Genomic DNA, 72,089 nt, shown 5'->3' with positions numbered 1-72,089 from the left:
TGTTATTCGATACCTTTCCTGTATGACACTTTCAAATGTAGGATTGTCAATTCATGAGGGAAAAATGGAAAAGCTGATCTCTGGCAATCAAAGAAAACAGGTCTTTCTAAAAAAATTTATCTGGCTTTTAAAGTCAGAAACTATTTTCGCAAGCCATTTCACTTCTGTAATCTGGCAGGTTTGTGAGAGAAAGAAGATATCTAATACAGGACCATACTGTAGGTTGTGGGACCCCCACACTGCATGAATTTATTAAATAATAGGGAAAGAAAATTAAATGATTATTTTTACTTAAATTGCATTACAATTATACATTAGATTATAAGCTTTCTCTTTTTAAAAAAATGTTATTCTGAGATAGTGACACATCCATTAATTCATATTATTATGTCAAAGAGTTAAGAAATCAACAAATGTTAAAGCTTATTTTGAGCTTTGTGCACAAAGGAAGCTTCATAAATCTTCCTAATCTTAAAGGCCCACCGAACTGCCTTGAAATGTGCAGCATATTTAATGTCTTGATGTTATTTGCACTGAAACAGGAAGACAGGGTGGGACATCGAACAGCTCCTTACTCTTTTTAAAATAGCCAATAGAGTTTCATTATCACAGCTCGACCAGAGCCGTTGACCTCGGTAAAGCCGCAGTTTTCTGCTAATCTCTAACTGTTTCTCCTCATCCTTCATTTCGCTTTAAAATATAGCATGTTGTGTAGAATTCAAATGGGTCCGATACGTTGTGTGGTCTGCGCCGACTCATATGATCTGGTCTGTGATATCATATCTCTGTAACAGAGCAGACTTTGTGCACGCTGTGGTGGTTTACGTGACACACGTGAAACGTACTCGGTTACTAACGTAACCTCGGTTCTCTCTAGAGAGGGAACGAGTACTGCGTAATATCTTACGCTATGGGGAAAACCTCTTTTCCACGAGATATTGAAGCCAAAAATTATCCTTAATTTTGAATTAATGTAAAACGCTGTGCAGCAGCATGCAGACATAGGCAAGACGGCTTGCGCGCCTATTGGCTGCCCTGCTGCAACAGCAGCAGCCTATCGAGAAAGGCTCTGCGTGACGGATATCCAATGGGGGCATTTCGCGCCCATTTCGTCACGTCCCGCCAGAAAGGGCGTGGTCTCGCCCTATAAACATAACTCGATTAGGCTTGTACAACTTGTTTTCATCGCCGAAGCGAACCAGAGCTGTGTATACACGGCAAGATACGCAGTACTCGTTCCCTCCCTTTAGAGAGAACCGAGGTTACGTTAGTAAGTACGTTCTCTTACGAGAGTCTCTCTCGTACTGCGTAATATCTTATGCTATGGGGAACACAATGCAAAACGCCGTGCGTACTGGGATCCGACAACAAAGTCCCAAGGGCAGTAGCCCGGGGCTCATATAGTGCATAATCACCATAGACTCACAGAGAGTCGGAGAAGAGAGGCTGCAAGCATCATTCCCCAAGAAATAGCATCCTACAGGAGCTAGTTATGTTAACAGTGTTTCACGCAGACAGGGTGAACGTGTTCAGCCTGAACTGGGTAATAGTACGGGTTATTCAACACCCATGGAGCTGTTTTATCGCTCAGTGAGCGATGCACAAGCAAAACTCAGCATCTGGGCCGGCACAGCGGGGCAGATAGCACTGAATTCTATACCGACAGAAGCTTGGCTTGTAAGGCGGGAACCTCTAGGTTGTAAAACCTTATAAATGTAGACGCGAGGCCCACCCCGCGGCCGTACAGATATCGGTAGCCCCACTATACCACGCCCAAGATGAGGCCACGCCTCTTGTGGAGTGCGCTCTGACCCATGCCTTGGTTTGAGTATGACTTTTGAGCCATTAGGCCCAAACTCCATGCATGACGCGCTTACCGAAAGCGCTTGCAAGTCCCCTACGCGATTCACTGAAGCGAGAGTCATAAAGAATACCGTTTTGAGAGACAGATGTTTCATGTCTGACAAATGGATTGGCTCGAATGGGGCACCTTTCATGGCTTCCACAACCGTAGAAAGGTCCCACACAGGGACTGAGGGGGGTCTGGGAGGATTCAGCCTCCGAGCTCCCCTGAGGAATCGCACGACCAGGTCGTTTTGCCCAGTGACTGGCCAGACGTCGGTTTTGCAAACGCCGCTATGTCCGCCACGTATACTTTGAGCGTGTATGGGGTTCTGCCCTTATCCAGCAGCTCCTGAAGGAAGGAGAGAACTTCCGTAACCCTGCAGTCTGCGGGTGAAAAGCCCTGAGCTTGACACCAGGCAGAGAACACTGACCACTTTGAGGAATAGAGCCGTCTAGTAGACGGGGCTCTAGCCTGCGTGATTGTGTTTAACACTCCCTCTGGGAGGTTAGCGGGTACCCGTTGATGGCCCAATCATGTAGGGACCATAATTCCGGGGCGAGGATGCCAAATCGAGCCCTTTGCCTGAGAGAGGAGGTCTCTCCTTACCGGTATCGGCCAGGGGGCAGTGCTGGTCCGCTGCATTAGGACTGGGAACGAATTCTGGTTTGTCCAGAGCGGAGCCACGAGTAGCACTGGGCATCCGTTTTTCCTGATTCATTCCAGCACTTGAGGCTGGAGCGAGACGGGGGGAAAAGCATAGAGGGGGCAAGGGGCCACACATGGGCCAGCGCATCCCTGCTCTTGGAGAAAAAGTTTGGACAGTGAGCGCTTTCTTGGGACGCGAACAGCTCCACCTGCACTCTGCCGAATGTCTCCCAAAGCAGTTGGATCGTCTGCAGGTGCAGCGATCATTCCCCTGCTGGGACATTGTTTCTGGACAGACGGTCTGGTCCCAGATTCAGGCGACCAGGCACATGCGCTGCTTTCAGTGAAAGCAGGTTGTGCTGAGCCCAGAACAGGGGGCGTTCCGTCAGCCTGTAAAGGTTTCGGGACCTGACGCCACCCTGGTGATTTATGTATGCCACAACTGACATATTGTCCGACCGGAATAAGACGTGGCGGCCTTTTATCTGGGGACAAAAGCGCCATAGCGTGTTGTCGACTGCCAGCATTTCTAGACAGTTTATGCATAGGAGCTTTTCCCGTTCTGACCACTGGCCGAAGAACGGTCTGCCCTCGAGCAGCGCTCCCCATCCCGAGGTGGAGGCGTCCGTGGACACCACCGTCACACTCGAGGGAGTCCCCAGACTCACGCCTGACTGATACCAGTCCGCTATTTTCCAAGGTTCCAGAGCCGAAACGCATTTCATGTCGACCCTGAGGCGAAACAGACTAGAGGTCCATGCCCGGGGTGGAACTCGCACTTTCAGCCATAACTGCAGTGGGCGTATGCAAAGCAGGCCCAGCTGGAGTACTGAAGATGCCGAGGCCATGAGGCCCAGCATTTTCTGAAACCTTTTGAGCGGGACTATAGATGCGCGGCGAAAGGATTTCGCGGCGCGCTGTATGTCTATTTCTCACTCTGGCGACAGACGTGCTGTCATAGACAGCGAGTCCCGCACTGTTCCCAGAAAAGAGATTTTCTGGCTGGGAAACAGCGAACTCTTCGCCCAATTGACTGTGAGACCCAGATTCTCGAGATGCTCGAGTAATGCGGTTCTGTGTTTTATGAGCTCTGAATGTGATCGAGCTAGAATCAGCCAATCGTCCAAGTAGTTCAAAACTCGCAGGGGTGCGAGGGCCGCGTCCATGCACTTCGTAAATGTACGGGGTGCTAGGGATAGGCCCAACGGTAGGACTGTGTATTGATATGCCTGGCCCTCGAAGGCGAATCTCAAGAATCGCCTGTGACGTGACGCTATTTGTATTTGGAAATAGGCGTTTTTCAGATCTATTGACATAAACCAGTCTCCCTGGCGCACTTGCGTGAGGATTTTCCTGGTTGTTAGCATTCTGAACTGGCGCTTCATAAGCACTCTGTTCAGCTGTCGCAGATCTAGAATGGGTCTGAGACCCCCGTCTTTTTTCAGTACAAGAAAAACGGCTGGCAGCCTGGTCGCGCTCAAATTCTCTAAGACAGGTTGTGGAGAGAGAGCGAGCGGGACAAACCCCGTGGGGTTGAGCGTGTCTGTGAAGGAATGTGAGTGCGGGACGGCGGGCACATTCACTGCACTGAGAAACCGTAAGCTTGTGCTGACCGAATGTGTGTCGGTTTCGTTTTTACAGAAAACGAGGGACATGCATCGTGTAGTGTTTGCGGGCACTGCATTGTGGGCACATTCACTACATTTTTGCACAATCGACATGAGTCAATTTTATTTGTGCTAGCCCTGAACTGTGGCGGGCTGCCTCTGTGTGTGGGAATGGGCACTGAGACGTGGGCATTCTTACAACACTCATAACACCATCGGCCGTGGCCGGAATACCAGAAAATAAACTCTTTTGGGATTTATCTGTGTCGCCGTAAAAATGGCATTTGTGTGCAGGTAAGCGGGCTGTGGTGCCGGCTTGTTTACTGCGAAATGGAACAGTCACATTGTTTGGAACTGAACAAGCGAGAAGTTTCGGTGGAGTCTGGCCACGGCGAGACTTAAACACAGTGGGTCTTAGCTAACTGTATGTATGTTGGTTTCGTTTTACAGAAAACGTGGCACATGCAGTGTGTAGTGTTTGTGGGCACTGGGTTGTGGGCAAATTAACTACATTGAATGCACAATGACATGAGTCGATCTCATTTGTGCGAGCCCTGCACTGTGGCGGGCTGTGTTTGTGTGTAGAAATGAACACTGGGCTGTGGGCTTTTTTTTTACACTCATAACACCATAGGCTGTGGCCGGAATACTAGAAAATACAATGCTTATATGATTTTTCTGGGTCGCCGTGGAAACGGCATCTTTGTGCAGGCAAGCGGGCCATGGTACCGGCTTGTTTACTGCAAAATACACGGGAACAGTCACATTTTCTTGGAACTGAACGAGCGAAAAGTTTCGGTGCAAGTCTGGCCGCGGCGAGACAAAATTTTATCTGTTGCGAGACCTGGAATCGAACACGGGTCTCCCGTGTGTTTCTCCACTGAGCCACAGGGGGAAACGACAAAAGCTTAAAATAGCTCGAGCAGATAAGAGAGCGTCATCATAGTTTGTGTGTGTTGGTGTTTGTTTGCAGGCATGCGTGTTATACAACAGGCTCATTACTGCAATATTGACAATTTCAGCTGCTCAAACTAAGAGGAGCTGAGAAATGTTTGAGAAATGGAGATTGGTCCGGCCTCGGCGGGAACAAAACACACTCTTTCCTCATTTCGCCGGTGACGCATGTCCACGGGGGGCGGGGTAGCTTTCTTGTAACGAAAAGAAAGCTAGCCGCGCAGTGGTTTTGATGATGGCCCGTTTCCCTGACGACTCGCGGGTAGAGGGGGGAGGTCCACAGAGCTCGCCCAGTCCTCACTGTCCGACGCCAGAATAGAGCAGCTGGCCTTCTCTACAGATGCAGCGATCTCGTCATCATTAATGGCGGAAACGGCGGCGCGTTGCGGCCGTTGTCCGTCAGCGAGCGACTCGAGTGAAGCTGGTGAAGCTGGCGGGCGAACCGGCGAGCTATCACGGGCTGGAGAAGGCTCGGGGCTGTTTCGTCGACCTCAATGGTGGAAGCGGCGGCAGAGGGACTCGAGCGATGCCGGCGGGCGAACCGGCAAGCTTTGGCGGGCAGGAGAAGGCTCGTGGCCGCGCTGGGCACGCCGCTTTTACGGCGCGGCGCTACAGCCGGCTGAAGTGCAGGCTCTGAGAATGATGCCAGGCGAGTCCTCTGAGTCACCATCGGCAGTAGCTCACAGTGAGGGCATCCGCCGTCGACGAGAGCGAGAGCCGCATGATCCTCACCCAGGCAGGAAACGCAGATGACATGGCGATCCTCTACACTGAGTGTGGCTCGACACGAGCCGCAGGATCTATGCATATTGAAAAAGACGCAGCTCTTTTAGGAGAGGGAGAGAGACAGTGAAAAAATGTGTGTCGCAGCGAACACACACACACTTGCAGAAAAGGATATAACGCCGGAAAGTGTAGCAGGTACGGCGGCTAAAGGCGGCGATGCCAGAGACTTCAGACTTAAAGGCTCGTCCCACTGTGTGCTTTTTCTCAGACGGCGTGGCTTCTCACTCCAGATCCAGCGATGCGGTGATGCTTCGCTGAAGAGATGAAAATCAGTTGTACCAGCCTAATCGAGCTATGTTCATAGGGCGAGACCATGCCCTTTCTGGCGGGACGTGACGAAATGGGCGCGAAATGCCCCCATTGGATATCCGTCACGCAGAGCCTTTCTCGATAGGCTGCTGCTGTTGCCGCAGGGCAGCCAATAGGCGCGCAAGCCGTCTTGCCTATGTCTGCATGCTGCTGCACAGCGTTTTACATTAATTCAAAATTAAGGATAATTTCTGGCTTCAATATCTCGTGGAAAAGAGGTTTTCCCCATAGCGTAAGATATTACGCAGTACGAGAGATACTCTCGAAAGAGAACCAGACTTCGCCCCAATGGAAAGCATACACTGTCTGAATCGTTCCCCATTCCCTATATAGTGCACTATGTGCCATTCACTGTAGAAATAGTAAATGTGTAAATAAGTGACCGATTTTAGCGTCTATTTATAATGAAGGGGGCGGGACGCTTCAGATTCCAGAGAGCAGTTGATTGGACAGAAAATATGATGAGAATCTGAAGTGCAGAGTGATATCATCATCCATATAGGTGGAAATGAGAGACTATACATTTTGAATGCTTATATCTTCTAAATGTGAATTTTGTCATTGTTAACTAAAAATAACTTTCATGGGGATTTTAAAGAACCAAGAAGGATCACAGGGACATAAATATAGGCTAGTTAAATATGACCTCGATAATCACCAAAATCACAAAACTGAAACTAAAAAATACACTACAGCATAAATAAAACCAATACACAGTGATCTGCAAGTAACTGTGCTTTGCTGGGAAGATCTATAACTGAATTGCCCAGATTCCACGCACTCTCAAAAGTGTGCACGTTTGTCAGAAATGCAGAAAACAAGTGTTCAACGAACTTTAAATGGCAGAAACAGCGCTTTAACCTATAATCTATCTAACCTAAAATCTACCGTGAAGGAAATAAATCCATTACTTGGTTTGTCGCTGAATAAGCAAGTGTACATAATATTTTGCAATGTCAGACAGATAACTTTTAATCAATATTTGTCACAAGTCTGTCAGAGTTACTGATGCTGTATAAACATGAATTTGACATTAGCAAATTAACTGTTACAGGAAAATGTATAAATGTGTTAACAGTTTCTGGCAGCCACAAATTGGGTTATGAAGGCCTACAGTTATTTTATTGCTCACAACACATAATTCACACGGATGCCTTTTGTATTCAGCTCGATTGGAACAAAATTCCTCCTGACTTTTTATAGCAAAACGATTGCAATATATCAAAATTGAGGATGCTGTTATGCTGTTATACAATGTTCAATAAGACAACCAACCATAAAATGCTTTCCTCCTTTTCTTTCCATAAACTCCAAAACAACACACAGTTCCTTGTTTTAGGAATTATGTATGTGGGTTTTGTGATTTCAGTTGTTAGCACATGTGGTGCATCTTTAGTATTTCACTCATTAGAGTGTGGAGGTGGACAGCAAGTGTACAAGGCGTTTTAGGGGTGTGAATGTGAGATAATTAATCTCTCTCACCACATGAATGTTTATAATGCAGACCCAGTCGCTGGCGCTCATTTACATCTGAGAATATCATCTGCACGGCCTCTCGCCAGAGAAGTGGACACAGGATTTAGCTAATGCACTGGCATTATGACCATTGTTGCGTAATGGGTTGATGCATCATTCCAAGCAGAGCTGTCTGTGATCTCACCCGCAGTAATAGCTCTGTGAGAATGTATTTAACGCTGAACCGCGAGTGTCGGTAAATGGTGTGGAATTGCTCCAATTTCTGTAAAGCACAATGGTTGAAAATATGAAAGTGACACAATCAGACTATCCTTATCAAGTACTTAAGTGAAGTAAACACAAAAAGAAATCAAATCAGGCAGTGTTGAGCACTCTTTGACAATGTGGGGATGCTACTTTTGTAAGTTAAAATGGTAACATTTTACATTCTGTTTGATAACATTATTAGTTAACATTAAAAGAGGTGTCAAAGACAACATGTTTTTGAAGTGTTGATCGTTGTTGCCAATCACAGACATATATGTTGAGCGTGTCAATTTAATGGCCAATCAGAGACATGTATGTTGAGAGCGTCAACACAATGGCCAATCAGAGACATATATGTTGAGCGTGTCAATTTAATGGCCAATCAGAGACATGTATGTTGAGAGCGTCAACACAATGGCCAATCAGAGACATATATGTTGAACTCGTCAACACAATGGCCAATCAGAAGTGTTTAAGAATGCGTTCTACAGTGCTCAAAATGCTAGAGGGAAATGCTGGTATCGTCACATTTTTAAAATTTTAGTACTTCAGTTCTTTGTACCGCAGTCAGTACTTTTGACAACTCTAAACATTAACAATGAAAAAATACTTAAATAATTTATTAATCTTAGATAATGTTAATTCAACATTTACTAATACATTATTAATGTCTTATTAATGTCATCTGTTAATATTATTTAATGGACCCGATCTAACATTAACTAACGATGAACATTAGAATTTTTAACAACTGTTAACAAAGATAAATAAATAATGTACCGATTGCATTAACCAACGTTAACTAATTGGACCTTACTGTATATTGCTGCCAATTACCTAATTATGTTGGATTGCTACATTTTTAATGGAAAGTAAATGAGACATGAAAACAACGAAAACACTGTATTATTCATGCTAAGCCAGTAGTTGGTGATGCCACTGTATAGAAACACAATGCTGCTATAGACCTTATGCACCAGAGAAACAAGTGCTAAGCCATCTTTAGAATATAATCTTTGAACTTCCGTTATGCGGTAGCTCTGTATACCGTAATTCCTCAAATAAAAACCGGTAGTCAATTAAACGCCGGGCCTCTGATAGTGGCCGGGGGCGGGGTCAACACAGACAAATAAAGGCCGGTCTCAAATTAAGGCCGGGGAAAATTTAGTGTTGATAGGTAATCTCCTGTGCCTTTCATATAATGACATAACGTAACATACTCATTTTCCACTAGATATTTTCTTCTACATGTCATCATAGATGTCGGCCGCTCTGACGCGACATAACTGCCAGATTCAAACTGTGCTTTCACGCTGAGCTAAAGACGGACTTTCAGCGCTTGTAATACCGTATATCACAACTATTCAGTGTTTTTAACCACATCATGTTTATTTTAGGTTTCAGACATTTAAATACATATAACTTATAGAAGAACAATACATTTATAGTTCGTAAAATACACAATAGTGTCTATGGGAGCGGCAATAACAATTCATTCAAATATATTTGATTTTATTCATATCACAGTGCAAGTAACCTTAAGTTTACTCTGTTCTTCTCCCAGTTCACCGGCCACTTACTTTAATGTATTTCACGAGAAACTGATGAATTCACATGCTGTAATAAATCCAACAGACTGGAATCTCCACGGTGGCCGAGGTGCAAAACAAATCACAATTATAAAAACAAAATAACAAGTCAGAAAACACAACGACAATTCAGAAAACAAAATAACAATTCAGAAAACACATTGACAATTCAGAAAACATAATAACAATTCAGAAAACAAAATAACAATTCAGAAAACACAATAACAATTCAGAAAACACAACGACATTTCAAAGAAAACGGAAAAGGTAGGTAGGCCTACATTTTGAGAATGGTAAACTTGTGGATTTTTTGTGATCAACTTTTTGCTAAATGTGAAAATGGAACACATTAAACATACTTTGAAGAAGGACATTCATATGCCGTGATTGTGGACATGCTGGCAAAATACCACGATATTAAAACTATTTACAAGATTAGGCTACTAAAAAATATTTACATGCGCTTCGTGAGGCACACACGCACATTTGCACACACACGCAAGGTCTCTTGCTCTCTGTCTCAGCCTCTCTGCCGTGCGCTACACGGTTTGGAGCTCACGAGCTCTAGATTTCCTAGAGCTCCGAGTTTTTAACTAATTTGCGGGCATCAGGGAGCCGCTATCAATATGCCGGGAAATTCCGGGAGACTTGGGATGTCTGCATATCACTCCATGGGACCGAACTAGCCTATCTTTGGCATGTTGATGGGTGCGATAAACTTAAGCCATTTGAGCACAAGCTCATTTTAATGTCGTGGTATGTCGCCAGCATGTCCACAATCTCGGCATATGAATGTCCTTCTTCAAAGTAATGTTTAATGTGTGTGTTCCATTTTGATCACAAATTTCTTACTTCCTGTAAAGCTTGATTGACAGGGGTCTCGTCCAATCAGCGACAAGTTTGCCATTCTAAAAATGTACCTACCTTTTCTGTTTTCTATGAAATGTCGTTGTGTTTTCTGAATTGTTATTGTGTTTCCTGAATTTTTATTTTGTTTTCTGAATTGTCAATGTGTTTTCTGAATTGTTATTGTGTTTTCTGAATTGTTATTGTGTTTTCTGAATTGTTATTGTGTTTTCTGAATTGTCGTTGTGTTTTCTGACTTGTTATTTTGTTTTTATAATTGTGATTTGTTTTGCACCTCTCGGCCACCGCATATCTCTGAACTGCGGCCCAAACAAACATCTCACGTTACAGATCGAGATCATTTATAACGGTAAAGGTTTTTAAACGACACAACAAGCTATCTTACATGTATTTGAGAATCGGAGTTTGGAAGTTTAAGCAAGTTTGTTAATATTTAGAAAAAAAATTGCTACATCTGTCATACAGCGCTATTTTGGCTGTGGTGAATCACATGCGTGGCAAGCATGACGCGTCACCATGGAAACAGGGCGGGTTGCGGGGGATCGCGATACCGTCTCAACATAGTGATGTCTGTCAGCCAACGCGATAGATGATTGCATCGTCTATCGGCCCAATCCTATTATTTATGGAAAAGATGGAATTAGAAATAAATGCCTGCCTCTAATAAAGCCGGTTACCTTCTGCAGTTCAGGTAAACAAAGGCCCCGGTTTTTATTTGAGAAATTACGGTATTTCTATGGCATCGCTGTCGAAGAGTAATTAGCTGGTGAAGTGGATTTACTAAGAGATAACGGAAGTTATCACAAGTATTATAATATTTAAAGCATATGTCTTAACAAATGTCAGTAGACCGGGAACATTTTAAAACAGGCAGTTCATTCATAAATATGTAAGATCTCTGTGGAAATACAAACCGGAAGAAAAAATACAAGCGCAGTGCTGAAAAGGGGCGGAGGTACATAAGGTTTATAGACTGAAAACATAATAAACATGACGTCACCCATTTTCACAAATTCACATTTGTGAATCGTAAAGTTTGTGTTTTTAGGCCCACAAAACACGGTTGTTATGTGAATGAATGGCCAAAATGCATAAAGTTTTCCATTTTTATTTGAAAACAGCGACGTGTAAACAGCCCCTTAGTGTGATTTGAATGGCAAATGTCATGATCAATAAAAAACCCATAATATTTACACATACAAGTGTCTGTGCACACTAAACACCTCCTATTTCTCCCAACATAAAGAAATTATAGTTCTTCAGTTGTATTTCTCAGTAAATAATAGGGGTGTGACGATACACTTAGCTCACAACACGAGACGATACACTATATTGGCTTCACAAGACGAGACGATACTATATTGGCTTCACAAGACTAGACAATATTTTAATACTATTTTTCAGAAATCTTCAATGATGAAATATATGACTTGAACAACTGTCTCTTATTTGACAGAGAGTCGCAAAATGCAAAACAATGCAGGTGCATTTAAAAAATGTCACTTCAGATCTATTTTCTGAGTAAGAATTATCAGATGCAGTAAAAGACACAACAATATAATACAAGTACTGTAAACAAACAGCTACAAACACATCTCAACCTCGATGAGAAATGTTGTCACGTTTTAATATCACGAGATCTCGTGGCATAAAATCTCGTCACACCCCTAGTAAATCAATTAAATAAATAGAAAAGGAGCCCATGCTATTTATTTAAACAAAGTTGCAAATCTACAATTAACAATTAAAAAAAAAAAGTACTTTGATCCCCTAACACATCTTACTTGTAACGTTTCACCCCCAGCTCTGCTCTTTGAGATGAATACAGCCAGACCTTCAGTTTAGTGTCTAGTTTCGTGATTGTTGCCTAGGCAGAGACAGTGACAGAAAACATTCCCAACCTCATTCATCAAGCAGTTTTTTTGCTCAGAGCATCTCAAAATATTCTCTCCATTCCTGTCATAGAAATGTTCTAACTTGCCACGGATGTTCCTGAGGGATTTTATCTTGCATTGACTACAAGAGAATGCAAATGGCATACACAGGCATGAATCTGGGACAAGATGGCCATGACCTGCAGAGGTCTCCTCTCTCTCTCTGAGCCGGGCGCCTGGGGATTCAGAATTCTCCACTGCTGGAGCTTAATTAGACCAACTATGTTGCCTGGAGAAGTGTTCAGCGCTTGACCTTTCTTAAAGGTAAGCGACCGGTGCGTGTTCAACAGGCCACAGGAAAATGAGCAGCACCAAGGAGGTTTCTGACAAATCCAACTAGGAGTGGAGGTGGAGATGGCGGATGCATTCGAGTCTGCGCCCAGACAGTGTCTCGTCTAAAGATACCTTAAGAAAGACGCGTCGCCAAATGGAAGTTTTATCAGTATTCCTGCTGTTAATCATTAAAGAGAGACTGTGCCAGGTTTTGCGTTCATAATAAGTGGGTTTAAAACAGGCAAAATGAAAAAAAACAGTAAGTATTATTTTAGAAAATAGCTAAAAATGCATCCTTAAGAATTTTACTGAAAGAAAAAGTCTTTGTGTAGTCAACTCAGGGTACATTTACACGACAACGATATGCTTAAAACAGAGAAGATTTTCCCTTTGAGTTTTCCGCGTACAGACGACACCATTGTCAAAACGATCCCCATTTACATGGATCAACAAAAACAATTAAAAACTGTGTTTTCTGCTGATGAAACAATGAAACAATATAGACTGAACATGTAACGTAATACGCAGTAATACGCATTTTTGTTGTTTACATAGAGACAATTTTCAAAAACTTGCACGTTGAAACCCGTTTTCAAAAGTTTGCGTTTTCAGGCACCCAAAACACTGTTGTTGTGTAAACGAATGGCTAAAACACATAAAGATCCACTAAGTAGTTGGTAACACTTTATTTTGATGCTCCTTTTGAACATTCTGACTAAAAGTAACTTTGCAACTACTTGTCAATTAACTCTCATTAGAGTATTAGTAGACTGTCTGCTTAATATCTGCTAACTCTTTATTGTGATGGTCCTCCAACAGACATTCTACTGACTATAAGTAACTTTGCAACTACATGTCAACTTATTCTAACCCAAACCCTGCCAGTCTACTAATACTCTACTGACACTCCAATGCTAGTTAGTAGACATGTAGGTGCAAGTTACTTATAGTCAACAGAATATGTTAAAGGGACCATATATTTTTAGTGGGAAATGGTGTCTTGTAAACATCCCCTCAATCAAACCTAAAAATGTATAAATATATAATATGATAGAAAGTGTTTGTTTTTTGTCTAATTTACTCTCCTTGCAAACCTGCTTGTTTTATTTTTATTTTGGCGGGTTATTTATTTTTATACAGAACTGAAAATATTTTTTAAGAATGTTGCGGATGTTTAATGTTAACTGTAAGTTTTATAGTCCATTTTTTGGTGCAGGATAACAAAGCATGGCCTTCATTCATGAAACTTGAGAACCATTTTTTATTTATTTGAATAGCCTGTACAATTTTGCATATGAATGGCCTAAAGTACAGTTTCTTTTTTCTCCAATTTATTTTGCTCATGTTTCTTGAATGAAGCCAGATGTTCACATTGATAGAAACGATTTTATGTCGAAAATCGTGTATGCGTGGGCTTGTGCGTGTGGTTTTTGATTGTCTTTTCTCTGCATGGATGTGTCAAGACCTTGACTTCATCAAAGTTGCTAACTGTGTGTGCTGTGGCTCTAATAGCTCGCTCTTCATTAGTGTGGTACAGGAGATGTCAGATTGAGTATGTCAAGCATAAAGAATCAGAGAAGCCGCTTCCAGGTCTCTCAATTACACACCCTCATCAGCCACTGTTACCACTGCTTTTTAAACCAAACCACTTCTTAATGTAATACAATGTCTATTTTAGGAAAAGGATGCAGTGGTGCTGATGACCGTTGCAAATTCAAAGATGTAGCAGGAAATGGTTTGCTCACGTGATCATCCTGTACATAATAAGTAATCCTTTGAAGGTGGGACATGCTGTCCCTGTCATCCTATAAATCATCCATAGGCAAGTATTCCTCTCTGGCAGCGTGGCCGTTCTCATTATCTGGTGTGGGCTTGCCGCTTGGAGAAGAGCAGTGAGGTGAGATGCTTTGATAAATATACTTCACAAATTCGCCGTCACCATTAACAGCTCTCGCTCTCATGAGAATGTGATGAGGAGAGGGATGAGGAAAAACACACTGTGGTTTTAGCACCGATAAAATTGATTTAAAGCCGTATCAAAACACGACGAGCTTTTTACAAGTGTCATGTACTTTTACGGAGAGGGAACCATTTTCCAGCTCTGTGCTTTGCTCATCAGTTTCACAGCACACACAGCAGAGCAGAGGTGATTACTTTAGAGAATTAGATTTAATCACTTAAAATGCTGAGGGAACCGTTCTTGGGCCATTATGCTGCTCTTAAAGTTTGCTTTGTTTATTCCCTATTTAACTTTATTTAATGAGTTTTAATGTTAGCTTGGAAGGCTTTTTGTTTCAAATTATATATATATATATATATATATATATATATATATATATATATATATATATATATATATATATATATATATATGGGCCAATGGACCTCAGGATTTAGGCAATGGGCCTCAGGATCTCGTCACGGTATCTTTGTGCATTCAAAATGCCATCAATAAAATGCACCTGTGTTCGTGGTCCATAACATACGCCGGCCCATACCATAACCCCACCACCACCATGGGCCACTCGATCCACGCAACGCCATTCACGATTGCCTGATGATACACGATGATTCATCCGTGAAGAGAACACCTCTCCAAAGTGCCAGACGCCATCGAATGTGAGCATTTGCTCACTCAAGTCGGTTATGACAACGAACTGCAGTCAGGTCGAGACCCTGATGAGGACGACGAGCATGCAGATGAGCTTCCCTGAGACGGATTCTGACAGTTTGTGCAGAAATTCTTTGGTAATGCAAACCGATTGTTGCAGCAGCTGTCCGGGTCGCTGGTCTCAGACGATCTTGGAGGTGAAGTTGCTGGATGTGGAGGTCCTGGGCTGGTGTGGTTACACATAGTCTGCGTTTGGGAGGCCGGTTGGATGTACTGCCAAATTCTCTGAAACACCTTTGGAGACGGCTTATAGTAGAGAAATTAATATTCAATTCACGGGCAACACCTCTGGTGGACATACCTGCAGTCAGCATGCCAATTGCACACTCCCTCAAAACCTTGCAACATCTGTGGCATTGTGCTGTGTGATAAAACTGCAAATTTTAGAGTGGCCTTTTATTGTGAGCAGCCTAAGGCACACCTGTGCAATAATCATGCTGTCTAATCAGCATTTTGATATGCCACACCTGTGAGGTGGATGGATTATCTCGGCAAAGGAGAAGTGCTCACTAACACAGATTTAGACAGATTTGTGAACAATATTTGAGAGAAATAGGCCTTTTGTGTACATAGAAAAAGTCATTCATCTTTGAGTTCAGCTCATGAAGAATGGGGGTAAAAACAAAAGTGTTGCATTTATAATTTTGTTCAGTGTGTGTGTGTGTGTGTGTGTGTGTGTGTGTATATACACACACGCACTGATCAAAATTATAAATGCAACAGTTTTGTTTTTGCCCCCATTATATATATATATATATATATATATATATATATATATTATAAAAACATTTTCTTAAATATAAATTTTTACTTATAAATAAAAGCTTTTTTATTATTTAAAAGTACTTTCAAGAAAATGGAGGAAAAAGTTCACTTATTCAGCTCTGCTCATTATAACATAATTATGTATCCTTAATGAAAATGAAAAAAGGCATGCTAAATTTGGCACATTCAATGAATACAGTACACATTATCGCCTAATGCACATACGGGCCTAGGCTACACGACTCTTGTAGAAAGAGGAGGCCAGTACCAGGAAAAAAAAAAAGACCTTACAGATATAAGCTGTAGATGATCTAACTCTAAAGAGCCTACGCTCAGATACTGAGGGAATCAGGATGAAAAAGCTTCTAACAGATTGTCTCCAACAAACTCCTATACATGCCTAAGCCAGATATTATGCAGCACCTCGTGGGGATGGCACTTGGATATCCTATATCTGAAGTTGAAAGCTATAGTCCCAAAACAACTCTGAGAAGTGAGAAGAGACCTGCTATACAAATACAAGGTGGCTATCCAGATGGCCTGATGAGGGCCAACACTTGGTTGTTCTATCTGGAGCTTTATACAAAACGGTGACCTCAGGAGAAACCCCCAAATGGGAGGAAGCTTTCTCACGCTAAACAGAATCTGTTTGAAGCTCTCGTGTACGGTGGCCTCACTAGAGATTTCTCTATGAGATGAAGCCAATCTGTACATCACTGGGTGACCAAGATTGGCACCACCTACTGCAATAAACCTAACGACTCTAACACAAGAGGAGGCCTATGATAAGATATGCAAGGGATAAACTATAAAAAAAGGGAACTTCAGGGACTATATTAATTTTAATAATCTTTCCCTATCAAACATACCCCTTAATACTTTCTAAACAGGGAACCGTGGTCTAAAGTTTAACAACCTTAAATAAAGACCTACCAAGATCATCCTGCTGCTCATAGAGCGGCTGTCTAAATTTTGTTCTTCGAATGAAGGCCTACCACCCAAAAGCTAGAAAAGGCGCACTCACTACCAAGCCTGACTCCAGACCTTCAGAAGCATTCCATTTATTGGGAAAATATCATCATCGGTCCAGGCCTGATGTAAGAAGCGCCTGGGGTAAAGAAAATAGGGGGAGAGGATGAAGAGAGGTGAGGGTGGATATTATTCACCCTCAGATGAAGGGGATCCTTCACTGACGATTAGAGTGACTTTGCTTTGTTTGATCACCTACCTCAGATCCCTATTCTTCCTTGAGTTTCGACTCCTCTGCGACCTACTTCTTGTAGGAGGAGTGTGAGAGGCGATGCTGAACCTCTGACCCTGTCTCCGATCCCCGAACTGGGATGGGCCAGGCCCCCCTGGCTGTCTAGACGTGGATTTGGACCGCAGTGGAATGCATGATTTAAATGCAGCCGAGCGCGCCTTCTCCTCTCTGAACTTTTCCACCGTTGTCTCAACGGAGGCGCCAAAAAGTTCAGATGGGGAAACCAGTGCATCGAGGAGAAAACCCCTTTCTTTCTCCCTGATGTCAGCCAGGTTCAACCACAGATGTCTCTCCGTGGCCACCATCGATGCCATCGACTTTCCAATCAAGGCAGTGGTTTGTCTGGTGGCCCGAAGAGCCAGATATGTGGCGCGCCACAGCTCGTCCACTGTGTCAGGGGAGAGACCCTGCCCCTGATCCAAATCCTTCAGCAGGTTGGCTTGGTATGCCTGTAACACAGACATCGTGTGTAAGGCAGCCCCAGCCAGACCTGCTGCCGCGTATGCCCTGCCATTCAAGCGAGATGTCATCTTGAGTAGCTTGGTAGGCAGGGCCGGAGCTTTTAGTGCTGATGCCTTTCCAGCAGCGAGATAGTTTGCTAACGTCTCGTCAATTGGGGGCATCGACACATACCCATGTTCACGCATCCCCTCGACATAAGCGTAGTTCGATCGCTGCTGACGATGGATGCGTGTAGAATATGGGTTCTTCCATGCCTTCTTGATCTCAGTATGCAGATCAGGAAGGAATGGAAGGCTCACGGGAGCTCGGGAGTTATGGCCAGAAAGTAACTGCTCATCCAGCCTGGCGCTAACGGCTCGTTCCTTCAAGCTCTCCCATGGCAGCTGAAGCGCGCTCCATAACACCCAACAGTTCATCATACGCGGGGCAGGAAGGCTGTGGGTTCAGGTTGTACCTCTTCTTCACCCTCATCAGCCATCTCCTGCTCTCTTGGGCTAGGTGCCAGCAGAGCACTTGCTGTTGGATCAGAGGATGTAAGAGATAACATCCTCATCCAGCAGCTCACCCTCGCAAGCTTCTGACGGGCGAGAGAGGAACCCTTATCTCAAACTCATCAGCGAGCTCCATCTGGGAACCCCATGATCCGAGTCTCCGCAGTGCCTCAGCACGAACGGGACCCGGAACACTGGGCCCAGATGCCTGTCCCTCTTCCCTCGAGAAGAGGGCCAGACGAGAGTTTTCTTAGATGAAAACTCTCACATTCTGCACAATCAGGTCTCTCAAGAGCTGATCGTGCGTGCTCTTCGCCCAAACAGTAAACACACAAGTTGTGTGTGTCATCTGGAGTCAGAAACCTGAGACATGGATCCACACACTTCTTGAAATGCTTATCACTTGCCATAATTGTTCTTACCTTTTCAGGTGATTGCAAATCAGACAGAACAGTCCCTGAAGACGAAAAGAAGATGACAGGTTCTCTAGATGCCCCTTTTATACTTCCGGGTCGCACTAGTAGTGACGTAATAAGCTGTCGCCAGTCAAATTCAATTGCCGTGATTGGATAGCATTTCAGACACAGGTTCACGTGGAGGGTGTTCCCCATTCCCCATCGACACAGTGTGAGTCACCTTTAGAAAAGGAACACAGCATATTGCGGCTATGGAAGCAAGTACATGAACTAGGTCAGAGATCACAGATTCTACCCAACCTAAAAAGCCTTGCATCCTCGCATCCTCGCATGCTCGCATGCTGAAAATACAGAATTATTTTATACGAATATGCTTGCACTCTGTCCCTGACAAGATATATTTAAAATAATGTAGGCCACTTTTTACCAGTAACACAAGACATTTGGCATTATCAGAACCCACAAATATTCAACCAATGCATTATTATACATTATAATCAACATTATATATAGTTGTTTAATGTAGTTCTTACACTAAAACTGACTCTTTTGTTTTTCTCACACAGTAAGTTTTATTTTAGGTGAACTATACACAATATATATTGTCACTATTCACAATACATATTGTTTCGTGCAGTATGCATATTGTTTGATTGCATTTTTGTATTGCGATATATTGTGACACGATATATTGTTACACCCCTAAGTTTTATATAAAACATATTATATAAAACATATATATATATATATATATATATATATATATATATATATATATATATATATATATATATATATATATATATATATATGTGTGTTTTAGGGGGATGAGTGTAATGGATGCCAGCTAGTAGTTGCTGTGCGAGTAACCTCACTCCTCTGATCTCAACAGATGCTAGAGGATGCAGTCTTTAGCCTCCTTTTTAGACTGCCTGACTCCGACCCCGGATATATATATACTGCAGTTGTGCAGTCTATTGACTAATTGATTGATTTAGTCCATTTAGTTTTTACATTCATGTAATATTAAAAATAATAAAATTAAACATATCAGATGGTTACACTTTATTTCGATAGTCACTTCAGACATTCTACTAACTATAAGTAACTTTTCAACTACATGTCAACTAACTGTCATTAGAGTATAAGTAGACTGTAGTAAACTGTCAGTAGACTGGTATGTTATGGTTAGGTGTTAGGGTTCTTTAGGTTAGGGATCCTTCAGAAATCATTCTTATATGCTGATTTGATACTCAAGAAGCATTTCTTATAATTGAATTATAAGAAGTTGTGTCCCTGATAAATAAAAGTAATAATATAAATATTTCAGTTTTAAATTGCACTGACCCAAAACTTTTGAACGGTGGTGTATTTTCAGGTTGTTATGCACCTCGTTTCACTGACTATTATTGAAAAAGGAAAAAAAAAACCCTCAAAACTCATATTTTATTCATGAAAATTACAATTTGCATGGCTTATTAAAGGACCCAGATAAATTGCTTCATTTTGCCACTTGAATCAGGTGGCATAAATCCAGTGTTGTGGCCTAAATAAATGTGACCAAGTTCAGTGCAAAAGCTGCTCTTTTTCTTTCTTTCTCTCTAACAAGGATGAACTAATACTGCATGAAGATAGACATTTCTGGCATGCTGTTCATTAGGTGAGACAGTGTTGTGACACTCATGGCCCTCTGATGGCCTTGCTCATTCTACATGCCAGTCTGAGCTCTAAATGCTGAAACTGCTGCAGGACACAAAACCGTCTCTGACTTGACAGCCGTGACAAGGGGTTGGCCTTATCAAATTGAGATGGAATGCTAATTGTGAGGCATTTTGCAGAAAACTTGTGGTGCTTTTGTGCTGACATTTGAAACAAACTACTTTGCTGTACAGAAGATTGCATCTTTTATGTGTGATGCACAAAATCAGCTTCAGCAAACCCTGCTTTCCCTCAGTACTATCACTTTTGAACAGTTCTCAGCAGGTATTTACGCCCATCACCAATCCTATCTGTGGGATTTGGGGTACTTTTGACTTGGGAGATGTGTTTTTTTTTCCCTTTTTCCTCAGAGCAAGACAAAATGCTTTCCCACTATAAATTATATGGCCAACCCGGGCAAGTTCTGCATAGTTGTATTGTAATATCGATGTATGTTGTGTGAGCATATGAAGGACATTTTTTCCCCATGAGCACTGTTTTGTTGAATTGTCATGAATTTCAGCAGATGGATGTTGACTCTTCAGCACCTCAAATGATGTCTCAAGTGTGGAGCAGTATGCTTCCTTTTGCTCATTAGCACGTCTATTTTTAATGTTTGTAATGGTGTAACATACTGTTGCTATGCACATCCTTACCTTTAAGATTATATGAGTATATACCAGCTTAAGATTTTAAGTCCAAGTTTTTTAGAGGTTTAACTGATCAATTACAACTACTTAATGTTTAAGTTTGGTATTTTTTGGAATAGCACACAATGCCTGATATGTCCTGAGAAATCACACCGGTTTCTTTGACAACCATATGCTCATTATTATAGCCTTTTAGCCTTTGGAAAATTAGCCAATCAGAAATGTTTTAGCATGTTCAGATTTGTGGAGTTTTGTGCGTTCAAAACCGCATTTATAGTGGGTACTACATTTGGTTTGAAACTTGATTTACAATCATTAAAAAAGAAGGTTTTAGATATGAATGTATTAATGTGTGTAGTATGAATGCAATTCGGATGTATAATCCATCATGTTGTCACTGTTATGTGACCTACAGTGTCAATTATGTCGCTGGACTGGCATTCACAAATTCTCTGCCGTGGCCTCATGGGATGGTAAAGTGTCCATGGAACGCACACTTCAGTCATCCGGGTACTTTTCACGTACTGTTTTTTGAATACTATGAATTTAGACATCCTATTTTTTCACATACTGTTTTTTGTGTGTACTATATAGTATGGATTTAGGCATATTTGGATGCAGGGCTTTGGTTGGCTGCAGTGTTCCCTCTAAGCTGCGCACCTGCATGGCTCCACACTTCTGATCTTGCGCACGCACAGAGAGAAAAAAAAATGCTGTTCAGAAGGCAGGGGAAAGCTATTTGATTGCCTTGTAGTGAGTGAGAAATAACAGCAGTGTTTGGATCCAGTATAGAGTTAGAACCAGTGAATGTGTTGTACAGGTTTCAAAGAAAAATAATGATCAGTTGCTGTTGGAGTATTTCAGTGGTTGCGGTCAGCATCGGGGAAAGTAACTTTTAAATGTAATGCATTATTACAATATTGCATTACTCCCTAAAAAGTAACTAATTCCATTACTTAGTTACTTTTAATGAAAGTTTTGCATTACATTACTTTTGGTTTACTTTTCTCTCCTCGGCTAGGTCCCTTTTACACCAAAGGGAAATGAATAATCAAATGAAATGCAAATTCACACCTGCAGAGTAAAGGGTGTAGCTCAGTAGGAATGGGTATCGAGAACCATTCCAAATTTCCCAGAACCGGTGATTCGATAAGAAACACTTATTTCGATTCTGCTTATCAGTACATATGTGTGCATTTAATGCAATTTTAAACCAGAAGTAAGATATTTTCCAGTTTCGGTTCTGCCAAACGATGCTGGTTCTGATTCCGTTTCCATTAAAATTATTAAACAATTAATAAAAAAAAAATAGTGGTAAGGAAAACTGCACAATACTAGAGTTGAGTATCATTTGAATTTGAATGATTCCGATTCTGCTTATCGATTCCTATTTTCGATTCCAATAAGGTAAAACAACAACAACAACTAAATATCATTGACATTTATTCTAAGTCTTATTGCAAAACATTTCGTTGTAGCTGAAAACCATGAACAAAAATCAACAGGCTTGGAACTTTTGCCTATGGTTTAAAAATACCATAACAAAAACAACTAGCCTAACTAATGCGCACACAGGAACCGATTAGTGGAATTGATGTTTCTTATTGAATCACCGGTTCTGGGAAATTTGGAACCTGTTCTAAAATGGAATCGGTTCTCGAAACCCATCCCTAGTTAAATGCCTCAAATAGGTTTTGTGTGTGTGTTTCAGGGGTTTAGATGACTATTAAATGTTTCCTGAAATTATTTAATAGATCGGTCAAATAAAATAGAAATAGGACTTTAATGTTGAAACTGCATGATGTAAGCAGTTTTTGTGTGTACGCTGTACAGGCCTTTTATAAGGGATGTTTTTGCTCAGGTGGTTGAACTGTCCACCCAATAGAGACAATTAAAGGATTAGTTCACCTCAAAATGAAAATTTCCTAATAATTTACTCACCCCAATGCTATCCAAGATATTCATGTCTTTCTTTCCTCAGTGGAAGAGAAATTAAGTTTTTTGAGGAAAACATTTCTGGATTTATCTTCGAATAATGGACTTCAATGACAACCAGCGTTTTGAAGTCCAAATCAATGCAGTTTCAAAGGTCTTTGAAGTGCTTTAACGGACTGTGCACGATCGCAGCTGAGGACGGGGGTCTTATCTAGCAAAACAATAGGTAATTTTCAAAAAAATAAATAAATATATATATATACTTTTTAACTACAATTGTCAATTGTTCGGATTGAGCTGATCTGCAAAGCGCCGGGAACTACGTCATCACGTTGAAAGGTCAGGCTCGATATCGCCGGCGCCGGCGGAAGTACCGCCCCACTCGACCGTGCGAAGGAGGATAGTTCAAATTGTATTGGTCGCTTTGTAAACAGTAGGGCGGTACTTCCGCCGACGCCGGCGATATCGAGCCTGACCTTTCAACGTGATTATGTAGTTCCCAGCACGTTGCAGATCACCTCAATCCGAACAATTGCAGTTAAAAAGTATATATATATTTTTTTTTGTTTTGAAAATGACCTATCGTTTCGTGAGATAGGACCCCCGTCTTCAGCTGCGATCGTGCACAGTCCGTTGAAGCACTTCAAAAAACTTTGAAACTGCATTGATTTGGACTTCAAGAATGCTGGTTGTCATTGAAGTCCATTATTCGAAGAAAAATCCAGAAATGTTTTCCTCAAAAAACTTAATTTCTCTTCCACTGAGGAAAGAAAGGCATGGATATCTTGGATTGCATTGGGGTGAGTAAATTATTAGGAAATTTTCATTTTGAGGTGAACTAATCCTTTAAGGGAACATTGGTTTGCTGATGTGTCATTATGGGCTGTGTTAGACAAATGGCTGAAATTGCGCATCGTACCTTTAACATCCAGCACATCTAAATTAAAATCAAAATTAAATTAATCTTAATTATCCTTGTCACTGGTAAAATATGGATTCTTGAGTGCTAGTTTGAGAAGCATCAGCCACTGCATCTCTAGATATTACTATCTGCATCAGCCATTAAAAACTTGGTTTTGGATCATATTGGTTGATCATTATGGGGCATGCTTTCAAATGCCATTTAAAAGCACTAGACTAGAATAACATCCTAATGGACTTTCACACTCTCCAACCAACTCTGACAGGCATACGAGGCATACCTGACTTTGTTGACATTACTTATTAAGGCCAGGGTACAAGATGCTTCTGAAAAGCTCAAAGTTCATGACATTTTCAGCACTGTCTGTTTATTTCTCGGTATTTACTTTGAAGGTTAAACTGGCCTCTACCAGTAATTGCGTAGTCTTCTCCCTCATGATCATAGCAAATCAATGGTAGACCTTTTCAGAGCTCACAGATGTGTTTTAAAAGACGAGCTAATGCTTGATTCATCGCTCTGACAGATGGACTGAGGCCCTGCTTCATTATTATTTATTACTTAATTTTTGTGCAAAAAAAACTTTTATTAACATTATAAGCGAACCTCAAATAACATTAAAATGATAAAAAAGATAATGTCATGACCACTTCAATCTGTTGAACCAGTTTCTCTTTTGGCCTTAAGAAATATCCATAATAAAAAAAAAAAAATTCAAATAAATTGAACACAGCGGTAGTTGTTCTCATTGCATGTACATAACTTGAAGCAACTCACGTATTGCAGTGAGGATGAAAGTGAATGTTTTTCTTTAGGATTTGTTTAATTTTTTTTTTGTGTGTGTTACATTTCATGAGATAAACGTAATGACACACCTCAGCAGTCACTGTATGCTTTATGGGTTTCTATTTCATATCAAGATGATTGAATTGGTTGAGTGTTTTAAACAGTAACAGGGTGGCGATGAATGAAACAAATGCTGTGAATACCAAACGCTGTGACACTGAACAACAGCTTCTCACTTCATCTGTTCGTTTAATAGAGCTTGCGTGAGTTCTAAATGTATTAAAGCATTTCATGTCAAAGGCAAAGTCTCTTGAGCTACAGTACATACAACGTTGTTTTTTGCCCATATTTTGTCTTTTTAATATTTTAAGAGCACTGGGTCTTAATTAGTTTGAGGTGTTCTGTTTCCTTTTGTCCCACAAACTGATTTAAATGTGTAGTTCAACCAAAAATTAAATGTCATCATTTATTCACCCTCCAAACCCGTTTGAAACTGTACCACCATTCAAAAGTTTGTGGTCAGTAAGATTTTTTTATGTTTTTGAAAGATGACTTTTATGAAATCAGAAATAGACTAAAATAGTAATTTTGTGAAATATTATTACAATTTAAAATAACTGTTTTCATTATAATATATTTTAAAATTTAATTTATTCCTGTGATGTCAAAGCTGAATTTTCAGCATCATTACTCATTCAGAAATAATTCTAATATGATGATTTACTGCTCAAGAAACATTTATTATTATCAATGTTGAAAACAGTTGAGCTGTTTAATATTTTTGAGGAAACGGTTACACAATTTTTTCAGGATTTTTAGATGAATAGAAAGTTTATAAGAACAGCATTTATTTGAAATAGAAATCTTGTGTAACATTATAAATGTCTTTACTGTCACTTTTGATAAATTGAATGCATCCTTGCTAAATAAAAGTATTCATTTCTTTAAAAAAAAAAAAAAAACACTGACCCCAAGCTTTTGAATTGGTAGAGTATAAATACGAGTTATATAGTTTATATATAACTAGAGCTTTCAAACTTTTTATAGTATTTTTAATGCAATTCATGACTTTATATGAAATGACAAAACAGTACCCAGCACATTCTTCTAAATATCTTCTTTTTTGCTCCACTTAAGAAAGAAAGTAATACAGGTTTGGAATGACATTAGGGTGAGTAAATGCTGACCGAATTTTTAAGCGAACGATCCCTTGAAGGTGTACTCATCATCAGAAGAGAGAGGCTGGTTTCACCATGGTCCTCCTCCTCAGTCCCATCTGAAGTCATGACCCACCATTTCATAAAATTTCACATTGAATGGCCTATAAAATTCTCTAAGCTGCTCAATAACTTCCCGGTCAATCTGAACGTGAGTTCTGCCCTTGGACTTGCCCAGGCAGCGGGGCTGGCTGCTGCTTTCCGGCTTCTTCAGGCACGGGAAGCCTTTTGTTCGGTTGAAGTAAAAGTGCTTGTCTGTGATGATGCGTTTGAGCCCCAGGAAGTCCTGCACCCGGCCCAGCTCTCCGGCCGGATCCGTGATGAGCCGCTCCCCGCTGACGAAATGAATCTGTGACAGACGGAAGTATTGCAGCCAGTTCTCCAGGTGTAGGATGTACATGCCTATGCGGATGGCATTCCAGGAGGTGTCCACGATGCCTTGACTCCTGTTCTTGAATGCTAGTTCCTCAAAAGAGGGGATGTCGGGCTTCTTCGACAGGGTCTGTGTGTAGTCGGAGATCACCCTTGTCACCGGGTTTCGCACTACAACAATCAGCTTCGTTTCACGAGACATGTTTGAGATGCGTCGCGGTGCCTCCCGTGTTACAAAGTAACTCGGTGTTTTCTCCATGGTGATTTGGCTGTCCAGAGTCCGTGGCATAAGGCCCCTGTGAAAACAGACATATTAATCAAAATGAATAAAAATCATAGGCAAGGTTCACAATTGTGGCTTTTCACTGAAGCCACCTAAACTAATATTGGCACCCTTGGTAAATATGTGCAAAACAACAATAAAAAAGTGTTAAAATTCAGCATGCAACTCCCTACTAATGTCCCTACAGACATGAATGATACATTAAATTGTTGGGGTGTGCTATTGCTTTTCCAAGCAGTCTGACATTTGACAAACAATAAAATAAGGAAAATAATTCTGTAGACATACATTGAAGGATGAACCACTCTTTTGACTTAAGCAACCATCTTGCAATCACCGTGCAATCACACACACATTTCCTCAGAACATGTTCAAATGTATTATATTTATTTGATGAAACTATAATACAGCTATTTTCTTTTCACAGCCCTGTGAGGAAAAAGTTAGATAACTTGTGGAATATGGTCACCCCTCAAATTAGTGTAGACTTCAGCATGACAAATAGGAATTCAGTTACAGAAAGTGACAAAATAATCAGAGCACACACATGAGGTTTTAATACTCGCAGCCAATATTTCCAGTCTCTTATCTCCCCGGTGAGTGTGATGCTGAAGGGTATGGGGAAATTATCAAATCTCAGGCACATCCTTTACTTCTGCTCATAAATCACCATCACCTGCATTACAGATGCACAATAGAGAAAACAGCTTCGGCAAATCTGGGACATGAGAAATAGGTCATTATTTTCACAAGTTTTCTTCAAGAAACCATCGAGTCCAGCTTTAGAGTTGTTCTTATTTGATCCGATGAACTACATAAGGTGATATCCACTTAGTCACAACTCTTTTGTTGTATGAGTGATCGAATTAATAGTGCCGTGAGCAGTTTTTATGGAACTACACGCAGAAAACTTCCCTCTCACCTAACACATATCACTGAATCAGGTGTCTTGAGAAATCACACTAGTTTTGCGAGTGCCCTAGGCAGAAAAAACTGCTATCTGCATGCAGGCTTTTACCGTTTAGCTGAGTGCTAACAGGTCAATCCAGGGTGGGATTTTTGAGGGAGGGGACAGTATAATTCAGTAGTGTAAATTAGCAAAACGGCTAATATTTTAGAATATATATATATTTATATATATAGAATATATATATTGTCCGACTTGAGACAGTGCCGACGCCACGTGACTGTGACATATGGCATCAAAGTACCGCGAGAGCGAGAACAGCCAACTGATTTATTCTGCGCAGCTTCTCCAGAGCGGCTGAACGAGCGCTGATGACGACATAACTGTTCCATGATTGGCCGAATCCACTGCATGACAACGATCACGTGTGTTTATGTTTATTCAAACACCTTCAGTTCCACTACTGCTCTCAAATCAGCATTTTTATAATAGTAAAATCTCTTTCCATGTAGTCGCAATATTATATTGTGCCATGTTAATCAAAATAAAACTGATAAAAAACATAGACCCCACTACATTGGTATATGATTGGTACAGGCCTATGTTGAACTTTATTCTTGTACAAACATACGCTGTATTAAGCAGTACATAAAGCATTACATGAAAATCTCTCTGAAATGTCTGTGTATTTGACAAATATTGCACTTTACTTCAGCTGTGATAAAGTATGCAAACACATTGCGACTGTCTCTACGCGAAGCAGAAAGCGTCCAACTTCACATCTGTTTTCAGCTCCTCCTCGATTGCAAATGGCAACTATTTCCGATCGGTTACATCCAGCCGCAGCCAAAGTTGATCAGACCTTTTGTCTGCTTAAACCCACCCCTTTCTCCAATAGTTTTGTCCACTTAAACCCCGCCCCTTTATCCAATCATTTTGTCCAATTTTGTCATCTTAACCCCACTCCTTTCTCCAGTCATTTTGTCAGCTTAAACCCCGCCCCTTTCTTACAATAAACTGCAAGCTTGCATTCAGATCTGTCTCCATCCAATACACAATAAATAATTTAATAATCCCTTTCACTGATGTACATCACAACATGGAAGAACAGATCTGTGGCCACATCCATCACATCGCAACGTAAATTTGTCAATTTCGACTAATTTTAAAACACTATGACTAAAGCTTGAGGGTGTCTACACTGGATGAGACAAAGCTACCATTGCAAATCCATTTGTTCTTTTCAGAAGTAGCACGAACGCTTGAAGTACGTCAGAAATAGAATGGGGCATCAGTTTACTGTTGGGAATTTGTTGTCGCATCGCGCCACATCCAGTACAGCATCTCTGATTCTAATTGGTTCTATTTGCTATTCGTGTCACACTGCTCTCGTCTGGAGATGTGGTGTAAAGGTCCAACCTGATCTTAACAGAAAACACTGACACTTTTTTTTTTACAATGTATGAGTCTCATATAAATTTGTACGAAAATGTATGATTTTTAGAAAAAAAGAAAGCATGAAGGCCCAGCCCTTAGTATAAACATCATTGGAACGTAAACAGATTGTATGAAAACCTTTGAATGAGATTGTAAGAACTGATAGGAATTAGCCAGCAATTTGCCAAAACGTAAAATAGTTACGGATTCCCATGAGATTGTGTTGAAATGCCCTACAAATTAAAAAAAAAAAATCACACAAACATATATAAATGAAACATATGCTGTATGTTAAACATTTAACACACAAGCTCACTACTAATGTACTTTTCTATATGATTGATCAAGTAAACTTGTAAAGATATCAGATATCAAAATTAGTTAATATAGAGGTTTTTGCTACATTTACAAATCCCTTATATTTTTTTCCCTCGGATGGTATTTAAGCAGAGCTATAAATTAACTTTTAATGATTACATCAGCGTTCATCCATTAAATTGAGAATTACAGCTATAAGACAGGATTAGTGAGGGCTTAAGAATTTAAATCTTAGTTATAGACTGTAATAAAGATGGAAATTTTATTGACCGTCTTATTGTATGGAACACAGGGGTCAGAGTATAACCTCAAATTTCCACCAGCTTCCTCGAGTTTCAGACTCATCCCGATTCATAATGGGCTTTCCTAAAGCAGGAGTTGCCATACTTTACCTCCATAGTCCTGAAAATATCGATCCATTTAGCTTGATTTATAAATAGTGCGCTGCTGGCCAGGGTGTCTCTGTTAGCCTTAGCGGTTCAGGGCCAGAGGCAGCCATTAATCTTGCATATGGTGCACTGGAGCTTCACCCACTAAACAACTTTAATGTGTGTCTGAATGCATAGCACCAATCACACCTTGATGCAATGCATACTTCAGTTACATAATCAAACGTATATTTTTTTCCAGACATCCATCAAAAATACAAAAAAAAAAAAAAAAAAATTCTATTGAAGTTGCAACACCAGACTTAATTTTCGTTGCAAACTGTAATATTTCATGCCTCACTAAGGGATAATTTAAGCTTCAACTGAAATGAAGTGCACTCTAATTTTCCTCACTGAATGAAATTTTTTTTATGTGAGAAAATTTTTGTGAAATTATTATTAAATTGCATGGAAAAGCAATTCTTTACAATTGCGTGTCCACTTATACAGAATATTTATTAAAAGAAAGACCTGGTCCAAACTCCAATTTATTTAGTCTTTGTGCCATTGCCTACATCAGTACTCACAGTTCTTTAATTAATTGCGTTTGCAAGAATCAAAAGATGCCATGAATTTGCCAGTCTGCCTGTTATCACATCACTGATGTGTCTCTCATCTGCTGTCTTGAGATGGGGGTGGGGGGGCTGGCAGGTGCTCTGTTGCTTGCATAAGTGTCTGGTCTTTTTAGAAGAAAATTCATTTAGAGAGAAGAGTGAAGGCTAAGTTAGCTGAAAGCTGGAATAGAGAGGTGCTAATTGCAAACTGGTGCACAGAAGCGTACTGTTGGGTCCACACTGAAGAATAGCCAGGGAAGTAGCCATAAGTGGAAGAAGTTCTTGGTACTTTGTATAACATTTTTTCGAAAGCTTTAATTTTTGTGGACAGTGCATAAATAAAACTAGATAATGACAAGAAATAAGCGTAAAACTGAATAATGGTAAAGGTTTGTTAGAGCTTCACGTAATTTTCACTTTCAATTAAAATAGTAATGTTTTATTTAGGGAGATCAAAATAAAACCTATAGAAAGCTGTTTGTTTGTATTTTTATTAATCTCAATGGCAGTTACTCAGCTGGAATCCTGAACTGTTTTTTGAGTCTCTCATCTGAACCTAAAATGCTATGTGACTGAGGGTACATATACACGACAACGATATGCTTAAAAATGAGAAGTTTTTCCGTGTACAGACAACACCGTTGTCATAACAATCCCCATTCACACGGATCCACGAAACGACTAAAAATGCTGTATTCTGCTGCCAGGCCGTTAGATGGCCATGAAACACTATAGATTGAACACGTAATACGCATGTGCATGACGTCATTATCTTCAGAGATTTGCGTTTTTGTTGTTTACACGGAGACCGTTTTCAAAAACTTGCACTTTAAAACCCGTTTTCAAAAGTTTGCGTTATAAAAAAAACGCATAAAAAGTTGTGGAAACAGCCCCTAAATGTTCACAGGACCTACTATCCTGAGCTGTACACTATCCTGCACTGTAACAAATGGTGGTGGGGATGGAAAAAGAGCCCTCAACAATTACTATAATACATCTACTATACTATAATGAAATATTGCCTATATTTGCCTACACTGATGAGCCAAAACATTATGACCAGTCACAGGTGAAGTGAATCATGTAAATAAAAGCCTAAATTAATTAATAATAATAATAATAATAATACGTTTTATTTAAATAGCGCCTTTCCAGGGCTATATGACGCTTTACAATTAACAAGCAACAGTAAAGGCAATGGACAAAGACAGCAGACAAAACAAACTTACTGTGTAAGTACAGTAAATGAGAATTAGGTAGAAGGGGTGGCACCCAGCAGAATACATTTAGATAAAATAAATAAATAAATAAATCTTATCTTTATATGATGAACAAATTAAATCTGTTCATCATATAAAGCATTTAAGTCTCTTCAGAAATTTTTGACTAAAACGCTCAATCTTTTGATTCGACAAAGTGTTAGTTGCATAGCTGTCAACAGAGGGACATAAAGCTTTCAGATTTAATTCAAAACATATTTATTTGTGTTCCGAAGATAAACTAAAGTCTTACGGGTTTGGAACGACATGAGGATGATTTATTAATGACAGAATTTAAATTTCATTATCCTGTTAAGCTGCGAGTTACGTTGTTTTATAGGAAACACATGCTAATCAGTCATTAACCAACCCTTTCCCAATGTTTTTTTTTTTTTAATTCTATTTAGCATAAGAATAAAAAGAGAATCTGAATGCAAATTGTGTACATAGAGTACTGAAATTGGCAAGACCCTGTAATAGGAAAGATTTTAATAGCAACCGCAAGCATGCAAAAAAATGTAAACATTTTAATCACTGGCATAATTCCTCTGCAATTACATAATTAATACGCTTATCATGGTGCAGCAAAGGAAACAATTTTATCTTTTCCCATTGAATTAACTTTGAAGGCAGTCTCTTGCAGAATAAGAGAGAATTAATTCCTAATTGAATTTCTATCACAAACAAGTAAGACATAAAACAATTGCCACCAGTTTAAAACTCAGCGTTTCCATCGCAACATTTACTCCAGCTATCTTTCTGAGCCCTGGATTTATTAGATCACCGTATCTGTAGACACAGGCCTACATAATTGAGGATATCCTGATGTCTGGTATCACTGCCTTTCACTTTTAATGCAGACTGACATTCTAATTCATCAGGGGGTTAAGTCACTACTTGCTGCCAACAGATCCACCACCTCAGAGAAATGAGAAATGGCATCAGGCAAAGGTCTGATATTACATCTGAAAGTTACAGTGTAGTTAATTGTCTGCCAGAGCACGATGTATTCCTGTTGTCTTTTCTGCTGAAGATAAGTTTTCAGAGAGCCATGCAGCTTTTCTGATATGTCTTGGATCTGCTGACAAGGTCGTGAGAGCTCTGGAGAACAAGCTCTGTGAATTACATCAGCTTGTGTCATACTAATACCATCAACCTAAAGTTATCCTCTTAATTTAAAAGTTTCCTGCAGGCCTTTAGTCAGCCCAGGTATCTCTATACTTGGGCCACATTTTGAGCCGTACGATGAATGCAAAAGAAAACAACACCTGACAAAAAAATAAATAAATCTGAGTGCATGCCGTGCTAAGCGCAAACCAATGTGCCGTTCCTACTGAGGTCATTGATTCTGATTAAAAAAAGGCTTCTGGCCAACCTACATGCTGAGATGACTTTCTTCTGTGCCGCACCTTTGTGTTTCACACATTGCGGTATGTTTCTCTAGTAGATGACAGTGCAGATTTGCAGTAAAATGGACACAGAATGCAGTGACACTAAAGTCCTTCTTAAAATGATCAAATCTCATTCTACTCTGGGCCAATTTAAGGATTTCTTGACAATGAGATGTGGCTTTGACAACTTTTGTAAATAAATAACATTGTATCTATGATTTTACACAGATGAAATATTCGGAGAGCGTTCACGGTATGAGAGATACAGTGCAAATGAAGCGTGTCTGTGACAGCGAAGTGCCAACATGATCTCATTAGTATTAAAATGTGGATCCAGTTCAATTCCATATGTTTGCATAAACACACAAAAAATATGTTTAACATATTGACAGCATCTAAAGAGTAAGAATTTTACATAATCAACACCTTTATACATGTATGATTGCTTGTGAATACTTTAAGATTCATTGAATAATGAAGTCAAGGAATTAATATGCTGATTTTATTGTATCAATGCTATCACATTTATTGAACATGTTTACCTGACATTATTACCTGACATGTTTACTTTGACATTATAACAGATTAATTGTTTTTAATTTAACAGTATTATTGTAATGGAATGTTGTCACCTGTATAGTTTTATACTATTACATTTTGTACATTTATTAGAAGTGGTTAGTTTGAGGATACATGTGGTGGAGTGTCTATTTACACCAAGTGCAAATAGCCCGTCTTGTTGGCAGAGGATAGTAACACTAACTCTACCCACCACTATATGATTTCGCCAGACAAAAATAAAAAATAAATCCTGTTGACGAAATCAGTGGTGTGGCGAGCAAGGCAGGTGGCGTCAGCTTTTGATGCAACCGACCCGAGTTCAAATTCGAGTTCTCTTTTCCCAACACATGTTTTAAATAAACATGAAGACAATATTCAAAAAGTGGAAATATTTGAACCAGCCTATATTGGCTGGTGAGGCAGTGCTCCATGCTGAAGACTGTCACCTAATAACGGGTCCACAGCTGAATAGATGTAGGGCATCTCTTTCTTACACACACTCTTATAATACTTAATGGAACAAACGTTAAAGTATTTTAATGACTGGAAAGGGAAAAAAACTTCAGACAGCTACTGCAGCAAATGTTTTCAGAGATCATATAAATAGGGTCTAGCAGCTCCTGTGATTTTACTACAGACAATGCTCTCATTAATCTGCCTTTCTTTTTCTCTTTCTGTAATAGTTTAACTTGGAATTGCCTGTTTAGGTTATCTGTGAAACATTAGGAATTTGACTTTGACTGACTTTGTAGATCCCTATCATATATATATACACATATATATATATATATATATATATAAAAAGTTATCCTTATACACTGTTCTGATGCAACCTCATGAGGGTTTTCTAAAAGTTCATATGGTCTAGGGAATACAGCGCAGCTATAGGAAAGTCATCTCCGCGCTTTCATTGCCGCAAGGAATAATGTTTTATAGCGCATTCTTTTAATTTTGTATTCCTGAACCTTTACTTCAATTGGACACTTCAAAAGTCCAGCATTTCGATCCTTAGAAATGTACCAATGTCTGATGAAAAGGTCAGTTTTGAATGTTCAGTCGATATGACGTACTAAACGTACTCCTGATGCTGTTTGAGTATGGCTGGGAATAACTCTGTTTTCCCCTACCGTGTGCTTGAAGCTTTCATGCACTTAAGTACTTTTGAACTGTCCAACAATCCTGTACATATAAAATCTCAGGATTATTTTGTGATTAAGGGCTGATTTTAGTCCATTTATGTGTGACGGTGTGCTGAGGTTTCAGCTTATTCTTTCAAAAATGCTGTCCATTCCCTACACTGAACAGACCATAGAAATTGAACGACTTAATCCAAAGGTATTAAGTATAACCTGGGCATATTTAGATAATGAATGCTCAGACGCACTCCAATATTGCATTAGATGAAGACTTGCTTAAACCTACATATGTGATTATTAACTGGGCAGTTATGCCTCCATTTCTGTCTAATTAATCTGAGCATCATTGTGCTAATTAAAGTGCTTTATGGTGGGACAAAGTATTGGATCATCATATTCATGCTAGTGCTGGTCTGATTGGTATTTCAAATGAAAAGCATCAATCACTATGACAAAGCTGCAGGGATATACGCTCACAGCGTTTTAGACAGCGAGCCTCATTTCCTGTCTGAGTTCAAATGCTTGTCATCGCTGGCCCTCTTAATGAGCCCAGCCCCATTAACAATATCCTGTTCCTGAGTCTTCATAGTCTTTAGGCCAACATCTATGGCTTCATAGTTTACTCTGGAGTTTAGTTAGGTTTATTTGCATCTTCATACCCTATGCTACATACAGTAAGAGTTTATTGGGCTCATACAGTATAAATATCAAACTGTTTTATGAATCTTTTGGCATTCAATTATATGAATCCATGTGGCTTTTAATCAGTGGTTTATAGTGAAATAAAGTATCAGTTTGTTTCTTATGTACATTTTTCAGCAATCTATTACATAAATAATGCGAACAGAACATTTGCATGGTATCCAACGTTAAGCACAAAAGTTGGTGGAAACTGTAGAGCATCAGTCTCGCATAGCGAGACGTTTGAGTACAACATAAGCTCTAGTTCAGTTTGCAGCTTTATAAGTCCAAAAACCACCCACTTACACAGCAAGAGAAAAACATAAAACAGCCAATCACAGTTAGATTTGTTTCATGTTCTGTTTAGGTGTGGGTTTACAATCTTGTAATCTTAAAATTTGTCCACCAAAAAGTACAGATAATGGACACACCATTGTGTCAGTCCTTTTGCATAAAGGTGAATCGCATCAGTATTTGTTTAAAAAAACAAAACAAGTAAAAAACAAATTAGCACTTCTAAACTGGAAAATTCAGTGATTAGTTCTCCCTCAAAGAGATTAACAGTATAGACCCTGTACCTTATAAACAACTTAATTTCAAGGTGAACTTAGCCCCTGACTCCAGCAAGTACAAGCCATATGGTATTGGATCAGATGGTTAGGGTGGGCCTGAAAGGCATGTGCTTCCTTATGTATAAAGTATTGCATGGCTCATGGGGATGCAAGTTCGAATCCAGTGTGTATTGTACCTCTTGCTTAGTTTCCTGTCTCTCCAACTGTGCTGTCATTTATATAACTTTTTTGCTCAAAATGTAAATGTCAATACATCATCAATCCTTCTTCCAAAAACTTTTTTTTGACTTACCCTGATTCACTATGTTATATGTGTTTATATTTTAGACCTATCAGAATGTTTTTTTTTTTTTTTTTTGCAAGAAACTGCGTTCAAACGTCACTCGCCTGTGTGTCTTGTCATGTCCATAAATAGAGAAATTTTGCTCCAGCTACTTTGTGGTGTGTATGGTGTGGGAGTGGCAAATGTTAGTTGTCATAACGAGTGAAAAAGGTTGACATGGAGCAACTAAATCTTGAACTTCTGGGGAATCACTGGTTTAAAAAAAACCCCATCAAAACAGAGGAGAATCTGCTGGAAAAAAATTAGATAATGTGAGAGATCTCATAATAAAACAAGCATCAACATTTACTTAGCTTTTTGTTGATGGTGAGAACTGAGGGATTTGAAATGTTGTAAAAGGGACACGGAAATGGTGTATTTTATTGAACAGATAATTTGCTATATGTAGCTCTCTAACAGAGTTCATTGTACAGCATTATCTATTGTGAAGGATCATTTCATTATTTTTGTTGTAGTGCTGTGCTGGAATTTCTTTTCCAGGAAGTACTGTCTATTAATGGTTAAAGCTACAGTAACGTCTTCAGCTAGATCCTTTCAATCTAAACTGATTATATCTCTTTAGCCTAGTAGGGAATGTTTTATTAGCAGTAGGATAATCATATTCATCCGCACAGTCACGCAGAGCCGAAGCACAACCAAAACAATGTTCTTCCATCATGCAAAGATAAAGTACCTTTCATTGTATTTTGCATCTGGTTATGGCACGATGTCATGCTCTGTGTCACTGCCAGGAGAAAGTTAATTGAAAGTGTTTATTTAGTTTACCATAATTGCAGAAGCTGTGAAATGTTTTTCAGTCACATCATCCCTGAACAATGAACATATTTTAGTCAGTATTACTAATATTCCTCATTTTCTGGTCTGGAAAGAGCAAATGGCTTGATTTCCATCACCGTAATACAGATCATGAATATTTCAACTGCTCAGATTTTCTTCTGGGAGGATGTCAGACCATTAATGACCAGTCAGCAACAGGAACTCGCTTCAGAGAAAGTCTATTAAGAGATAACCATGAACCATCCACACATACATCATACCGTGGGTGTAGGTTGACCGTGCTGGCAGTAGTAATGCAACTAAAACCAGCACTTGAATGAATTATAACTCCTTCAATATGACACCTAAAAAATGTGTTATCATTTAAGCCAGACATTCATCTTCAAGCCCTTCACTTCTAATGAATGATTTACAAAAGCTAAAGCGCTGCTATACATTTGTCAACAAGACATGTTCAGTGTGCATTTTCAAATTACGCACTTGCCCTCATAGATTCATTATGCAACGTCTTTTCCGTAATTGCAACATATGAAATTAAACAATAACGATCTGTTGGTATTATTGATCTAGCCAGAAAAAAACGGAACAATTAGACCATCGACTACCCCAAAATAGACTGCAAGGCTGCTGCACGATGATAAATTAACTTTACCGTACACCTTGCCGGGAAAGAGTGTATTTTGATTCAGAACAGCGCGTTGGCAGACTTCATGTGTTGTTGCTCAAAGAGCTCCTCAACAGAGACTATAAAAAGATGAAAGAACCTAGACTTGTCAATCTCCAAACTCATTTGTGTTGGAACTGAAACATCTTTTGCATCTCAGCAGTGCCACAGTATTTTTGGTCTCATTTACTTCACATACATCCCTGAGAGGAGGAGGAGGAGGAGGAGGAGAGCTCAAAGAGGTGATGTCTCCTGGATACTGGCTTCACTTCAGAGCACGGTGGTCCAACGCTCACATTTCAACGTGATATGCCCAACATCACACACATTTGAAGTCAAATACGACCATCATATTCTATATGTATCCCAATTTGCATACTTATGCACTATTCCTCACACTTTATTTTTATTAGAATTATGTTCACACTGAAAATTACAAAAAAGAACACATGCATTGCAAATGCCCGAATGATGCACTTAATTAACTGAAAAAACTAAGTTTGGAATGTTGGACACTTCATGCACTCAAAACTCACAGCTTGGAGGCTATCAGGCTATTCTGATGCTTAATGGCAAAATAATCGTATAAAGTTCATACACTAGATTATAGAGTACATAGTGCCTAGTGTAAGTGCATGGTGTATATTACATAATTTGGGACACAACATATGTCTAAAAATATTGTTGTATTCTCAATCATACTCACAAGCAGTTTAAATCACTTTATACTACGGGGCAGTTGGAATGCTTGAATCTGATTGGTTGATGAACGTTCTAAGGTGTGCAATTATTTTCAGGGAAATGCACGGTTAAAATAGTTCCAGCCAGGTCTTGACCGCATTACAGTTCTATATCACTACGCCAAATGATTTCAGTTATTTCAAAGGTCTATACAGCCTATTACAACAGAAAAAGAACCAAAACCCACAACAACTATTATTACAATTATTTCTTACTTAAAATGCTTCTAATTTCACACAGCCGAGAACTGTTTGGATGGTTCTGTAAAAAACAAAAAAAACAAAAAAAAACATACTTATGTCAATGATTAAAAAATTGGTGAAAAATGTTATGGCATTGTTGCTTCATTATCCCAATTAATTTCAGCCTTGTATCAGTGCCATTGTCAAAACACAATATGTTATTATTCATTTCAAAGCCACAGAGTACTGCACACTTTAGAAGGTTGTGGAAGTGAAAAGTGAGGTGAGCCAAAGCTTTCATTGTCCAGCAGGGAATGGGCCTGATCCACCCACAAAGAAAATGCTTCATATGTTTCTCTCCTGGTTTAAAGGGTTCATTGCAAAGCTGCAGGATATAATGGGAACATTATCATGGAATAATAAGAAGCAGGCTTACTCAATATGTGGCAGAAATGCAAATGGATGGAGGGACACCTGAACGCAAAACACAGAATGCCTGCACTTCATCTTATAGGTGATCCATTGAAGCAAAAGTAAAGTGTGATCTTAACAGAGTTGCATTGCAAATTGTCACATTAATGATTTCACACTTTGGACAAAATTTAGATGTTCTTGTCTATTAGCATTAAAATCGAAGCCTTAAATAACACTGTAATACTGTGTTCATAAGCATTTTTTTCCTTTTTTTCTTCTTGATGTAGCTACTTAAAGGTAATGGTCATAGATGATGCCGTTCAATGGCAGACATGGCAGCCATTCCCAATGAAGTCATGCAACTTCACTGCACACTATCTCCCACCACCATCTTTTGTGCACTTGTGAATATGCATTGGCGTGTGAATTGATTTTAAAATGGGAAATGGTTATATTTATGCACTGGAGCCTGAAAAAAAGTGATACATCATATCTTTAACTCTCTCTGGTGCCCGTATATGTACTATACTGTGTAAAGTAGGTCACCCGGAACCGGGAACACTTCCTAAAACATCTGATGTACTCGCTACATCATAAAAATAATGGCATCTACACTAATTTTAGTCTTTCTGATATTCTGAGCCTGGGTTCTTTCTCCATTCTGTCACCTGATGGAGTTTTGGTTCCTTGCCACTGTCATCTTTTTTGCCTTTCTTCACCTTTGTCGCCATTGGCTTTTGGCTTGCTTAGTTAATTTTATATTTAACAATATTATTACAACATTATTTTTCTGTTATCTCTGTAAAGCTACTTTGAAACAATCTGCATTGTAAAAAGCACTATTTAGTTAATTTTATATTTAACAATATTATTACGACATTATTTTTCTGTTATTTCTGTAAAGCTACTTTGAAACAATCTGCATTGTAAAAAGCGCTATATAAATAAAGGTGACTTGACAATTTTTTTTATTTTTTCCCGCATTGATATAGAGTACTGTGTCATGTCAAAGGGGAAAAAAAAAACACTCATTTTACTGAACTATAGATAATAAGAAAAATGGACAATTGAATACATTAGCTAAGGGGGCAGCGGATCACAAAACTCAAGGTTCGGATCATATTGCGATTTTTGAGTCACTGATTGGATAATTTTTCAGATCAGCCAAAAAAGGTCTAACAGTTTTAAGGTACAGAAATCGAAAAATCTAATGTAAAATAACACTGCTTGGTCTTCACTGTATAAATTAAATATAAGTAATCTTTGTTAAACATACATGATACTTTGTTAAAAAAATTTTTTTTGTTTGATTAACATTAATGACTCAGACAGCAGCAGGTATATTAGCCTTCTGTCACTTTAAGAGCTAATGCACGGAGCCAATATAATGATGCACATCCGTTTTCTTTCTCAGTTGTTTACTTTTACTTAAGACATAACCAACTGTTTACGAGGATATTAGCCAAGATGGGCAGTTTGATTAATTCTGGCCCACTAGGATCCGTTACACCCCTAACATTAGCATTCCTCTCCCTCACCCCAGCTGTTATTTTCTTCGGTCGAGACAGGTGATGCAGAACATGCTTGCCTACCTTAACAAAACTGCTGATGCTCCAAGTTTGATGGGGACAATTTATGAATAGGAAGTCATTTTTCAGATGCATATAATTAATCTAGAGTGACTTTGATTTTGGCCACTTTAGAGCATGAACTCTCTCTCTCTCTCTCTCTCTCTCTCTCTCTCTCTCTCTCTCTCTCTCTCTCACTCTCTCTCTCTCTCTCTTTCTCTCTCTCTCTCTTTTATTTTTAGTTTATGCCACTCCAGTGTAACTATTATATTTTTTGGTATATTTTTGGGTCATTGTCCTGCTGGAAGATTAATCATCTCCCAAGTTTCAGTATTTCAGCAGACTGCAGCTTGTTTTCTCCAGATATTTTCTGGATTCTGCATCTCCATTAATTTTCCGTCTTTATGAAGTGAGATGCATCCACAGAAAACCTACCATATTAAAATATTAGAATAATATTTGAAAGTTGCCTTCATCTGAAATCCCTGGAGTTGTCGACGTTGCCTGCAAACACAGCAAAGGCTGGATACATTTGGACTTTATGCAAAAGCACATCAACATACGACTACAAAAGGAGTAAAGCTACTAGATTCATTGAATTGAAATCTACAAATATCAGGGTTGTGTGGTCTCTTTAGGCCCCTATATAATTCAAGCGAAATCAAAGAACGAACTGATGTGATGAAATTTCGAACAAAATCAGGCTACAAAAACGAACTTCGTTTGAAGCTTCACCTTATTTCACCTGAAAATCTAAATTCTGGTTACTTTGGCCTGTGCAGTTGGTCGAGGTCAGACATCTGTGAGTGAAAACATGAACACACTGGAGAGAAAAAAAAGTAGTAGAAAAATGCAGTTGTATTGACACTGTTTTTCATGTTTAATATGGTCGTTTTACCCTAAACTAAGAACGAAAAATAACTTCGGCATGAGTATATCAGGGCCTTTATCCTCACCAAGGCTGCATTTATTTGATCAAAAATATAGTAAAACATTAATACTGTAAAATTTTAGATACTATATTAGTATCTCTATATAAATAAATTATGCCTGTGATGGCAAAGCTGAATTTTGACCATCATTACTCTGAAAGACGCCCATAGTGGTTGACCAATCACAACACACTAATCCAGCCGACCAATCAGAGTACATTGTGCTTTTCAGAAGGAGTGGCTTCACAGAGACAGGAACTAAACATAGCGTTACTGACAGACTGAGAAGAGAGGTGCTGCAACAATGTAGAATATGTGAAAAATAATACGTTTTTAGAACATTCAAGCATGAAAACCTGTACTTCACTGTCGGGAACTTGTTCTATGCAATGCTTGGTTATAATGAAGCACAGCCTATAGTGTTAAAGGTTCATGGGACTTCATTTTTCCAACAAAAGATTTCTACTTGAAGTGTATGAAGTGTGTCCTTGGTCTTTATGGTGTACACTTTTCCTAGAAATGTATACTACTATGAAGCAGATTCTCCAAAACACACATATGTGTTTTTACTGTATGTGAAACACCTCAGCTGGTGGTCTCAGATGATGTTATTGTGAATAGAAGAAAACTTTAGGAGTGATTTACATGCGTAAAAGCAAGGGAAAGATTTTCATGAAATTCATTTAGTTCCACGTTTTTGCAATTTGTTTAGTAAATTGTCTGGCTTTTTTTACTTTGCATTTTAGAGTTACTCAATAAAATGTGCTAAATTCTAAAGGGGTGAATGCATTTTATAAGCCCGGTATATGCACGATTTAATTTGCACAGCAGAGGGCCAGTGGAATGCCAAAATGTATGATAATATATGATGACTGCTTCTCTTCAAGTATTCTAAGTGAATCCGAGTGCTCACCTTCAGCTCCTCAGCGGTTCTGTGCTTTGTCTCTAGAGTGACTCGGAGCATTCAAAATTCATTCTTAATCCAGTCAGTCCCATAATGGACATCAGTAGACACACTTTCTCGGAGTAGCTCATATTTACTCGCCGCTCTTTCTAGTGGCACTCATGTCTAATGAGTAATTTACACTAAAATCACCAAATCAAAACATCTCGGTAGCTTGCCGTTCTCTGGGGCACATCCAAGAAAGAATTGTGTAGGTAATTAATGCTACAGGAAGATCTACAACTCTCTGAAACATACTAGCCAATCCCGTTAGTGATGCAGGGGAATAAAAAGGTCTCTCATGTGCGTGGAGAAATGTGCAGTTTTCCCAGTTAAATAAGCTCTGTCCAACTTTCTGTCCTTGTCAACCTTTCTGAATGCTCCTTTTCCTTTCGAGCCAATTAATGGAGGACCAGGAGGAATTTCTTGGCTCCAGCAAATGTTAAAAGACGTCTCGTACAATCTGAGGATTTTTTAGGGAATCTGTTTGAAGAACTTCCAACTATAGTAAAATCAATAGAATTCAGATGCCCTTTTAAGTTTAGATGGTGTGTATTGCAGAATATTTGTTTGATTTGATGAACCCCTTGAATATGAAACCTACATCAGCAGGCTCACAAGTGTCCACTCATAATGGGAAAACAGGTTTGCCTACAACAAATGAGGCCATAAGAATCCTTGTCCATTCTAAAAATAAAGTAATGAGCATCCACATATGTATAACATGTCTCTCGTAGGCTTTCGGAGGAGTGGTAGAGCACACAAAACTCAGCAATTTATGAAATTGTCCAGGAACCTTGCTTGCACTTTTTTAAGGTAAAAAGAGAAATCTTATTATTTCAAGCAAGGACTTTGTTGCTCCATCTAGGACAACATCTAGTAAAAACCAAGGGGTGATCTCAAAAACGCTGCGTGAATTTAATGAATGGGACCTGTCAAGACAAAGACTGAAGTAAAATGAAAAACAAGACTCTAAAACACATTATTAAAGGGCTTTATAAGAAACTTTTGACTTAATCAGCCAATTCATCTTTCTCATTACTTCTGCCCTTTATTGCAGCCCTTATTGGTCCTCTCATTGCAAGAAGTCAGTGGCTAAAATAAAATGGCTTTCAGTGAGGATTAGGGGGACTGTTTCAGTGTCTTGGCCTCTGTGGCATTTTAATTAACCCGTCCACAAATGGTATTGATGAGTTTCTTAGTGTGAGAATAAGAGGAGCTTGTGCTCATTTATATATATATATATATATATATATATATATATATATATATATATATATATATATATATATACATATTGTATATATATATATATATATATATATATATGCTAAAGATTAACGCTTTTCCGCTTGGCAGGATCAATTATTTTTTGAAGCGGCAAGTGAAAGAGAATTTTACTTTCCCGACCAGACAAGTATCATTTTTTAAAACATCAATAACAAAACATAATTGGACTAGATCTGCTACACTGCTGAAGGTGCTAAGGTTACTGCTGCTGCAGAGCAAGAACAACTTGCTTCTGCTAAATGTGCAGATCATGAAATTAATGGAAACAAGCTTCTGCTGCCAAACAGAGGAAGACCCCCGTACCAGATCTAGACAGGTGGTGCTGGGGAGGTGTAGGGCTAGAATAAGAATATGCATAATGCGCAGAGTTAGTGAATTCATTTGGATGGTTATAAAGGGAAGTGGTAATGGATACGTGAATTTGATTGGATGTGAATGTTAAGTTGAAACGACCTATCAGAGCAAAATTAGAGTTTCATGTCTGAACTATCAATATATATTACATATATTACATCATCAAATGACCAATAAGTGCTGTTTCGCCAAAAATCAGCAGTATTGCAAATGTGACATTGATTTTATACAACAGTTCAATAAACAAGTAGTCAAGATTAAATGACTTGCATTTTAGACACAATATTGACTATTTTGCTCTATTTCGCCAATGAACATAGCTCAAAACAAAGCCAGATCAGAAATGTTGTGCATATCCGAGCAACACACAGCGGAGTTTCATTACAGAATTATTCACCGTTTTTGAAAGAATTGGGTGATTTACCAGTAACAGATCAGATCATATGTGAACAAGACCTTTTAAAAAATACCGGTAAATTGGTTCAGGCAATTTACCATTAAGAGAAGTTGTAACATTACCAGTAAATTACCGGTAGAGTGCTCTGTGTGAATGCGGAATGAAGATTATCGGTATTTGCACGTACGAAGTCAAAACGCGATGACGTGAGAAGTTTGCTTTTGGCCAATAATACAGACTTATGAAGATGATGTGATTACTCAGCGCTCAGAAATATATGCGCTAAATGATCATTTTTGACTGTTGCGCCACGTCTTGCAGCTTTTTCAACGTGTCCATTCATCAGCGCTGCGGCTCTGCAGTTGGTTACTATTATGTGCGTCACGTGTTTTTAAGAGCAATAACACATTCTGTTTGATAATCTATTATGCCTTCCACTCAGACATCAACATTTTTTTGTCAAATTGAATGGATAGTAAAACTAAAGCGCTTCTCCTCATACGGGTGAATAATTTCCGATGACTGACATCACAGAATTTACCGGTATTTTGCTGCTGATGTGTGAATTGTCTTTAACCGGTAAAAAGGCAGAACGGCGTTGCTTGTGTGAACAGCATTTGAATTTCAGTGAATTTAATTCTGGAAATTTTACTGTAATTTACCAGGTTTGATGTGTAAAAGGGGCTAATGACACATTGACCCATTCAGCCATTTCAACAAATCAGTTGAATGAATGACTCAATGACTTAAGACAGTCACTTGCCACCGCCTACTGGTGGTTTAGTTTCATATTTAAAAGTATCATTGCAATTTTTCCGACGTGTTATATTAATGTATATTTAAAAAAAAAGTGTTATGATCTGTTTATTTTTGAAGCGTCAAAGTGGTAGTTGCGTAGCTATCAATGGAGAGTACAGAAATCTCTCAGATTTCATCAAAAAGATCTACATTTGTGTTCCGAAGATGAATGGAAGTCTTACAGGTTTGAAACGACATGATGGTGAGTAATTAATGACAGAATTTTCATTTTTTGGTGAACTAACCCTTTAAACAGTCTAAATACATCTAGATGCCACTTAAGATGCAGCTTCCGTGTTTTCTCTGCAGTGGAAATTTTGTTGATTGTGATTTATTTTGCTAAAATCCCTATAGTGTCTTATTATTCTAATTAAATTAATCGATAAAACCTAAAAGGGATAGCTCACCCAAAAAATTGTCGTGAACGAACCCATGCCCGATTGCTGTGGCTGTAGATTACAGGTAATAATGTTGAAAATAACAACATCTTTTAATTCCTTTATCCCCCCCCCCCCCCCCCCCCCCCCGCATCTTTTTCTCGCCATGTCCAAATACAAGGGACTAGCATCGATCCACACATCTCACAAACACATCTGCTTCAATTGATTTAAGCACAGAAGACTGTGTGAGTGGAGTTGCCTCTGAACGAACGTAAATAGAGGAGAAGTGTGTTTTATTGCGGTTTCCAGACAACGAGCAGACTGAACAAGCAGCAACACCTGCTAATGGCTGAAGGGCAGCTCTCACACAAGTATGTACTGTTGGCTTCTATGGCTTTTCCCCCTAACGTTTGGACATGACCCATGGGAAGTCCTCTCTGTCCTGTCTGAGTTGGGATGTGATGTGTGTGTGTAATTACTGAAGCTGCGCTGCAGGCAGACACCATGCTGAAAGAGGAAGGGCTGATATTGTCTCCCAGAGACCCCTGCACCACGGCCCTACACGCCACACAGAATCGAGTCCGACTTCTTGCACTGTCGAACGGCTCCCCGATGGGTATTTGAATGGCAACCCAGCAGTAGAAAGGGACGAAGGAAAGGAAGGAGTTGATTTTAATCTACCCACTGATCAATATGATCCATGCCTTTCTTTGGCAGGGTTTATGGAAGGTTTACTCTTGAAAGAGATCCATTGGCTTTTATCTGCATATTTTCCCCCTGAAACCGAACACTGCAATCACTCTGTGTCATTCCGCTCTGGGTCTCTGGCCAAAACGCTATCATTCCTGCTCTCTCGGTATGATTTACTGCTAACATCTTCTTGTCAGCAGTTCGAGTTTTCAGCTCTTGTCTTACTGCCACCACAAAAAAAAGGCCGTTTTCATCATTTTTGCACCCTGCTGATATTACCTTTATGACATTTCACTCATTAGGCAGTTATTTTTCTTTTTCAAATTTGTGCAATTTTGAAGAATGTTTTGCTTAAAATTGACATTTTGGCTGTTCTATTAATATTATTTGATTAAATAAGTTTTTTGTTTGTTTATATTTATTATATTGGACAATGACGGCTGCTATCCAAGGAATAACTTTCCTTTTTAAAGCAAAAACTAATATAAACAATTGAATATCGAATATATTTTTTTGCACGCACAGTATCACAAATAGTTTGTACAACTTTTGTCATGTTCAGAATATTGAGTAGTTTTACTGAGCACATCATTTTATGGGTAATTTGATTGACTTATCAAAACTCCAAGAATTCTGAATAGTTTTTTTGTAATGTGGAATATCTATGTTACCCCCCTTCTTTTTCTTGTAAACAGCATCAGAGAAAATGGAACTGGTTTAGAATAATATACCTATATATTTTTATCCCTCTCCACGATCAGGTTTCCCTCACTAGTAACAGAATGTAAAACCCATAGGGAGCTGGAGTGATTAAAGTCACCATGAAATCAAAATTTGACAATTAAATTTTTTTATGGAATATTGCAGCATTTATTATGATGTATACATGCACATCATCATTATTTTTTTCTATTTATTGTGCTCTTGTAATCTTTAATCAAAATAACTTCCCCTCCATCTTGCAACAACATCTCTTCTCTTCTCTGATGATGTGTCTACTGGTGGGAGGGCGGGACAACCTGTAACTCATATGAGATCACAGCAATAACAAACCATTCAATCAATTCCCAATAGACAAAATCAAGCCCTCCTCTACATTTTTTCTTGTTCGAGAAGCCATTTTACTCAGATACACAGTACGTCAAAATAGGGAAGAAGAGAACACTGCAACTTCTGTTTCATGTCGATTGTAAAGAGATTTTGAGAATGGAAGAGAAATCTATTCTCTGAAGTATTTTCATTGGTGGAAAATAAACAAAACCTACTAACGTGCGATTTTTTTTTGTCTGAACTGCAAGTTACTCAATATTAACTCCATTATAACTATTACTATTAATATCATTCTTGCAATTGTGCTGTAGCATTGAATATTCACATGGCTGTGATTACCTGCTGCCTATTTTCAGTACAGAATCACTTGTGTGATATTGCGTTCATTTAATAAAGATTTAATAAAACAAATTTAATAAAGATTTAGTTTTTTTTTTGTATTATACAATTGCCTTAGGTTATTGAATTTACTAACTAGAATGCCAAAAAAAACAAAACAAAAAAACCTACCTGTACCATTCCAATCCTTTGTCATAATTTCTGTCAAAGAAATGTGGTTCGGTCCCAAGAGCTCGAACATCTGGATGAATCCGGATGAACTCCAGAACTGCCCTGGTGCCTCCTTTCTTAACGCCAACTATAAGTGCATTGGGCAACTTCTTATTCCCGTATTTCGGCGAATTACTGTTATTACTCTGCTTGTGATCTACCGCATCTTGTGTTTTCTGTAAGGCTGAATGTTTGCTTTGGTTGCCAGTAAGGTTCAAGAGACCCACAGCCCTCGTCTCATCCGAGAGAACTCTCGCTTTCGCTGATATAGTGCAATAATGTGACTTCTGTAAAAGTTTTTTACTTCCCATGTTCTTCAGATGGACGCAGCGGTGATCCTCCAATCTCTGGCTAGGCATGATTGTACCGGAGCAGAAGAGGATGCTGTAGCATAGATACATGAAACACAAAGAGATAGTGAATATAAAAATAAATCTTCTGCTTAATCTGTTTGAGGATGGCACGATTCGGTTGGACAGGAACCTATATGCCATGTCTCCATGGATGAAAACAAGGCATGTTTTTCCCCGTAAGTTTCTCTGTGAGATTTGCTGGTTGTCTCGAGCTCCCCATCAACTCCGACTGCGCGAACTTACATCTCATTTGGGAAAATGATAGTTAATATTTCCGAGCGGACACATAAGATGACAGGAAGTCTGAGAAGAACATGTATCGATAACAAGGTAAAGTTTCCAAATTAGCAAAAAAAAAACAAACTAATGTAATTCCACCGCCCTTTAGTTTCGACGTCGCGTCACTTTTGGCTACGTGAAATCACCTCATCTGGACTCCAGCAACTTGACTTGATTCTGTGCTGATATAGTGTTCAAAATATTTAAAGTAATTCCTTTGTTTGACCTGGTAATGTGACACATCATCTTACTAAATGTAATCCGTTTTTGGAAATCGCATATTCCATGTCTAAAAGGCACATTTTGCTTCCAAGTTCCCAACGCGAAGCCGCGCATTGCTCGCCCGATCACCGTTCAGCTCATGTTTGTGTCTTTCTGAAGTTCTCAAGAGCGGCTTTGCGGCAGTCAAGCGCTCGAGATCAATATTTAAAGACGACGCCTGACGTCACGTCATATTTTCATATTCCTCGTGCGTTTGTCTTTTTAAAGGAGTACTGCACGGTTGCGTGTACCATTACACTAAGTGCCATTATCCTGCTTAAATTCTCATTTGCCCCGCGTCTAAACGAATTGCTTGCGACCAGGGAGTGGAATCTTAATCGATTCTTCAATTATACTAAATTGTATTTATAGTTTTACAAAATTCTCTTAGACCGAAAGCAAACAACTCTCTGCTTAAAACTATAATGTATGAGATTCTAACACCAGAGGTGTTAAGATGATGCTATGTGCACAATAAATTATGTTATTCACAGTAATATTGGACTAAAAAACTTCAGTTTTGATTCCTGCTTCAAAACCATAAGTAAAAGTGTTTTTATTTACATATTTGAGCCTCAAATTCTAGATTGGCTTTACTGTTGTTTAGAAAGAGATGCATCTTGGCTACATATTCGCATGTTATTTAAACTTATTCCAGTTATAGCCTATTGATATAATAAATAAATGAATCCCAAACAGTGATTACAGTGTGCATGTTTTCATTAAAACAAAAGGGGGCATACTAAATATTGAGCTATTCTTTAATTCATGTTAATCATACTTTTTACACTGCTTTGCACTATTTGTTTACACTATTTTAAGGTGTCCTTGTTACAATGTAATAATGCAATTAAGTACCGGTACTGAGTAACAGTAATTGACCTTATGTACATAGGAAGGGTTAGGGATATGAGTAGAGTTTGGTTTAGGGTTAGTAATTGTGCATAAATTATTTAATGTTATTGTTATAGTAAGTAACACGTTTTCACTCAAATTGCTATGCTGATAATATAATTTAACAATTGGTGTTAAATTAGAAAATTGTGAAATAGAAGTATTTTCACTGGTGGTCTCAGACTTTGGGAACCTAATCTATGTGTTAATGTACTGAATCCAGTGATTTAAGCATCTGTAAATAAAGTTTTGATTGAAATCCTCTCTTTCTCTCTCCCTGTCTTGTTGTTGTTTGAAAATATCAACATATTTAACCAACCTGGAAGGTTAAATAATAATGAATATTTCCTAAACACAATTATCAAGACAAACAGGCCCTTAATCCTCATCCCCTATAATCTGCTACACAGAGCTTTATTTCAAACTGTCTGTCTAGAGGAACAATAAAGTCGACAGGTCTGATTTCGTTTGTGGAGAGAGATAGAGAGAGAGAGAGAGAGAGAGAGAGAGAGAGAGAGAGAGAGAGAGAGAGAGAGAGAGAGAGTTTCAAACAGGCATAGATTTGCCCAGGTGAGATCCCTACGATTACAAACCTCCTCTCAGAGCGAAGGATTTTAATGTCCAGATGTCCTGTGTGGAGTAGGAGGCTTAAGGTGATACACACATTTTCATTATGAATGTTGTCTGCATGTATTGGTTATAATCCTAAGTGGCCTGTATTCTACTTAAAGGCAAACAAATCCTTTCTAACCTCTGTCGTCGCCAAAGGCTTGGATGTTGTAGACATGGATTGCTCAAGAGAACAAGAGCATTTCAGTCAGCAAATGTCACTATCTTGTTGAGTGTCAGTTTGACATTTCCACAAAATACTGAATGTGCAGATTATATTTATACTAATGTTGACACCATGAAATGAGCACTGTACCCCAAAATAACATGAACACATTGGGATTATCAATTGATCATTGAAAAATGTGCCTTGCAATATTTTTTTAAAAGGTGTTTTTACTTTTATTTGACATAAATTATAGCTTTGCCTCAGAGGGCTTAGCATGTAAATATAATAATGCAAGCTGTGACTATTCTCTACAGTTAAAGCATGGGGTTTACAGAGAGATTGTCTATCTGTAGACAATTTTCCCAATTAGTGGGGCACCAGAGAGTCTGTCTGGCTAATCAGCCACCCTTGCTGTGACTCTGAATCTGCTTTTAGTGAAATGTGATCAGAGACCATGGATCAATTGGGTCAACAGCATTGGCCCAGATGACATTGATACAATTAAGCATGGGGCTTCATTAACCTTTTCATTTCACCAAGCTCTGAGTCTCATTCTCCTGATATCTCTGAACGCGATCTCTACAATATATAGAAATATTATTGGCTGCAGAGGTTAGTACTGCGAGATATCATCAGAAATAACCCAGGTCAAAGTGCGGTCAGCCTATAAGGAGTTGTTTAATTTTTAGTGGAACAATTTCAAACTCTGCTGGATGTAATATTTCCGGAGGAGTGGAGTGCCATTTCAAAATGATTTTCAATTACCTGGTTATATCCTGGAATGATACGTCTGGGGGTTGTTTTCACCTACCTATTTAATATGTTTTTGTATTCTGTATTTTCCATTACATGTTTCAATACAACTATACCACCTTCTTAGTTCTTTCTTCAGTGATTAAATTGACAAGAAAGGCAAAATACTGACATCACAAAGAATTTACTGCGCATTTAAAGGGATAGTTCACCTAGAAAGGAAGATTCTATCACGATTCACTCATCCTCATGTTGTTTTGTCATACATTTTGAAAGATTTTGGAAATCAAAGAGTTTTAGTTACCCTTGACTTCCATTAAATGGACAAAAGTACTGAAATATTTGTCAAAATACCTTATTTTGTGTTCCAACGATGAGGGATAGTTTACTCAAAATTATTCTATCAAACAATCTGTAATCGTTTACTCACCCTCTTGTCATTCCAAACCTGTATGGCTTTATTTCTTCTGTTGAACATCGAAGATACTCTCAGTTTGTGTGTGTTTTCTTTTTTTTCATTTTTTTTTCCCACATAATGAAAGGCAATGGGTTCCAACATTGACCATTGTTAAAATATTCTTGAAAAAATATCATACTTTGTGTTCCATAGAGGGTTAGTAGAACATGTAGGTGGTTGAATTATGTTAAATATGTTTTTTTTGTTTTGTTGAACTATCATTTAAAGTCGCCATGAAATCAAAATGGACAATTCCTATTTGTGTATGTAATATTGTAGTGTTTATTATAAATTATTTATTTGTGCATTTCATTATTTATTTATTTTACAATTCTTGTACCCTCATAATCAAATACCTGCCTTTCCCCCTCAAAAACAATTTAGCAACGCTCAACTTCCAACGAACCAATCAATTCCCAAAGGACAAAATCAAGCCCCGCCCTTTATTTTTTCTCATTTCAGAAGCCGTTACACTCGGATATAAGTCACAATTGGGCAAAAAATAACAATTGCAACTTCTGTTTCATGCCGACTTTAAATATAATAACATACTCATTTAAGCAGCATGCCTCTGTCCATGGTGCTGAATGCTTCTCCTTTATACTACACAAATAATCTTTTAGTTATGCATCAATGGTCTCGATGTTAAAAAAAGTTTTGCTACATCAACAATAAACAAAACTAGATATAACCTAGCTGAACACTACAGAGTGGCCCATCAAAGGAACACATTAAAAACAAATGAAAAATAAAAAAGTCAGAAAAACTAGAAGCCAGATGAGTAAAACATCTGCACTTGTATTTACTCATACATACACGTTCTTTTAGACCCACAGTGTTCTTTTCAACTGAATGAATAATGTCACTGTTTGTTTTTTTCAACCAGCCTTATACAATTGATTTTTTTTTCCTGTTTCTTATTTATGTCCAAAGTTGAATCCTAATAATGACAGGGTTACCAATCAATGGCATGAGAAAATATCTCACTTTCTTCAAATGAAATAATCCAATCTGCAGGTTTTATCCTTCTCGTGGAAAGGAATGGGGGATTTTAGATTTGTGCTCCTTGTGTTACCTTTTCCACAGGGCTGAACCATTTCTCTCTAAGCTCCAATCACCATTTTACGACTGTTCATTCCTCTGAATTCGGTTTTGGGCAATCATTCAACAGTAATAAGATCAGAGCCCTTGCTTGCATGCATCATTCTCAGGCTCTCAGGCTCAAAGGCTTGAGGAAATTTTCTCACCCTCTTTTTGCTTTAAACCTTTGCAAGTGGAAAATGTGACAGTTTCGACCATTGTGTATTTACCATTAGTGGCGTTCTAGAGGCATAAACATTGCTATCTCTTCTTTATTACGGGAAAGGTATTATTGGATGCACAGCAAAGGCCATTGAACAGCAGGCTACTTCTTCCCCTGCCAATGACTGAATCAGCTAATTGTTACTGACATTTTCCCTGTGTTGTTTAAATCAGAACAGTTTTGATCCATCGATCACTAATGTTTGCTCACCAAAGGAGTACATAAGTTAAATGTCACCTTTTGGTCATCAGCCCAGAGTCTTGGGTGAGCTTTTCTCTGCAACCTGGTAATTGTCACCCATTGGCAGTAGTCAGCAGGAAACTCAGCAGGCAGCGATATTTACAGATATTCCTGTGCAGAGACCTGCCAGCATACACCCTCGTTTTTAAGATACAGATAGTGGAGAAAATACTATTTCAGCTTCAATTAGAGATGATTCTGATTTTTGCTAAAATTAGAATATTTTGGTTTTCCAAAAAAAAAAAAAAAAAAAAAAAGATAAAGTAGTGTACTTAATACCTGATTAGCATAAGTCAAACTGAACCTTTTTTGCCTGGAGATAAAAGACACAAAAATGACAATAATTAAATAAATAAAAGAAAACATCAGGCATTTCAACTGATAACACTTGAGCGCAATAGTAAATGGTTTGTGGGCAGCGAGGGTGGTTTGGCTCTTTGATGGATAGTTTAATGACACTCACAACAACACACAGGATCCTTTATCTCTGAACGTCATCTTGGAAATTGCCAGTAATTGATCTAGTCTGGCTTGTCTCTCTAAGAGACAGCTGAACACTTCACTGTAAAATATTATTAGGGTGTCATAAAGCTTTCCCCATATATTACGAACGAGCCGCCCACACAGTTGATATTAAAAACAATTTTAGGTTGATTCGCTTACAATGCCGTTCTCTCCAGGGATTTGTAGTCTATTTATCAGTGTTCCTTTTTTATAGTAATTTAGTGGTTATCAGTGATGATTGAAGTACAGGAGTTTGATCAAGACCGAGTAGGTGATCATTAACTGGACCGCCTGAACCGACTGGCATTTGGTAATTTCCTCTGACTGGCAGAATTCCCAGATTTATTCGGCTGTGTCTTCAACACTGGAATATTTTAGATGTTTGTGCACCAGACAGCGTACACCGTTTCATTTTGTCCTGTGTATGCTTTCCGGCACAGATCAATTCTGGTGGTTGGTCGGTTGCTTTTAGTATCATCCAAATAAATTCCTTAGCAATAACACAGATTCAAAAAGCAGAAAAAAACTGAATCTATCACCTTTCAGCCCACTGTGTTACATTGATACGAAGAAATTATAATGTGCAGTACATATGTAATTATACAATGCATAAATAATATGCAGTTAATATTATCTTCTTTTTCTTTGTTTCTTTACAATTCATGTGTGCCAACGTGTGTCTTTTAAAATCTTCATCTTGAGGTTTATTTTATTTTTTTACAGTCTCATGAAAATGATAATAGCTAGGCAGGTGTGATGAAGATTTCAACACCCTCTCGATAGCTTCCCCTTTTTAACGCACTCTCATGTTCATTTATAGCATCTGCTTCTCTGACACTCTTGGAAACCAGGCGCTTCCAGGCCCAAACCAGAGTGTCATCCACTGTGGGCTCTGACTAAATTGAATCCAAACAAAATGGCAGAGAAATGAGAATCGCCTCTCATTGATGTCATTTATCACAGAGCCATAGTCAGCCAGACTGGAAATGACTCTTCTAATGATATGTGCCTGGCCCTGTGCAAATAAAAAACTAACCGGGTTGCCTTTGGAGGCTGAGGTCATGGATAATGATTAGAAACTATCATCTCATTAAGGCCTGATTTGCAGATGGTGTGAGCATATTTGCACATCTTCGGTTCTTTATACGCCATGCGTTTGAATAATCGCTCTGTGCTTGCACGGGAAGGCCATTATTAATATTTATTGATTAATTTTATGTTGATTTTCCAGACGCAGTTTAGTTTTCTTTTGCTGCTTTGCACATACATTTGACATCCTTCTACTTCGGACATTTCAAGAGCATGAAAGCAAGCAAATAGTTAAAATGCTGTTTTTTTAACTATTTGGGTTAAAAACTAAAGGGCCAGTCACCCAAAAATAAAAGTCAGTCATCATTTACTTGTGTTAAAATACAATACCTAATTGCATTAATAATAGTTGCATTAATTGTTAATGAACACTAATTAAAACTTTTGAAGATTCACAGTCCAACATGTAAATTGATTATGTTATGTTTGAATGGCAGTATAGCAAATAGCATCTGATGAAATAGTCCCTTCTAGAAACAGAAGCACAATCTCCTTGTGATTCACATTCAGGCGGGCTGCAAATAGAAACTGCACTGCAAACAGTTTGTGTTCAATGGATTTTGACTGGATTTTTTTCCTTAGGTTGTTTCCTTAGGTCTGATGTGCAATCAGACTGCAGAAGTCCTTGCAGAAACACTAGCTGATGAATACTAAGAAGGAAGCGCATAAAACCAAACAACAATAAGATAATTCATTATGTTGAGAATACGTATGTGTTTGGGAATAGTCCAGGTTTAAAACAGGTCTATTTACATTGTATGGTCAAATTGGAAACTGGAAATTCATTTTGACTCGTCCGTCAGTTTTTAAATAAACTAAGAGTCTGTTTTAGTTTTTATCAATCTCTGAGAGATTGGCATGGTAATGGATATGACAATGTTAATGTAATTGGTTTTGGCGGATAGATATGCTACGCTGCTGCTCCAAGCAATTACTTAGACATGCTACTGCCAATACATTCACAGACACACTGCTGTTGCACATATAACATACATAAAAAAAACTGTAGCAGATCTATACAGGTGGAGCTGGGGAAGGTGGAGGTTTTCTGAATGCAAAAAACAATTCCAAGTATTTGAAAGTTGAGCAGCAAGCTCATTGGCCGCTGATCTCACAGCAACCAATCAGCTGCACTGCTGCACTACTACGCTAACAATTGAGTAAAGGACCTATCAGCCTGCTCCTTCTAGAGTTTCATGACAGAACTTTGTATTTAACGGCACATTAAAAAGTCTGTGTGAATGCACTATATATATGCTCCTTAAGATGCACCTTCCTTTGCAAGATACCTGTAGACAGAAAAACCTGAATTCACCACCTCCGTATTGGAAATGTATTGGGACGTGTCCCAATCCCCTCTGCACCTGAATGAACATTAAAATCATTCAAAAATACTAACAACCTTTGTGCGCGACACTATTCCAGGCTGGATTGCTAATGTAAAATATGTAGCTTCAGTGGTGAGATTGCAGAGTGCAGTCAGAAATACTACCTAATAACCTTTGCCACACAAGATTTTATAGGCTAACTCTGTTCTCAGTAAATTGACAATATATCTCTTTTAAAAGCTTGTGCCCAGGACCCAGTGGTATTTGAGAGCCACAGTGCTAAGTGTCTTTCCTAAAAGCTTTCAAATGCTCTTGCTCTGCAAGATTTAATCTCTTGTATTAGGTAAGTTGTGCAGTGATTCTGCAACTTTCAGTATTGGCTATGTAAATCATTGCTATTTGTGCCGTTGACCCCAGCCACCAAAAGAAGCACTTGTCTGTGAAATAGGTTGACATGGCCCATTGATCACAATTATAGCAGGTGATTTGCTCTAGGCCCTGGTCAAAACAGTCCTCTGAAATGAGGACTTGAGAGTGGAATCCATATTGCATCCAGGAGGTGATTAACATGGTGCAAAACCCCCAGTGGACTCTCTGTGCACTAATGAGGGAGACATGCAAACTTGCCTCGAGTCAAAGTAATCAGACTGCTGTTTGGAAAATCCATGTCAACATATAGCAAATGTTGTATATATTATCTTTCAGAGTCTGTTTTTTTAGTATTCGCAAGTGCCACAGATAGAGAACAATCTCATTAGGTGCATACTGTAGGTGAAAAACTGAGAGGTGTTCCACTATTAAAAAGCACTTTCTTTCTTTCTCGCTCACTTGCTTACTTTTCAACTTTCAACAGCCCGATTTCGTCCTCTTTTGACCTACTAATTCAAAATTTTAGCACACAACCTGTCTCTTATTCACTAACCGCCAATTTAACCAAATATTAAATGCATCAAAACATCACCTTATAGTGAGTATTTGAATTTAAATGTTTTAAAATCATTGTTATTGTTTCAGCACAAACACATCTGTTATGCAAATTAGGCCTACTATGGATTGCACTTTATTCACAAAACTAATGCTGTTTTTCTGCTGCAGTTAGAGTTGCGCTATTTCTACTCACGGAAAGCAGGTGGTAAACCTGCATTTATTCAAAAGAGATGTTTGTCTACATTTTGTATTAATCATTGTAGAAGATATAAAGATATAATGTTATTCTATGTGTTAGTTTGTTGGCTGTATGAGACTAGCAGTAAGCTAGATCAACATATTCTAACATTTCATCATGTTGAGCTATTGAGCTAACATTTATTATTCATTAGTAACATTCCCAAAGTCTGCTTGCCATGGTCCATAATGTTTGAACGAAACAACAACAGCGTGAGCTAGACGTAACACAGTTGTCCACGTCTGCCGCCATGCTTAATATGGCAGTACGAGCGGAAACCAGGGATACTGAGGATATCACGTCATTGACAGGCGACAAGTGAACATGGACAAGCCATTATTTAAAATAGGAATTTCTCTCAAATTAAAATTCTGTCATCATTTACTCACCCTCATGTTGTTCCAAACCTGTATGAGTTTCTTTATTCAATTAAACATTGTTTGATTGTTGGTAACCAGACAGTTGATGGTAGCATTGTCTTCCATAGTATTTTTTTTCCTACTATGGAAGTCAATGGCTACCGTCAATTGTTTGACTACCAACAGTCTTTAAACTTTATTTTTGTGTGTGTTTAATTGAACAAAGAAACTCATACAGTTTTGGTTTGAAAAATGATTTGAAAAATGACAAAAATTATTTCATTCTGATTGAAATAAAAAAACGTCCATGTAAATGTTGCTACTGACAGCGCCAAACGCAGAATAAATAAATGCACAAATGGGGCCCATTTGAGTTTATCAAATGGGTTAGACATTGGCAAACACAATCAGTCCCATACAGGGTGCATACATGGGCCCAAGGTAGTACCCACATAGGTAATCTCTATATGGGTTATGAATGGGAAAAACATATGGGGCCCTCTTTGATAAATCATATAGGTCCCACAGACTGACAAAAGGATAAAAAGTAACTGCAATCTTACTCAACAAAGGTTTAAGACAAATCATTGTCATTTAGGAAAATATTGTGTGGGTATTTGAATCGAGATCAGAATCTTTCAACAATTGCAGCTCTAGTTTCTGATAATATATATGGTGCTGTATATTTCTAATATAGAGAAACATTAAACTTAATTAAGAATCCTAACTACACATAGTATTAAAAGAGTAATTCACTTTAAAATGAAAATTAGCCCATGATTTACTCACCCTCAAGCCAGGTGTATATGACTTTCTTTCAGACGAATATTAATAAACACCCTGACACTTCTGAGCTTTATAATGGCAGTGGATTGCAACCATTAGATTGAAGCTCAAAAAAGTGAATCTACCCATTAATAAGAAGTCCACGTGGCTCTGGGGGGTTAATAAAGGCGATTAGAAGAAAAGCCATGAGTTTGTGTAAGAAAAATATGAATATTTAAAGCTTTATAAAGTAAAATAATAGCTTTTAACTTTTTATCCTTTTGTCAGTCTGTGGGACCTATATGATTTATCAAAGTGGGCCCCATAATTTTTTCCCATTCATAACCCATATAGAGATTACCTATGTGGGTACTACCTTGGGCCCATGTATGCAGCCTATATGGGACTGATTGTGTTTGCCAATGTCTAACCCATTTGATAAACCCAAATGGGCCCCATTTGTGTTGCCCATTTTGAGCCCATGCTCTCATTTCCCATTAGTGACCCAACTAGGACCCACATAGGGAGCCCACCTGTTTTTGCCCATGTGGGACCTACTTAGCTTACCCAGGTGGATATCCATATACATATACACATGTACATATACATGTTGACTGGGCATTTAAGTCTTCACAGTTAGTTTTGCACATGTAAGCAGCTTTCTACCATGAACAAGTTTATAATGATTTTCCCCGATGCTGATGTACAGATAAAACGTTAAATCTGAAGTAGTAGACATATATTCTCGGTTGTTTAGTTTTCTTAACTTTATATTGCGATGCTGTGCTGCAGAACTGGGGATTCCCTCATTACGTCATTCTCCAGGATTCTCTTGCGGTCAGGACACTTAACACTTAATGGAATAATACAGTGATATAAAAGACCAAAACGCACACCTTATTGGGGATGTAGGCTATACTAGATAAAGGAGCAGGCAAGTGGACTCAGAATATGAACATAATGTGCAAAGTTTCAAGTTAAGCGATTTGATTTTTCAAAAACATTTGTCATTTTTTTTTTACTTCCATAGTTTGACAACAGAGAAAAAAAATGAAAACAGATACCTATTATGAGGGGGGGTTTCTTCAGAAAAGATGGATGTGAAATCATGACATCAAAATGTCTGTGGCAGTTATACGCAGTCACACGCAGAGCTGAGCGACATTAATGACTGGCTTTGTAGTCTGTGGGCTCAGTAATATTTCTTTCTTCCTGACCAAACAGAACAGCAATATTTGGCCTTTTACTGTCACAAACACCCTGACACAACGTCTGAAAGAGATCAGCAATGCACTAAAGTGCATGCATAATTCATACGTAAAAGAGAAATTTTAGAGTTCTCAGAGGTTTAGCTGGATTCATTATTGATGTGAGGATCTTGCTTAGTCTCCTCTTCATAGTCAGTGCTCATTTACTTTCAAAAGAGCAGACACGTTACTGGTATCCCTTGAATATCAGCTCTCAATTAATGTTCTTACCAGGATTCGGGCCTGGGTTTAAACTGAAAGGCATATGATAACAAGAAAAGGAACATGGAACAACAATAGCTGGCTGCTTCTTCATTGTAAACACATCTCAGATCAATGCTCAAGAAATACCTTATAATCCAACATGCAGGCCACAGTTCTCAGATAAAACAAGAGATGAAGCACATCGTATTAAAACCATGTAAATAAAGGAAACAATTTGCTGATACTGGCAAAATCTTCTTAGAGTTTACATAAATATGTCATTATCATCATCATTATCAGTCAACTTTAGTGATGCTTAATTTATCAGTATCAATGGTTATACAACAATTGGTTCCGATTGTTGCATTTGATTGGAAATTAACTTCTTAAATGGAAGGTTGTGTCCTAATAATGGTTATACAGTACTTGACATGAAAATGTTGTTTTTAATAGATTTTATATGTCTATTAAAATTCTTTCTAAATGCAAATCTTCTGCTAGAATGTTTTTTTTTGTTTTGTTTTTTGCTAATAACAGGCTTCATAAGTTTCACATATGCACCCTGTTTTTAAGGTCCACCCTGTTACATATTGTATTGTAAAAATTTCATGTAACAGGTTGGACAAATTTCATAGAATGTAAAATTTGAAACATTTGGTCTGGCTTATTAGGTTATAGCCTGAGCTTGATCACACTCTAAAATATGCTGGGTTGTTTTAACCAAATTTGGGTCAAATATGGACAAACCCAAACGTTTGAGTAAAATGTAGTTTACACATTTAACCCGACGGCTGGGTTTGTCCATATTTGACCCAGATTTGTTTGTATGATAACAGACATTTCTTTACTCTGACAATACTAAAAAAATAATACATTTTGACATTATATTTTTTCAACAAACCTGCTCAGTCAAAAATCCACCAAACTTTAGGAATGACCCAGATATGCTTAATAAAGATAATTATGATGATGATAAGAGTATCAAGATAAATGGACCTGTATATATCAGAAAGGAGGAGGAAGGGGAATAGATGCATGAATATTTGATCACACATGATGACTGTGGCAAATACTGATGGAGGTATTCTCAATTTTCTGCATAGTTTGTCTTGTCACAGAGGACCAATTCTATATTCATTCAATTCAGCAGCTTGGCACATGCTCAGTCGTAGACAGGTGGTGTGTACTGGATGAGATAGCTCACACCTTCTGCTAAAAGAAAAATAAAATGGAAGGAATGGAAGAAGTGAGAGAAGTTTAAACATTGATCATTTCCTTTTGTGACAGGGCTTCTTCCTGAAGAATGAGTTAAAATGGATTTTGGTTCTGTGAAACAGAAAAGTCACTTGTGTAGAAGCTCACATTCTGTCAGTGTGAAGATCTCCACAGAACTCTGGTCTTTCTAGTCGACATTACAGTAAGTCTCAGCTTCAGACATGCAGCATACACAGACTGAACATGGACCTTCTGATGCATATTGTTCACAAAAATGACAAAAGATTTCCAAAATAATAAGCTCCAGTCTGACAAAGTAAGTCAGCTCACTTGGTGGCCATGTGATGCTGAGCAGCTCTTTTTCTGTACAGTACACTAAAAATAAAGGTTCTTTATTGGCATCAATGGTTCAGTTTAAACCTTTTGCATCCAAGGAACCTTTCTATTCCACAAAATGTTCTTTATATTTGATTATTGAATATATTATATTTAGATTATTAAAATGTTACTCATATTAAGTAAAAATGGTTCACTGAAAAGTTATTTTGGGAACCCAAAATGGTTCTTCTGTGGCTTCACTGCAAACCCCCCCTTTTGGAGCCTTTATTTTTAAGAGTGTAACATACAGCTACTGAAATAGTGAAAACCTCACTGTCAAGATGATCTTTTAATATTAACATACAAGGAGGTCAAAAGTCTGTGTATAAGTCAAAATGTGTATACTATATTTTGTAAGAATTTCATTGCAAAGTTGAACTGAATGTCTTAGTATTTGTTTTTTCACCCTTTTGCATTAATGACAACAGAGCTGAATGAATTTCACATGTTCTCCAGCATGATTTGAGATGATCCAAAGAGCATCAAACAAGCAGCGGGAGGGATTTGGTTGCATTTGATTGTGCGTTTTCATTGATTCACCAGACCTCTTTAACATTCATCCCTCCTTCTTTCCCCCTTCTCAGGTGGGCAGACAATCAGACAGCAGCAGAAGTGAGAGGAGCAGTCTGGAAAAAGCTACCCGCAGCGTGGGACACTGTTCATTTGCAATGAGCGGAAAAAATTAGCACTACCACAGCTAAAAACCTCTTGCAACAATACATAATAATAATAATAATTAAACTGATTTTGTCATTAATCTAATTTAATCTAATTATTCAATATAAATATAACTTAAATTGAAACAGAGACATGCAGCTTTCAACTACTCCTCAAGAAAGTGAATATCTCTTTAAATAATTATACAAGTAAACAATCAATAACTAAAAAAAATGTTTTCAATATATTAAGGTTTCAATATTGCTGTTTGATTATACCCAGTGTCATAGTGGATAGTAGCAGGTCTATTATGACATAAATCACATTTTGCGTTGACCAAGGAGCATTTTGTCTGTTAATATATAGCCACATTATCATGGCACTCTACATACTGTCAGTCATGGCCTACTCAGGTTTTTATTTTAGTATTTTTAGGATTAATTACACAATAATAATAATATTTTATATAATATGTTGTTATTATCATTATCACATCCCTAGTCCACACTATAAAAAATGACAAGCACTCATTAATATATATTATTATTTGTAATGCTTCTCACAGAATATAGATACACAGGTAGGCTAATTCGTCACAGAGAGGTAACACCGTCTGAATCGTAATAATCTCTTGATCCATTGGCCCTAAAACATCCAATTTAGATGAAATTGCAAGACATATTCGCAATTCAGAAGTGTTCAGGTGCCTTACAGCAAGCTCACCCTGTGTGTCAGTGTAGCGGTGCACTGCAGTCTGAGCAGCATGTGCTCTGCCTAATCACGAGGCAGGAGAAGCTCTTCAGAAGCCGTCTAATAAGACCTTAAGGGCTCTCCTGACGCCTCCCGTGAAGGACGTAAAGCCCCTCTGGGTATCACTGTACTGTAGTATCACATACTAATCATAACATCATTTCCTCCATGGATGGGGCAGTGAGTCATCATCGGTTCTAATGGCTGATACATTACAAACAAACACACGAGTGTTCTGCTTCAGACAGTAGGAGAACAACTCACTCCAGTAGTATTACTGAAGGAATATCATGATGGCAATGATAAATCAAACACTGTACTGTGGATAGTGAAAACAGAAAACAGCACAGGGACTTTGAATTGTATATCGCTCAAAAAATGACTGCCTTTAGTAGTGAGTCAGTGAATTATTCAATCGAAAAGACACTATATAGCACTGCGTCTGAAATCAAATACTTCCCTACTACTATATAGTACAGTATGTTTAAAACAATAGGAGAAAAGTCCCTATGACCTACTACATCACATGATAATGTCGGACATCTAAATTTCATTCATATTACCCACATTCATACTATATAGAACATACTTTTTAACAGTCGTAAAGTAAGTTTAAATTCGAATGTAGTACCTACTCAGGCAGTATGCGATTTCAGATTCAGCGCATGTGTGTTCGACTTGAAGCGGCGCTGCGCAGACCGATCAGTGTATAGTAAATGCACGTAGTTACTTATTATTACTCAGTACTAAAATATATAATTATAAATAATTACATTGTAACAATGACACCTTAAATTACACCTTTTTAGAGTGTACACATTAATTCAATATTCAGATTGTTGAATGTTTTTTTGTATTTTTTTTGTAGCTGCCCCTTGTGGAAATGAGGTCCACAGAACAGTGACAACTTTGACAGCTCGACTAATTGAATGAACCCAAATGTGCATAACTGACACAACCTGCAGAATTTATGCCAGAATAAGCAGAATAACACTATAAGGCATGAAAGTAAAATAAACACTTAAATAAACACATAAACACTTAAATTTAACTCATGCTTAAGAAACAACAGTTTTTTTTCTCTTCTAAGGATTAATTCTTTTTGTTTTCTAAAATAAAAGAGTACAAATGCATGTTACTACAAAAAAAAAAAAACTCTGTTTTAAGAGTGATCTCCACGTGTAGAAATGTGTGCCGTCTTCTCCTCTCTTTGTGCAGCAGAAGAGATTAACGCAAAGTTAGCTACAGTATTAACGTCAGATGTCTGACAGTACAGTGTGGTACAAGGTTCAGAGTTGGACCAAAGCCCAGGTTGCTAACATCCGAGTGTGCAAAGAAGGTGAATTGATGATCTCTCACTGTAAGAATGCTTCCGAGATATGTACGTCTACAGAGGCAAAGGAGTCCATTTAAACTAGCAATAAGGGAAAAACCTCAAGTTGTTTTGATTAATGTCCTTCTACAGCCACTACATTTGTTTCCTCTGACAGTGTGGGCATTTACAATTTGTCAGTCAGACCACATACGGAGTAAAACACATCTAATGGAAACACCAGGGATTGACACTAATCCTTCTTGTCGCCTTCAGCATCTACGATAAGAACTTGTACTGACCGGATACAATAGTTTAATGTTAATTTTGAGGAACAGACCACAATCTTACAAGCTGTTTTTTTTTTTACTGCTTTTTTGTTATCCATTTTACAGCCTCACATAGCCAGACTTTTGACCAGACAGCATAAATTCTGGTTCACTTACTGGACTGCATTGTATTCCAGTCAAGAATTTCCCATTAGAACCATTAGAGCAATATGTAAAGTGACCACCTGGGTTTTTGCTAACTAATATTAAAACTGTTTAAAGAAAAAAAAGTTAATTGAAACATTTCCCAGCTATCAAAATGTGTTCTAAGAATGTTTCACAAGTTCACACTTTCATATAATCAGATATAATATAGAATACCGGTATGCATATTTGGTGTGCTGGGAAGGGTCTGAGCTCTGTATTTGATCCCAACCCAGAGCACCCAACCCCCAAACCCCAAATAGTTTTGCTACTGATATGATTAAAGGGATGGTTCACCCTGAAATGAAAAGTCATAATTTACTCACCCTGGTGTTGTTCTAATGCATTATGCTGTTCTTTTTTTCCAGAACATATAAAGAAGTAGTATCGCACTTGTCCATATAATGTGAATAGCAACCTTGGTTGTTGGTCTTTAGTGCTCGGCTGCTTGACATACGTGTTTCATGAGACTCTATTAGCGCCATAGTTCAACACAACATATGTTAGCTGCGTATGTTAAAACATAGATGTGTGCCCATTGCATACAGCATCCCAGCCCGTTCTGGTGGCATTTATTGTCACAACGACATGCCCAGACACTTGTTCTAAGGGCACTTCGTCGTGTAGAAAGGCAAGGTCTGACCAAAAGCTGAAAGTTCATCAACAGATCGGTATGATGACCACACTGAATGTGCCGCAGTGCCATGCCCATCTCAGAACTTGGTTCTACAGCCAGTGCTGTAGCGGTGGAACAGTTCAGTTGAACAGCTGTTTTGCCCCTGAACAAAATCAAGCAGTTCAGCACTGACTGCACACGCTTGTTGGTGAGAGAGGCTCTGGCATATTGACAGAGTCCAACTCTATACAGAGAAAAAAGATGCTTTGCACAGGGGAGAATGTGCTCTTTTTTACCCCCTGACGATATATATATATATATATATACAGGTCCTTCTAAAAAAATTAGCATATTGTGATAAAGTTCATTATTTTCCATAATGTAATGATAAAAATTAAACTTTCATATATTTTAGATTCATTGCACACCAACTGAAATATTTCAGGTCTTTTATTGTTTTAATACTGATGATTTTGGCATACAGCTCATGAAAACCCAAAATTCCTATCTCAAAAAATTTGCATATTTCATCCGACCAATAAAATAAGTGTTTTTAACACAAAAAAAGTCAACCTTCAAATAATTATGTTCAGTTATGCACTCAATACTTGTTCGGGAATCCTTTTGCAGAAATGACTGCTTCAATGCGGCGTGGCATGGAGGCAATCAGCCTGTGGCACTGCTGAGGTGTTATGGAGGCCCAGGATGCTTCGATAGCGGCCTTAAGCTCATCCAGAGTGTTGCGTCTCTCAACTTTCTCTTCACAATATCCCACAGATTCTCTATGGGGTTCAGGTCAGGAGAGTTGGCAGGCCAATTGAGCACAGTAATACATGGTCAGTAAACCATTTACCAGTGGTTTTGGCACTGTGAGCAGGTGCCAGGTCGTACTGAAAAATGAAATATTCATCTCCATAAAGCTTTTCAGCAGATGGAAGCATGAAGTGCTCCAAAATCTCCTGATAGCTAGCTGCATTGACCCTGCCCTTGATAAAACACAGTGGACCAACACCAGCAGCTGACATGGCACCCCAGACCATCACTGACTGAGGGTACTTGACACTGGACTTCAGGCATTTTGGCATTTCCTTCTCCCCAGTCTTCCTTCAGACTCTGGCACCTTGATTTCCGAATGACATGCAAAATTTGCTTTCATCCGAAAAAAATAACTTGGACCACTGAGCAACAGTCCAGTGCTGCTTCTCGGTAGCCCAGGTCAGGCGCTTCTGCCGCTGTTTCTGGTTCAAAAGTGGCTTGACCTGGGGAATGCGGCACCTGTAGCCCATTTCCTGCCCACGCCTGTGCACGGTGGCTCTGGATGTTTCTACTCCAGACTCAGTCCACTGCTTCCGCAGGTCCCCCAAGGTCTGGAATGGGTCCTTCTCCACAATCTTCCTCAGGGTCCGGTCACCTCTTCTGGTTGTGCAGCGTTTTTTGCCACACTTTTTCCTTCCCACAGACTTCCCACTGAGGTGCCTTGATACAGCACTCTGGGAACAGCCTATTTGTTCAGAAATTTCTTTTTGTGTCTTATCCTCTTGCTTGAGGGTGTCAATGATGGCCTTCTGGACAGCAGTCACGTCGGCAGTCTTACCCATGATTGCGGTTTTGAGTAATGAAACAGGCTGGGAGTTTTTAAAAGCCTCAGGAATCTTTTGCAGGTGTTTAGATTTAATTAGTTGATTCAGATGATTAGGTTAATAGCTTGTTTAGAGACCCTTTTCATGATATGCTAATATCAATGATAGGAATTTTGGGTTTTCATGAGCTGTATGCCAAAATCATCAGTATTACAACAATAAAAGACCTGAAATATTTCAGTTGGTGTGCAATGAATCTAAAATATATGAAAGTTTAATTTTGATCATTGCATTATGGAAAATAATGAACTTTATCACAATATGCTAATTTTTTGAGAAGGACCTGTGTGTGTGTGTGTATATATATATATATATATATATATATACATACATACATACACACACATATATATATATATATATATACAGTGAGGAGAATAAGTATTTGAACACCCTGCTATTTTGCAAGTTCTCCCACTTGGAAATCATGGAGGGGTCTGAAATTGTCATCGTAGGTGCATGTCCACTGTGAGAGACATAATCTAAAAAAAATATCCAGAAATCACTATATACGATTTTTTTAACTATTTATTTGTATGATACAGCTGCAAATAAGTATTTGAACACATATCTATCAGCTAGAATTCTGACCCTTTAAGACCTGTTAGTATGCCTTTAAAATGTCCACCTCCACTCCATTTATTATCCTAAATTAGATGCACCTGTTTGAGGTTGTTAGCTGCATAAAGACACCTGTCCACCCCATACAATCAGTAAGAATCCAACTACTAACATGGCCAAGACCATGAGCTGTCCAAAGACACTAGAGACAAAATTGTACACCTCCACAAGACTGGAAAGGGCTATGGGGAAATTGCCAAGCAGCTTGATGAAAAAAGGTCCACTGTTGGAGCAATCATTAGAAAATGGAAGAAGCTAAACATGACTGTCAATCTCCCTCGGACTGGGGCTCCATGCAAGATCTCACCTCGTGGGGTCTCAATGATCCTATGAAAGGTGAGAAATCAGCCCAGAACTACACGGGAGGAGCTGGTCAATGACCTGAAAAGAGCTGGGACCACCGTTTCCAAGGTTATTGTTGGTAATACACTAAGACGTCATGGTTTGAAATCATGCATGGCACGGAAGGTTCCCCTGCTTAAACCAGCACATGTCAAGTCCCGTCTTAAGTTTGCCAATGACCATTTGGATGATCCAGAGGAGTCATGGGAGAAAGTCATGTGGTCAGATGAGACCAAAATAGAACTTTTTGGTCATAATTCCACTTGCCGTGTTTGGAGGAAGAAGAATGATGAGTACCATACCAAGAACACCATCCCTACTGTGAAGCATGGGGGTGGTAGCATCATGCTTTGGGGGTGTTTTTCTGCACATGGGACAGGGCGACTGCACTGTATTAAGGAGAGGATGACCGGGGCCATGTATTACGAGATTTGGGGGAACAACCTTCTTCCCTCAGTTAGAGCAATGAAGATGGGTCGAGGCTGGGTCTTCCAACATGACAATGACCCGAAGCACACAGCCAGGATAACCAACGAGTGGCTCTGTAAGAAGCATATCAAGGTTCTGGCATGGCCTACCCAGTCTCCAGACCTAAACCCAATAGAGAATCTTTGGAGGGAGCTCAAACTCCGTGTTTCTCAGCGACAGCCCAGAAACCTGACTGATCTAGAGAAGATCTGTGTGGAGGAGTGGGCCAAAATCCCTCCTGCAGTGTGTGCAAACCTGGTGAAAAACTACAGGAAACGTTTGACCTCTGTAATTGCAAACAAAGGCTACTGCACCAAATATTAACATTGATTTTCTCAGGTGTTCTCAGGTGTTCAGGAGTTCAGTCGACTCACCTACATTCCTCAACAGTTTTTCAGCATCCCTCGACCACCCCGACTCCTCACTCTTGGCTTGTTCCTTCCACAGCCAGGAATACGGGGGGAGTACTATGGGTTTGGGCCGAATACCAATCCCAGAGCCCTCTTTGCCAATTGCATGCTCCACCTGGGGAATCTCCACATAACCCTTGGCGGCCATACCATCAAGGGTAGAGAGAGTAGAGGTGGCTGTGAAGCAGCTTTGGGCAGTGAAGATGCCTTCCACAACTTCCGAACCTCCTCATGGTCTTCCAGGAAGAAAGGCAACGGGGCAGAAAAAGGCTGTGAGCCACGCGCTGCACCCAGGAAACAATCATGATCTCCGTAGCACAATCCTTTGTTTGTAGAAGAGTGTTCACTGTGCTACCGACTCCCAGAAATTGTATACGGTATAGTTGACTCTTGTGATTTTTTTTTTATATATATACATTGTATAACTAATTATTGGCAAATCTTTTTGTATTTTGAGTGACATCACAAATTGCATCACAATACCCAGTAGGTCCTGTCCCAGTTAACACAAATATGTTCTAATAATGTTGTGCTTCCGCTCTCATGAAGTTATGAAAACATTATTTCTAAATATTATCGATCTATTAAATATTATATTGCATTTCAAATTTGAACTTGATATCTCAAAAAATTAGCTTTCAGTAAGATTTTGTTTGGGCTCAGTACCAAAATTTCCACTAGATGAAATTTGTTTCCCTATTATATACATCCAATTTTTGACCGCGAAAAGTACAAGTGTGACTATTTTTTTTTCAGACGTAGAAATCATGCAGTTTTAGTTTTTTATCGAGTTTTGAACCATTCCAATGTAAAACATTCTTAAAAATTCTTGTTATTATTATTAATCATTTAAAAAAATATATTTCAAAAATGACTGAAGAGCACCAGAGGGTTACAACTTTTAAATATTTCAGTTATTGTCATGTTTTGGCAGATGTGGACGATATGGATCCAATTGCACCTTTATACTTATACACAAATACTTTATACGAAAAAAAAGACAATAATCCCTGGAAGAAGAGTGCAATTTAAAATTTTAACACACACAATGTAACGACAACATAAACAAAGGCTGAAACAAACTGAGGGCTCAACAAGAAACAAGTGCACAACATCATTAGTCTCCATGACCACAGACTAGTGACACAAACACAGGAAACAGAAAGGAAACACATTAAAACAAGGAATAGTCCAAACTGAAACAAATTATGACAGTTATAAGAACATTTAAGGAACATTCCATTTTATACTTGCTAAAGTTCTGAGAACAATCCTTGTTGGCTGGGGTAGTGGAGGTATACTTAATGTTTTAAAAGTGAAAGCATTCTACAAGTTTGTGGTTGTCTTTAGATAGATGTGGGGGGAATAAAGAGACAAGGATTGGGAGAGCAGTAACACAGACAGCATTGAGTCAGGGGTCCTCCAGTGGGCCAGCGGTGGCTCTGCGCTCTCACTGAAGGCTCTGATTAAAGAATGATTTATAGGCCCGCTGGAGAGCCTTTTCAGCAATCCATCTGCTGAATGAGATTTTTTTTCCCCCTTCAAGGGGTTTGGTAAATCAAGCCTTCCTGGCAAGGATCCTGGCCGGACAATGTCAATGTATTACTGAAGGCGAGTTATTAAACGCTATAATCACGGCAGCACAGGGGGCAGCACAGTGCACGCTGACATATATTTATCTTGCCAATGCCAGAGGAATAAAATCAGCACAGCGAGACACTGGGTGATTCCTCTTCAGTCGGACTCCAATCTGTGTGCAGAGTGGAATCATGGTAAATTTTGTAAGTGTTGTGGTGATTGATGAAGCGAAAATGGCGCTCTTAATTTGTGTTGGGAATGTTGTTGGTGATCTAAGAGATTCCTGAGAAGACATACATCTTGTCATTAATCTTTAATTCAGGCAGCTTGCGTAAAAGCTTTTGACATTGTATTTGTTCGCTCTCTGTCTGTCTTGATATGGGACATTAGATATGCCCATGAACTTAAAATAAATAACTAAAGATAAAACATGAAGTAAAATTTAGAATAGCATTTTGGGTTGTAAATAACCTAAACTTGTTGTTGAAACGATTTAAGGAAAATAATTTTAACTTGTCCCTGTTACAGTCAGTGAGTCTATGGAGCGACTGAATTGAACTGGATGTGAAGCTTGTATTTTTTTGTTGAAGCACATGAATTGTCCAATTAAATGTCTATTATCATGATGTGAAACAATATCGAATGTGAAGCTGCCTAAATTGTTAATTTGAAATGACACTACTTTTCTTAAAGGGGTCATGAATTGAATTTTTTTTTCATTATTAGGCTACTATTTTAAAATGTCCCCTGACATCCACTAAATGTTGGCAAACATTTTAACATCAAATGTAGTAATACTTTTGAAATAAACTGCCATTTTCTCCTCTATTTTTGACACTCAGTTGTCAGGAGCGTGTCTAGTTTAAAACTTCAGCGTAAACCCTCACCTGTGTTGTAGTAGCCTACTCGAGACTCGACTCGGTCTCCAGACCATATTTTAATGGACTCGTGTGCATTTTAACTTTGTATTGACTCGTACTCGAACATATTAGGACTCAGACTTATTCCCGAGTCCACTCGAGTCCATTTCAAAATATTTTTCATGATTATTACTATGTTAATATTTCTTCAAATTGATGTTTGATTGACACGTTCATAGTGATTTTCTTGTGCGCAACTGCGCATGCCTTGAGACTAACGTTAGCACAAACAAACAAAGGCAGCAGGACTCAGGTCAGGTCAGGATGTCATGAGCCTCTAGCTCAACTATCCATTATGAATCACTGGATGATTTAACATGGATGTTAAATCATCCATTATTCAGTTTGCAAATAAGAGCCACAAAGAATTCATATGCAGTACGACTTTAAAAAGCAAACACTCCGCGACATGGGGTAACTTACTTCAATTAGCGAAGCAAAGGGAACAACTTCCAATTTTCATCGTCATGTGGAGCAAAAGCACAAAGATTAAGAACTCATAATTTCTGTGACTCTGTAATTTTCATAAAATTTCAGCATTTTGACAGATAATGCTTAGTTAGTTTGGTGTAGAAGTCTGCAAGGGACTACTTTTTTCATCCCGCGCTCCCGCCATGTGCTTTTGCTTCTGTTTTACGCTGTGTCTGCCATCCGCCTGTAGTGATCCTGCTCTCCAGAAAGTCACATGAAAGTCAACTGTGTTATTTTAATATTTACTGTTCACAACATTGGACAAAAGTGTCACAGAGAAAAACAAATTATGTTTAATTAAATAATAAAATGAATACAGATACGATGTAGTACAGTTGTTATGTATACTAGAAAATGTTATGTGGACTTACAGTATAGAGTGGTATAGTAATGTTATGTGTACTAGAAATGTTATGTGGATGTATATAGTGGTACAATGATGTTATGTGGACAAGAGCACTTAATACTGACAAGTGACAAGTCAT

At 38.7% G+C, this 72,089-nt stretch overlaps 1 protein-coding gene across 1 annotated transcript; it reads right to left on the bottom strand.

Annotated features, from left to right (window-relative positions):
• Nucleotides 1–24,604: 24,604 nt before the first annotated feature.
• On the bottom strand, nucleotides 24,605–48,806 carry hs3st2 (heparan sulfate (glucosamine) 3-O-sulfotransferase 2). Its single transcript, XM_077213872.1, has 2 exons — nucleotides 47,736–48,806; nucleotides 24,605–26,471 (listed from the first exon to the last, which is right to left on the bottom strand). Exons 1-2 carry the CDS (start codon nucleotides 48,266–48,268, stop codon nucleotides 25,853–25,855), a joined length of 1,152 nt encoding a protein of 383 aa, XP_077069987.1. The 5' UTR covers nucleotides 48,269–48,806; the 3' UTR covers nucleotides 24,605–25,852.
• Nucleotides 48,807–72,089: the final 23,283 nt, after the last annotated feature.

Source organism: Siphateles boraxobius, unplaced genomic scaffold (genome assembly GCF_051911475.1).
Source record: "Siphateles boraxobius isolate OS27281-9 unplaced genomic scaffold, OSU_SipBor_1 66, whole genome shotgun sequence".
NCBI classification, from domain to species: domain Eukaryota; kingdom Metazoa; phylum Chordata; class Actinopteri; order Cypriniformes; family Leuciscidae; genus Siphateles; species Siphateles boraxobius.
This window is presented reverse-complemented; position numbering and strand designations above follow the sequence as displayed.

Excerpts from the sequence above, each read along its gene's own strand:
- hs3st2 (XM_077213872.1), bottom strand. The coding sequence starts at position 48,268 with ATGGCATATAGGTTCCTGTCCAACCGAATCGTGCCATCCTCAAACAGA. Across the intron at positions 26,472-47,735 it reads AAAGGATTGGAATGGTACAG|GGGCCTTATGCCACGGACTC; the intron begins GTAGGTTTTTTT and ends CTGTTTTCACAG.